General features: G+C 31.9%; 1 protein-coding gene across 1 annotated transcript; it reads right to left on the bottom strand.

Moving 5' to 3' along the window:
- Positions 1-8979: 8979 nt before the first annotated feature.
- On the bottom strand, positions 8980-55356 carry LOC139527390 (mucin-22-like). Its single transcript, XM_071322806.1, has 17 exons — positions 55151-55356; positions 41551-41712; positions 39629-39694; positions 38535-38812; positions 35230-35319; positions 33047-33433; positions 31228-31377; positions 30264-30476; positions 28278-28489; positions 24665-25064; positions 24212-24361; positions 19272-19458; positions 18183-18367; positions 17108-17356; positions 14051-16064; positions 12117-12237; positions 8980-10671 (listed from the first exon to the last, which is right to left on the bottom strand). The coding sequence occupies exons 4-17, from the start codon at positions 38781-38783 to the stop codon at positions 10464-10466; spliced, it is 4815 nt and encodes a 1604-aa protein (XP_071178907.1). The 5' UTR covers positions 38784-38812; positions 39629-39694; positions 41551-41712; positions 55151-55356; the 3' UTR covers positions 8980-10463.
- Between the last annotated feature and the right edge of the window lie 14279 nt (positions 55357-69635).

The raw sequence follows: 69635 nt of genomic DNA, 5'->3' as shown, positions 1-69635 counted from the left end.
GCAAATAAACTGTAAACATGTTTTTTGAATATTGAAAAGTATTATTAATTATAGATTTGAAAAAAACGTTGGCGAAAGTAGATCAACCATGTAAACGACCAACAAATAATTTCGATAACTTAATTGGGAACAAAATTAATAATATTGATTTTGCTCCTTTTTTGCGTCTCTGATTTGATTTTGAGAACTATACAAGTGTGGACACAAATAAGTGTGTAAAGCCTATTTGGATGTTTGGCAGTGTTTTCTGATAATAAAAAAAGAGTGATCTGTTTTCCCCATAGGATTCTATGTTAAACTGTGTTGCTAAATGACAGCCAAACCGTATCAGACACAAAAAAATAAGTAGTATCGTTTATTTGATATTTAGTTTTAATGTTCAAGACTGTCATAGAGATACAACTTGCATGGATTAATTTCTGATACAATAATGTTCTACATGAACTTTGGTTTTGGATAACAGCAAAATTCCAAATAAGGAAGATGACAGAATTGGTTGAGGCTAACAATAAAGATCGATCGAGAGAAATGACAGGAAGAAGACCTAATGCGCATTCGAGAACATGCGATGATTTATATGTTTGATAGCCAGTCATATATGGGCAACCAATATTTTGATGGAACGATACAACAAGGTTCCGGCGATACCACATTAAGACTTAATTGGTTCAGTCAATAGATGATAGATGAGTTGTCAACGAAGCTGGGGTCAGAGAACAAGGAACAAGTCAGAAAAAAGGGAAGTTTGTTTATAAAACAAATAAAGCAAAACACAACGCATAAAGTAAAACAACAACAAAAAATACTTGCATATTGCGAATACATAATGAATTTCATTGTTAAAGAAATCAATGCGAGACAAATAGAATATAAACTTTTCTCCAAATAAGAATTTATAAAGAAGCGACTAATTTAGAATTGACTGTATTATAAATTATATATCTTTTAAAATTTACAAGCATTTCCCTGATCTGAGCTTGGAACGTAGTTTTTTGCCATAATGTCGTAATAGGTTTTCTTCTGAAGTTCATTATTAACAAAAACACAAAAACTGTGCGTGATTGAGTATAATATTATGTATATATATGTGTAAATAGTTTGTCTTTATATTAATAAATTAAATGAGAAAGAGTGTCAGAAAGATAGTACAAAATTGAAAACAACACGTTTAATAATTTCTTGCGTCCGAAGCGCTTTTCTGGATTTACCTTCATCAGGAACGCTCAAAGCCAAACATTTGAAATCCGATGATGTATAAGTACCTAAACCGTTGAAGAGCTATAAGTAAAAAATACCTAATATAAATTGCCAAATTCATCTAAAGCCAACTTTGCCTGAAGAAGTTAGTAAGACGCACGACGGTTTCAAACCTAAAAGTGAAATAAAAATTTGCTTTTAGCAGCAAGTTTTGTTAAGTTTTGTCAATATAAGTAAAAAAACATTGTTAGATCCGTATTCATTTGAATTTCAATTGAACTTCTTAGCTTGATATTAGTTACGCGTGGGCTAGATGTGTTCAGCTAGTAAAAGGATAAGAATGTCAACATTGAAAATGAAACATGTCAAGGAGAAACCATTTGATTGACTGATTCGATCTACAAAAACTCATTCTTATACAGGTAAAAACGAAAAGTCACACATTGTTTTAACCTATAATATGAAATCGAACAGACCTAGAAAAGCCCAATTGCACGAGGTCGCTTACTATTTATATCTATGTTTATCTTTATAACGGTTTATATAACCGTCGGTAGTCTTCGGAATGTCACTTCGATGTTTAGTTTGACGGAGTCTAGACTAAAATACACACGAAATGATGATACATAATTTCGAGTCTATGCATCGTAAATTGTTAATTTTAGACTTTTTTATTTGAATATACATTGTAGTTTGTTATAATTCGAATATGAGAATTGGAGTCAAATCGGTGATCAGGAATTTGACAGCTAGTTCCCTTAAAGAATTGAATGCTTTCTTTTTTGTAAATGTATTGAGGTATAAAAGCATTGACCGATGTATTATACATCTTGTACGAAGCGCAGAAATGCTACAATATATAACTGTACGCACGGTCAACCTAAAAGAATTACAAATAGAAGCATTCAATACTTATAATTACATTTTTTTTGGCTAGGATCATGAAAACACAACTGCTATGAAGTTTTTCTTTTATTTTCCTGTGCACTTTATTGTTGAACATCGTGACGTCATGAATTTGTTACATTTCATTTTGGAATGGAGGTTAGATTTCAGAATGACGCGAGATTGCTGTTAGCCAATCAAATTAGCGTATTATAATGAACCATAAATATTGACCTCATGTTTCATATATATGTGTCTAAGCGTTCACTTGCTTTACAATAAAATCTTGAAATCTTGAAATCTTGAAATCTACATTTTGCAATATAATTAAAACTAATCTCGATTTTTGTTAACATGGCAATAAGATTCTTTCACTGTTCAACAGTAATTCTTAGATAAAACTAAGCAACGATTTCAAATTCAGGTAATAGTAACGTGTACTGTAGTAGTGAATATGTTATACTAGTCGGTTTTGTAAGTATAATAGATGTGTGTGTGGATCGACAAGGTTGCCTCTGTAGTAATATTTCACGAAAAACAACTTACAAGCTTCAGACAAAATAGCTATCGTGACAGTTGACAAATGTTTACGTTTTCAACTCGCATGTTGATAACATAAGCAAACAATGATGTCTGTAGATGGTGTAAATATCTAAGTCTTTATAATGATAATTTATCTAACAAATCTGAATTGGATGTGATCAGAATGGATTACGAAGGATCAGACTGGTCACATTTGTTACACAAGTTTCAATAATGTTACATTAACTATCAAATCATTAGTGATAAAGTTCATCAGAAACATTCAGCTAAACCATGCATACAGTGAAAACTCAAAGAATGTTTATTGATGTTGTGACACTATTTCAATCAAATTAAATAGTTACAAGTCACATGTTGTCAATGGTAATAAAACTACTTCCATATATAGATACACAATAATTGATGTCAAGGATCTGGTTTATCATTTTAAAATAGGATGAAAATATGAAGAACATGCTCAACAGTGCCTAGATTTCTCACTTTGGTCCATGTCCAATAACAACAATAACCACTCCCTAGGCCTATCAACATGGTAAATTTAACTTTGGAATTAGTAATCAGAATTTCCTTGAAGGTTAAAATAAGAGAGTAATTTTAAGAGAACAGTGTCTTATTAAGAAACACATATGGTTTGTGTAGATATTGAACATATAATTGGATAAATCTGATAATTTACTGATCTCAATGTAAGAATCTTTATTTCGCGATTTTGAATTTATTATATCTCTGTAAGTATAAATGCTACCAAACGTCCATTACTAGGGAAATACTTCCGATGCTAAACAGTTCGTTGCTTTGATATGCAAATGCGATTAAACATATATGTTGAATGAATGCATTTTAATGAAAATCAAAAGTACTGCCAAATGTATGTGCATGGTATCAAATACATAGACTAAAATCAATTTGTCTCGTTTAATTTTCATAAAATTTTGAATATAACCCTTTGAAAAAAATATAAAAAAATCAAAAAAACTTGAACTACTGTTACTGCCACATTTTTCAGGAAAATTTTTCATTGGGTATAGCAGTTTTACAAACACTAATTTTGAACTCTGAGAAGCTTAACATTTCTAAAACAACAGAAAAGTTCATTAAAACGTTCGACTGATTTTACAGGGTTATCTCCATGTAGTCTAAGTGTTATGTACCACCTTACATACATGGAATTCTTCCGGCGGGAATTAAAATCTCCGGCTATTTAGACCCTTTTCAGTCGCTCCTGTTTAAATTTTAAATTTTCCGCTTCTGAAAATGTGCACGTCGAAAAATTTTCAGTAGACATTTTTGTTTACAAAATTGATACTGATAGAGAAAAAGTCCGAGAAACTCGGAATTGATATCGGAAAAGTCCGAGAAAACTTGAAGTCATCATTTCCTGTTATTGTTTGTGTCAAAAGGTAAATAGCCTGAGTAATAAATGAAGGTGTAAAGGATAAGACTGTATATATTGCAATAAGACAACAACATTCAATCATTTCGGGTACAACATTTAACGAGGATTAATACATGTAGGTCCTCCGCTGGTCCTCTCCCTCGCAACATACGACGTTGTCAGAGCCAAACAGATGAAGGACATGGAACCAGTCTTAGACAGGTCCGACGTAATCAGGGATACACTCGAGGGGTTTCATTACGTAGGTTATTAATAAAACAGCAATTAAAACATATTGTCAGTAAATGCAAAGTTAATCATGAACGACAATGCTAACGCTAGTAATTAGACGCATAATTGATTTACAAAATTACAAAAAGACAGAATATTTCAATTAAATTAATTTTCATTTCTTTGTGAAATTTTTATTAAAAAATAACAGGATTGATTTCATGTTGGATTATTTGATAAATCATATTTTAACTAGACAAATCAATTGTCTCTCATATAATATGGCTTCAATCTTTTGAAACTTCGTCTATGAATTTAATTGAATGCCAACAAATGATTTATGGCCAATTAGAGAGTGAAACGTACTTAAACCGACAAATCACATGTAAAAGACATGACAATTACAAATTGTAACATTGAAACATAGTAACCAGTTATTTTCTGTATCACTTACTGTTATTGTGAAGTTTAACACATAGTGTGTAATGCTGTAATTTATAATGATTATATCACAGTTATCATTGTATATGATGTTAATGCTTCACGAGTACACACGTTTTATTTGTATTTGTTAGACTATTTGTCGACATTTGCCAGATTTGTTTTTCCCATTTAGATACATTGTAAGTGCAACAATGTTTTTCTTGATTTTGAACTTTTAATTCCTTTTTTCTCAATCCATGACCTTCAGTCAACTTTATCATTACAAAAAATACAACAAATACAGATAGTATAATAAAGATATACATGAATGTGTTTATTTGCTGAAATAACTAGATTTCAGTATATTGCTTAAAGTGAAAATTACATTTTTTTAGACGTACAGACATGAAACCAATTTGTTGGTGTATAAACTCGACCAATTCACTCACAAACAAATAAAAGTCCGAAGGCGTTTTATGATATGTTTGTGAGTGATCTTGGTCCAGTTTAAACACCAATATATTCCTTTAAAAAGGCGTTTAATCCTTATAATTCTTTAAAATTAAAGATAAGGAATATATTATGGTTCAACACTCTTAACCTCTATCATCCATAAACCGATATTTGTGTCAATACATAGGTCTGGCGCATGACTATAATGTTTTTGTGTGTATTATTAAATTTATAACGATTAACGTCGGTGACAATACATTTTGTTAACGTCGTTGTTATTTTCGCTGCCATCGTGTTTACATTGGTTACGAAAAGAAATTCGGTCAACGTCGTCTATCGAAAAAACAAACAACGTCAAGATCAACTACCGGAAGTCCTCGCGACCAATCATATCAACGTAATTCCTAATATGCAAATCATATAAGAGTTAAAAACCAATTGTTCAGAGAACAATTGAAGGTCTTTCCACCAGTTAATATCTATTTTGATATTAAAATATAAAATATCAGTCTAAAATGTCAGTTCATATGGCTTTATGATGTATAGATATGAATTTAAAGCAAAGGTCAAAATCTAGAACGTCAAATTAACCTATGACCTTGACCTCAATTTCAAGGTCACAAACTGAGGATTTCAAATTAAAAGACCCTAGTCTCTAATATGTATGGTTAATAAGTTATATCACTTTAAACATAATTTAAGATATGATAGGGGCTAAAACTCCCATTCATTGTTTACGCACCCTTTCAACTAAAATTATTTAGTTACCACATGTCGCAACTAACAATTTATACAAAATAATTTGTCGATACCTTATAAGGTTAATGAAAATGAGTGAAAATAAGACAAATTCAAAAATTAGAATATGACCTTGACCTTTGACCTTGACCTAATTTTCATTTTTTGGACCAAGGACCTCAAATCAAAAGATCGTAGGTCTCTATCACTTATGGTGTTCCAGTTTAAAATACATTTCAAAATTTCAAATACAAAAAGGGAAATAACTCTCATATGGAGCGTTCATATTGATTCGGTCGAAATAGGACAAATCATGCGAAGGATATAACGAGCAATGTTATAAAATAAATTTGTCGTAATCTTTTACGGTTGCGAAGGAGTTGTGGACACAAGGGAAACAGTGTTTGGAGATAACTCCTACAAAGAAAAGTATTCGGTTACGCAGGGTAAATTTCAAAAGCGCATAAACTGTAACAGTTCGATATCATATACCAAATATCTAAGCGACATATTGCAAAACAAATGTTTATCGCAGGAACAAAATTTGGCGGAAGAAAATAAAAAATAATCAGAAGAAAAACAATAGGTCTTTCCACAGAAAAGTGGAAAGACCTAATTATATATAAAAAGACAAAAATGTAAACATGAAAAATAAAACAAGGATGAACCATTTGGTTGACTGATTCGATCACAAAAAAAAAATTCTTATAAATGTAAAAACGATAGTAAACATACTTTTTAACCTATAATATGAAATCAAGCAGATCTTGAAAAATACATTTGCAAGTGGTTTGGTATTTTTTTTAATTTATACATTTACTTTAAAATTAGTTTCAATGACCATCTGCAATTTTCGGAGGTAATTTCGATTATAAATTAGATGATACATGCATCTTACCAAAAACATACATGAAATACTGATGAATATTGTCAGGGTCATGTATTGTTAATTGTGTATTTTCGACTATTTGTAACTGGGACATACGTTTAAGTATATTTGATCCATCTTGAGAATTTGAGACACATTGGTAAACATAAAATTTGCAGCTAGTGCCCTTTAAATATTAATTGTTACATCAATGACTTTAATACGGACACACAGTTGTGACTATAGGACTATTTATAAAGTGGACAAGACAATCATGCTTCAAGTCATCTTTCAAGTTGGCTTGTATTTACCAGGAAAAAAATCGACACGGTAATTGCTCAAACGTATCTTCAATGATATTGTTTTTAAGTTTCCCTTTTTTGTGTTTACGTGTGACAGTTTGTTCTTAATAACAGATATCTTCATATGTCAATAATGATAAAATTGTAAAGAGTTGCCTTCCGTACACCACGAATTCGACTATATCAGGACCAAACATTAATTCAAAGTAAATTCAGTAGTCTCCTGCGTGGGGGCCAAATTGTTTGTTAGAAATATCATTAAGTTACAATAAATTAAATTCACCCATGATGTTACGGAATTACAAAACTGAATATAGACGTATTAAATATTGTTATTGGAAATGCTTGTTTACTTTATAGTTTGTTATTTATAGTGTAAACTGTTTTGCTGAAATCAGTGTATCAGTGCAAATGTGGAATGGTGACAGATTAATTAGGGTCAATTTCATCGAAATGTAATTAAGTGATAAAGATATAGTATACTAAAAGAGTATTGGTAATTTAACATTAATGTCACAATTATATCTGCTTTACTCACCAATTATTAGATTATTGACTTTTTAAACTCTATATTTCCAAAAGATCTTGTTTTGTAATGGTTTAGATAACCATACGCAAAAAATAGCCAAAAATAAGTAAAAAATTAAACCGTTTAAAGCGCCTCTAAAAAGAATATAATTAGTCAAAATAGCAACTATTTTTTCATGATGTCACCATGTTGCAATAATGGAACTTAAGTAAATAGACTTAAATTTAGTTATCGCTGGGGCCATTGACGGATTGTGTTTCATGTTTTAGATTTATCTAACATGAGTGACGTTATATTCTGTGACGTAATTTAGTCCTTTTTAGAATTTCATCGCAGCAAGTAAGCTGTTTAAATCTCGTAAGCGGAAAAATTGAAAACCCGCCCTCCCACTCCTTTTTTTTTGTACGAGATACTGCTCTTTTGTATTTATTTTTCATGTTTGTGTCGGTGACAGTAGTGATACAGATTTGACTGATGTTGTTAACTTGTTTGCGGTTGAGAAAAGTGACTTTTATTTGAACTTTGAGCATTATAGATATATTCCCAGTAAATGGCAGAATTCGCTGCATAGAATCTTAATATTAACTATAAAATTTTAGGTTTTTGGATAATACAGACTACATTTGTGTATCTCATCTCATATCTATCGGTATCAATCTATCTATCTAGTTGCCATATTATCTTCGGGTAACCGACCATATAACTATCTGCATATACACCTATGGTCTATCTATCTATCTATCTATCTATCTATCTATCTATCTATCTATCTATCTATCTATCTGTCTGTCTGTCTGTCTGTTATTTTTCATGTTTGTGTCGGTGACAGTAGTGATACAATTTTGACTGATGATGTTAACTTGTTTGCGGTTGAGAAAAGTGACTTTTATTTGAACTTTGAGCATTATAGATATATTCCCAGTAAATGGCAGAATTCGCTGCATAGAATCTTAATATTAACTATAAAATTTTAGGTTTTTGGATAATACAGACTACATTTGTGTATCTCATCTCATATCTATCGGTATCAATCTATCTATCTAGTTGCCATATTATCTTCGGGTAACCGACCATATAACTATCTGCATATACACCTATGGTCTATCTATCTATCTATCTATCTATCTATGGTTTAATACCACCAAATTCTGCATGTAAGAGGCTTACAATTTAGTGGTTGTCGTTTTTATCCGTATAACGTATTCATTTTTCTTTATTTACTTTAAACATACATTTGTTCGTTAATTTTCTCGTTTGAATTGTTTTTCATTTGTAATTATTTATGCCCTTTATAGCTGACTATGTGGTATGGATTTGCTCATTGTTGAAGGCCACATAGTGTCCTTTAGGTGTTAATTTCTATGTCATTTAGTGGAGAGTTGTCTCACTGGCAATAATCCCTTAAAATTCTAATTTAAAAACCATCGGCAAATTATCTCACATAATAAATGACTTTTATTCTCACTTAACTACAATTACATACTAAAAGTTACAAACATATACAAAAATAGCTATAATATACATGCAGTACATACATTTGGGAACAATACAATGAAATTAATTGATAGGACCCGATAAAAATGATAAGAAACACGTTATTTTTATGAGCTTATCTCCAACAATAAAATAAATATTAACACAGCCAGAAGCACACAAACGTTCAAAAAAGGTTATGCATGTGACAACCAGAAAATAAAATATCAAATGGGAAATGTACATGTAACTACAGTACTCATTACACGCTCATATATATCAAATATTATCTACATTGTAATTACATGTATCTGCATGGTAGTTATAAGAAAAATAGAAAATAAGTGTTCTTTCGTACACATTTCTACAGAGTCGTGTACGGCGTCTACATGGTCTACTGAGTGCAAAATGAATTCTAACAAAAACATGAATTTGCACAATTATTTCAATGAATGTCACTCTTGCCAGGTACATATGTGATCGAAATTTGGTCTATGAAACAATAATTAGTAGTCATAATTATATTGTAATAAAAGCAAAACGCAGACACAGTGCAATATTAAATTTGAAAGAAATAGCATAATCAAAATTTGTAATTTACGTACACCCCATGACAGGCTACAAATATTTTTTTGATAATATATGGTTTGGGATGAAATTAATGTATATTTTCACTTATTGCCTTACCAGGAAAAATAATCGGCATGCATTTACATTAAATTCAAAAAGATATTGTTGTAGTCATCTTTCTCAACTTTTTTTTTTTTTTTTTATAGAATTCATATTTCACTTGATAAGGGTTTATATGAAAAATTATATACAAATTACAACATTCTTTTTTATTCAAAATAAAGTACAAATTCTTTTTTCATGTTTAGCCTTTCCACTCATAAATCAAATTTGGGATGATTCTTTGGTTAAATAAACAGTTATTTTAAAACAGCACTGCGAAAATATAGAATTCCAAGATTTTATTCATCCAAAGTCCATCTTTAGGCTTCAAGAGGGTAACAGGAATGAAATTTAAATGTGGTATGTTGCTTTTTAACACAATCTTCCATAATAAATTATAAAATATTAACAAAGAAAGTCATGCCATTTTATGATTTTCTCTGTTTTACTTCTCTGTTCTAATGTAAGAACGGAGGTTTGGCCTGATTGTTCGCAGAAATATATATTTAGAACGTGTTTTGACACCTACTCAGTTAGTAGATGGTTTCATATTGTTTTTGTGGTTCAATAGTTAGCTAATGATAAATTTGATGACTGGCGACAACAAATGCGAATAGCTGTTAGAGATTGTACAAATATTTTGTGCGTATTGTTCAAAACAAACTCAGTCTCAAACTTCAGAAAAAGAGGGACGAAAGATACCAAAGGAACAGATATTAATATACATATTATACATCGGGAAATATTTCATTGGATACACAAGTCATTGTAATGTTATTGTTGACAGTAGTCTTCAAAGAAATTACGCTGACTATAAGTATTTGAAGAAATACTTGATACAGAGGGCCTTGTATTGATTCGTGAAGCATGTACGAAATCGGGTGTTGCCAATTTGTCTTCTTTTTTCGTTTCATCATTTGTTTTGCGTGTATAAATATCCCAGGAGTCGAATACACTGGTGTTATCAATGTTCTCCTGCTTCCTACAAGCAAACATAATATCAATTAGTATAAACTATTTTGCATATGAAAATATATGATACTTCATGGGTCCAGGCTACCTTAAATAGGGTAAGTGCACAAAGAGAAAGTTTTGATTAAAGTTGATGTCGTTTTTCATAGGAAAGTGAATATGGTGCTCCTACTCAGATCATGCATAATGTAATAAAGAGATGAAAGAAAAACTGACAAAGTAATGTTTCAAAAAGACGAAAAAAAGACGAACAATTTTACAAACCACTTCATGAAAAATTAAAGACTGTGAAACACGATTCCAAAAAAACAAAAATCAAGTTTCTGGATATGTGCTGATTTAGACGATTTCATATTATCATAGACTTGTAGCTGCACATTTTGCAAAAATACAGACAGAAGATACCAAAGCGGAAAGTGGGAAAGATAAATTGTGAAATTCACTCAAAACTGACTACACCATTGCAAAAAAAAAAAAAAAATTGTAGACGAAGAATCATACAAATTACACAGAAACCTAAAAGCAAGGTGGGAAGATACATAGAGAATCAGATACCGTACTAAATTATTTATTTTGTAAAAAGTATTTCCGTATTCCATTACTGTATACCTTACAACTTACAACATTTTTTCCCCCTTTACCTGACAGTGTGTAAATAATTTTATTTGGCGGTATGTTGTCCAAGGTTATGGTTTTCTTTCTGATATCGTTTAACACTTATATCTCACCCCTTATTTTATTGCTACACGTTCCGATTTTTGATGGTTTAAAACAACAATGGTCTATCAAGAAAGAATAGTTTTTAAAACTTACCCCAACTCTTCAATCACAATAATTGCTAAGTTGCAATAATATCCAATCTATTTCTTTATGCGCATGCACCTTAAACTACTTCCCTGCATGCTCAGTTGAAAAATCGAGTCCATATTTTCAATTAATAGTGCTATTTTCCCCCAACAAAGTTTGAATCGTAGACACATATTTTATTTTTAAGATACATCTGCACATAATAAAGGTTATCTTCAAGTGGAAGCAACATTCTATGTTCTGCGTCTCATTTCATCATTTTTTTTGAATGCGCTTAGAACACTAACATGATTTTGATAGAACATCAATATCACAGAGGACGATATTTATATGTCAATTCGTAGCTAAAATTAATCTGATTAATGACACCAACACAAGCTGAAGGTTTACTTGAAACTAGCAACATGACGATTGTTGCGAATCATGAGGAATTTCCGTTTTTAACTCAATCTTTAGCTTCTGTGAAGTGAATAGTGACCATTTTGCTCACTGTTTGTTTATTTTCTTTTGACAATCATGATATCTGTTTCACCCTCTACTTAAGTGATCCCTTTTCAACTTTTTCCATTTTTTACTCGTGCATATATTTGTATTGGAGGGAAAATACATATTTATTTCGAAAAAAAGATTACAAAAAAATGGTCATACCTTTGACGAGCCCTTCCAAGAATAAATCTTATCAATAGTATGGCACACACTATCACAATAAACAGAAGAACTGAACCTCCAATAAATATGGGTCCAATGTAAGAAATTACTTCATCGGCATCTGAAATAGAAATTTGAAGGTTGAACATTTTTTTGTGAATAACTGGTATTTGATATTTTCTTCATCTTCACTAGTATCCTAGTGTCAAAACGCTCTTTAATTGGCAATTTCAAATGATATAATGATGATAAAACCAGATCAGTTTTTGGCATGAAAACACGTATACAGTTGTAATGAACTTAGCTGTTTAATATAAGATTTTGGTTATCATTTTAAAAGTAAAATCACTAAAATACTGAACTTCGAGGAAAATTTGAAAAGGAAAGTCAGTGGCGTAGCTAGGTGTTTGTTACGTGTACGCCCGAACCTCGGCGAGGGGTCTGAGGGCCTAAGTCATAGCACCTGTTGGTAGTTGGTTCAACGTGACGAAGCCCCCGTAAGCTAACAGGTTATCAAGAATGAGATACCGTTCCCGTTGTTGAAAATTCTCATCAATAGCAACATACTTAAAGAATTTAAATGGTTTATTTTTAATGTTTAGTTTATTCATCGTGTTGATATGGAATCTAATGGTCATTAGATATAGAGAAAAGTCTAAAACAGTTTCTTTAAAATATGTTTAAAAAGAGCCATATGGGGTAATTGTCGTTAATGAACATGAAATAATTAATGTTCGGAAGGTTTCTGTTGAATCCTGGTTCTCGGCTGGAATTGCCTTCCGCGTAAAGTGAATGCATTTATCTATCTTTTACAGGATTTAAAAAAATATTTTTTTTTTTTTTAGATATTTTTACTTTTCTTGGAATATCCGACTCGACCCAATTTTAACGAAAAGTCTATTAAGGTTTATAAAATCTTTTGAAAAAGTCCCATATCGTTAAATTGAATAAAGATAAGTCCTTCTGTCAAATTAATACTGCCACAATGGAAGAAAAAAAAGCTTTCAAAATTTTGATTCAGACATTAATCAGAAAAAAGCTTCTTCCATCATAAAATCCAAAAAAGGTTTGACAAAGTAATTGATCTATAACAAACTTTTATCCCAGACTATCTACTTGCGCAACAAGTTTTTTTTTAATTCTAAATATGGCAAAATTAAACAGATAATTTCATCATTATGCTCTTGATACTCTTTTTGTCATGCACAGTTTCTGTCCAACTTCCATACAAAGGTTTGCTTGAGGTATTTATATTTAAAATAAACACCTTTTAACCCCACACTTATCCTAAAGAGGGGGGTCAAGAGTGACACCACCGACAAAATTTAGAATCGCATATGTCTTGCTATTGGGACATATAGAAATGTCACAGGCTCGACAAAAATGGAAACCACATATCGAATCACAGAATATAATGAATTCATTTAAATAGCAGGAAAGTTGGTAGAATTCTCTGAAGATTCACAACTAGTAGATTCAGACTTTGAGAAACAAATCTATATATGATACCTTTTGTTTGAAAAGTAAAATTCGTCACTTAAATTCGAAATTGAAAAAAAAATTACAGGGCTGATGTACTATTTATAAGTTATTTGTATTTTATTGAGATTAAAATTCAAGTGTACGCCCGGGCGTTTTGGCGTAAACGTAGCTACGCGCATGAAAGTCCGTAATCAAATGCAAAATCAAAAAGAAATGTGTATGGTGTTGATAAAACTTCAGAACAAGGGTTTTTGCGAAATGAAATTTTTTGTATTTAGGGAAAAATAAATGTTTGCTCTTGTTAAGAAATTGACAACCTTTTAATGAATAAAGCAATGATGAATATACAATGATGTGTGATTTTCAATTGGTATATTGTCATTCAAATTCGTGAATACATTATTTTTATCCTTAGCGTATCTTTTAAGCAAATATATATTTTGACATTGAACCTGTTATCACAGCATTCGTTGTCTTTGTTACTGTTGTGACTGTTGTTCCATCAGTCGTTGCCAATTTTGAGGACGTTGGTTTTGGTGAAGACTTTAGTACAGTCGTTATATCGACATCAGCCATGTCAGTAGTTGTTGATTGCTTCAACGTTGTTGTTTCTGTTGTTGACTCCTTATATGTTGTTGGTTCATTTGTTGTTGTTTTGCCTATTGTTGTTTCATCTATTGTTGACTCCTTATATGTTGTTGTTTCATCTGTTGTTATTGGAACCTTATACTTTGTTGTTTCATCTGGTATAGTTGGTTTATTTGTTGCTGTTGTTTTGCCTGTTGTTGTTTCATCTATCGTTGACTCCTTATATGTTGTTGTTTTGTATGTTGTTTTTTCATCTGTTGTTGGTTCCTTGTATGTTGTTGTTTCATCTGTTGTTATTGACTCCTTATATGTTGTTGGTTCATTTGTTGTTGTTTTGTCTGTTGTTGTTTCATCTGTTGTTGACTCCTTATATGTTGTTGTTTCATCTGTTGTTGTTTGTTCTGATGTTTTTGGTTCATCTTTTGTTGTTGTTTCATATGTTGTTGTTGGTTCCTTGTATTTTGTTGGTTCATCCTTTGTTGTTGTTTTATCTTTTGTGGTTGTTTCATCTGGTATTGTTGATCCCTTGTCTGTTGTTGTTTTGACTGTTGTTGTTTTGTCTATTGTTGTTTTAACTTTTGTTGTTGGTTCCTTGTATGTTGTTGTTTTGTCTGTTGTTGTTTCATCTGTTGTTATTGGTTCCTTGTATGTCGTTGGTTCCTTGTATGTTGTTGGCTCCTTGTATGTTGTTGGTTCATCTTTTGTTGTTGTTTCATCTGGTATTGTTGTTGTTACATCTAGTTTTGTTGATCCTTTGTGTGTTGTTTTTTTGTCTGTTGTTGTTGGTTCCTTGTATGTTGTTGGTTCACTTTTTGTTGTTGTTTCATCTGGTATTGTTGATCTCTTGTATGTTGTTGTTTCGTCTGTTGTTGTTGGTTCATATGTTGTTGTTTCAACTGGTATAGTTGGTTTATATGTTGCTGTTGACTCTTTAAATGTTGGTTCATCTTTTGTTGTTGGATCCTTTTTAGTTGTTGTTTCGTCTGTTATTGCTGGTTCCTTGTATTTTGTTGTTTTATCTGTTGTTGTTGATTCATCCGATGTTACTACTGCCTTATATGTTGAATTTTTATCTGTAGTAGTTGATTCAACTAGTGTTGTTGTTTCATCTGTTGTTGGTTCTTTGTATGATGATTTCCCATCTTTTTCTGTTGGTATCTTGTAAGTTGTTGTTTTATCTGATCTTCTCGTGTCCTCGTGTGTTGTCTGTTCACTATATATTGTTGTTTCATCTAATGTTGTTAACTCCTTGTACGCTGTTGATACATATGATGTTGACGTTTCCTTGTATGTTGTTGTTTCATCTGGTGTTGTTGATTCCTGGTATGTAGGTGTTTCATCTTTTGTTGTTGATTCCATGATTTTTGTTGTTTCTGTTACAGCTGATCTACCTGTCGTTGTTGTTGTTGATTCTTTTCTTGTAAATATTTGAGCTGATGTTGCGTCTATGAGTGTTGTATCAGTTGTTGAAAGTTCTTGATTTGTTGATGTTGTTTGTAATCTTTTTAATTGTTCTGTTTCTGACGCTGGTTTATTTGTGGTGCTTTTGACTGATGTCAGTTGTTTTGTGGATGAATTTTCAACAGGTAATGCCGTATCACTTAGAGTTGATGCAGTGACGGTTTTTGTTTTCTTATATGTAGATATCTCAAATACCGTTTTGTCTGTAGTAATTATTCCATATTGTGTTGAACCTTGATTAGGTTTATTGGTTTTTGTTATTGAATCGGATGTTCTGAACTGTTCTGTAGCTTGTGTTTTTTGACTAGTTGTCGACTCCACTGCTTTTACTGTTAAAGATGGAGTGTTAGTTAGAGAAGTTGATGAGTTATCTGTTGTAGTATCAATATTGGTTGTTGTAAAATCAGGGCATGAATCCTACAAAAATCAACGTAACAATTCCTGATAAATATAAAGCCATAGAAGCACGTCGGAGGCAACAATGAAGGAAGTGTAATTAGGCCTCTAATTTGACCCCTTTTCATTTAAAAATTACAAAATACTTATAATGAATATAATGCAATTCATCGTTCAGACGTAAGTGTGTCGGACAGCAGTATTTTTGAACTTTGTCCAACATATTGACAATACAACTTCACACTTCTCACATGTAATGCAAAACACCACGCTTATACAAAGGCGTTTACTAAATAGATTTTTGCTATTAAATGTATTTTGCAATGCCAATGTATGTAACATATATGTACTTATTTCGTGTCATGAATAGATACCTCATATCCTTTGTTTTTCTATAATGTAATATTTTTTGGGGTAAAATTTTTTTGTTGCTCGTTTATAATTTGCCCAAAACTACAAGTCAAATTGCCAGTTTAGATCAAACACGTACACACCATAACAATAAACTAATCATAGATACCAGGACTAAATTTTGTAAATACGCCAGACGCGCGTTTCAATGTCATTTCTGCATGCACAAACGTTTAAAGATGAGAGCATGTTGTAATGTACTACTATATTATTTATTTGTCTATTTCTCTGTGCTGAGTGTTCTTGCGTTTGTTTGTCCTGTCACGGAGTGTTGTCCTTGTAGCGGATTTTTTTAAATTGCCATAAAGCAGGAGGATTGGCAAGCCATAAAACCAGGTTCAACCTATCATTTCCAACTACTTTGTAGAATTCTATTCAATCTTGTGTTGTTACACACTATTTTCTAAGTTTAGTTCAAATGGGTCATTGCTTACAAACTCGGTTTCACAAATGACCTTCTTCTTGAATTATGTTAGTTACTTAATCACAGGACACGCTGTAAATACTAATTCAATTTCATAAGGATGGAGATAACAGATGAACAGATAATAAAGGGTTAGCAGTTTGATAAAAATTGTATGATGTAATCAATTAACATGAATAAAGAAACAAATAAATACCCTTACACATTGTCCTTCTTATTGATCACTTACAATTACCACACAGGAAATTGAGGATGCATTGCAGTCATAACAGTCTTCATCATATATGATTAAGTTGACTGCATCACCAAATTCGATACCATTATTTGACATTCGCAATTCATATCCTTCCGCCATTACAGGATCCGCAATTGATCTTTTATTACGATTTCCATTGAGATCAACTGATACCATAAAACTATTTCTATATTCAGCCATCACAATAACCGTGTCAGTATACGTTTTTGAATTACCGTGTATCTGCAAAGTACAAAATTAACATGTATTTGTAATGACAAGACTTTAAACTTTCAAATGAAAGAGAAAATAGGAGCACTACCATAAGTTGAAATAAGAGCCATAATGATGCAAAATAAAGACAAATAATAACCAAGATAGCACTCGACAAAAAATAAAATTTGAGAAAAAAAACCCTACGAAAAATCGAGAAGAATTGATCCTTGTTTTTTCTTAAATAAATCCGGCTGCTATTTTTTTCGTTTGAATTGTTTTGCATTTGTCAATTCGGGGCCTTAATAGCTGACAATGCAGTATGGGTTTTAATCGATGTTAAAGGTCGTGGGTTAACTTCTAGTTAATCATTTCTACGTCATTTGGTCTCTGGTGGAGAGTTGTCTCATTGGCTATTATGCCACCACTACTTATTTGTATATCATTCTCAAGAAAAGTCAGCCGTAAATACTAATAATAATGATACCTGTCAAGTTTAACATATAATTTGACCTGTCTTTTTCAATAAGAGTACCCCTAATAAGCAAAACATGATAAGTTGTATCTCGAAAACGATAAAAAGATGCAAAAATATCAAAAAATAAAAGAGACCAGCAAGAGATGGTCACATTTCTGGGTGTAACATATATATAAACTCTATCTATTGTTCGACGGAACCTGTTAGAGATTTAAAGTTATAATATTCATGCATTGGTCATGGTATTATAACTTTGTAGCTATATGTATCTCATTTCATAAAAAAAGTGTTTTTGATAAAGATGAAGGTCACATGTTATTACATGCAACATCTAGCCTTCAAATACTCAAAAAACGTCTGTATTCCTCACAATTTTACCTGAAAATGTGTTTTATTACACCAAACGTTCCTCGACTGAAAAAAGCCGTAGATATTAGTTCGCTCACAAGCCCTGGTACGCGTACTGCACAGTCCACTAGTAGGTAAACTGGTGTTTGTCGGTGGCACAGTTATTTCATTTGAACAGTCGTCACCGATATAACCATCTTTACATGTACAACTTCCTGCAACAAAAAGGATTTTTCTTTGTTAGTGTGAATTGCATAATGCATTCATAGGGAGAGAAAAAAAACGCACCCCAGAAAATTAAATGGATAAGAAGGAAGAGAAGTAATACGTTTTAAAGTTTAAATTTACTGGTTTTTTTTTTAAATGTTCTAAACTATATAACGAGATGGGATGATATTGGTTGTTGTTTGCTTTTCGTCGTAATGAGAACATTCAATTTGGTTCGACACATAGAAATGCAAATGCATTATGATGTAAACTTTTTCATTAAAAAAATAGAGGTAGAACATAAAGGGGAAAACAATTAAAAAGACGAATGACTCTCTAGTTTGTTCTCATATTACTAAGCCTAAATAAGAACAGCTGACACATTCAACGATTCACACTAAGAATAAAGTTGTGTTACCCATATCAGAGACTTTCTATAATTATAATCTTGAATTCATTTTTTTATTTCACAAATGGAATATAATTTGCATTTAGTTCGAAGTAGACGAAAGTCTTAATTGACTAAGATTGTGGGCGTTTTTTTTGCTCAAGGCCGGTGGTTCTCACAAGGTACAACGAATTCATTCACTAATAAAAAAGAATAAACACCACGATACATACTTGTGTATGGAAAGTGTCATTAAAACCAACAATCAATATATCGTTCAATCCGTTATAGAGATTAATACAGTTGTAATCCATTCTTTTAATGTGTTGGAGCCTTTGATTTTGCCATTTGATTATGGACTTTTCGTTTTGAATTTTCGTCGGAGTTCAGTATTTTTGTTATTCTACTTTTGCTTGACATCTGTGTTTGAAATTATCTTACATTACTAAAAATATGTTGCTTATTTTAAAAGGATACAATAGGTAGTTGCTTGACGTCATATAATTGTTAAACATGTATCTTACCTGATATGCAGTTTCCATTATTACTACAGTTGTTTGGACAAAGTAGGCTTGTAATATATTCTAACATAGTTTGTGACCCATTCTCTGTCTTGGTTTTAGCCATTATCTCGTTCCTTGAAACTTCCATAATTGTGTATGTCTGCATTGCACCAACTGTATCTTGCACAAACGAAGTATCTGCAGTTAACTAAATATGTATTGAAGAAGGGTTTAAAACTAATGTGGACAATAGAGAAATACATATAAAAAATATAATTGAGAAAGGAAATGGTGAATATGTCAAAGCGACAACCACCCGACCATAGAGCAAACAACAGCCGAAGGCAACCAATGGGTCTTCAATGTAGCGAGAATTCCCGCACCCGTAGGTGTCCTTCAGCTGGCCCCTAAAATATGCAAAATAGTACAGTGATAATGGACGTCATACTAAACTCCGAATTATACACAAGAAACTAAAATTTAAAATCATACAAGACTAACAAAGGCCAGAGGCTCCTGACTTGGGACAGGCGCAAAATTGCGGCGGGGTTAAACATGTTTATGAGATCTCAACCCTCCCCCTATACCTCTAGCCAATGTAGAAAAGTAAAAGAATAACAATACGCACATTAAAATTCAGTTCAAGAGAAGTCCGAGTCCGATGTCAAAAGATGTAACAAAAGAAAATAAATAAAATGACAATAATACATAAATAACAACAGACTACTAGCAGTTAACTGACATGCCAGCTCCAGACCTCAATTAAACTGATTGGAAGATTATGTCTTCATCATATGAATATCAGGTACAATCCCTCCCTTTAGGGGTTTAGTATCATACTATCATAAAATATATGAGAAGAACATAACCCGTGTCATGCCAACAACTGTTTTTTTAGAAATAAATGTGTTTAGTTCTGATGCAAAGACCCTATCAGTGAATCAATGTTAAAGCCAAAATATGCAATCTTTAATGACCTGACAACAGTATCGTAACTATATCCCCTTTTAATAAGTCTATTTAAAGGTTTTGTTAGTTTCTGAGGAGAATACTGACATTTTTGTGCTTTATAAAGAATATTTCCATAAAATTTTGGATGTGAAATACCTGAACGTATAAGATGTCTGCATGTTGAGTTATATTTACGAATTATTTCCTTATAACGGTGATAAAATTTAGTAAATGTTTTGACCAGTTTGTGATATCGAAAACCCTGGTGTAATAATTTTTCAGTAATACATAAATTTCTCTCGCTAAAATCTAATACATTGTTACATACACGAGCGAATCGTACAAGTTGAGATATATAAACACCATAAGATGGTGACAAGGGAACGTCACCATCTAAAAATGGATAATTAACAATAGGAAATGAAAAATCATCTCTTTTATCATAAATTTTTCTATTAAGCTTCCCGTTTATGATATAGATATCAAGATCGAGGAAAGGGCAGTGGTCATTGTTATCATTAGCTTTATTTAAAGTAAGTTCTACAGGATAAATTTCTTTAGTATACATACTGAAGTCGTCATTATTTAGAGCCAATATATCATCCAAATATCTAAAAGTATTGTTAAATTTTTGTATCAAATGTTGTTTTGATGGGTCTTTGCTAATTTTAGTCATAAATTGTAACTCATAACAATACAAAAACAGGTCCGCAATAAGTGGTGCACAGTTAGTCCCCATTGGAATTCCAATAACTTGACGATATACGGAATCTCCAAAGCGAACAAAAATGTTATCAAGTAAAAATTCAAGTGCATAAATAGTATCAAAGCATGTCCAATTGACATAGTTCTTTTGTTTATTGCTACTAAAAATGATCTAAAAGAGTTTGAACATATGTACTCGCATTCCGACTTTTTAAATGCCCAGTTAATTAGGGATGTGAATTTTTTCTTAATAAGAATATGAGGCAAAGTGGTATATAGGGTAGAAAAATCAAAACTTTGAACAGATTCAAAATCACCAATATATGCATGCAATTTATCAAGTACTTCCAACGAGTTTTTGACACTCCAAAAGTAATTAATTCCACTATTTTCAAAGGCCTTATTTGAACAATTTATTATCAGGTTTTTTATTGTACCAAGTGTACTAGTAAGTAAAACAGACAATTTAGTAGTTGAACAATGGCTAGAAGATGAAATAAATCTATATTTGTAAGGTTTTTTGTGCAGCTTCGGAAGCCAGTACATAGTTGGGACTTTCATTGTGTTTGGTTCTGCTTGTAAAGAAGTAGCTAAAAGTTTATGTTTGTTACAGATGTCGTTTTCTGAAAATGAAGTCAGTTGGAATGTTGGTGAATTCGTGATTTCCTTTTGCAGATCCTCTATATAAAATTTACGTCAAACAATAATGATATTATTAGCAGCTTTATCAGCCGGGACAAAAACAAATTCCTTGGCTAGTTCTGTTAGTTTATTTTTGATACGCGAAATAGGGTTTTTATAGTTTTTGTTGAGGGTAAAATGTTCTTTAAAATGTTGTATTCGAATATCAACTATCTTCATTACTGAATTAAAAAAAGAGTCCAAAGATTTTTTGTCAGCTTTTTCCCGTTTTACCCATTTCAAACAGTAGGCACGGAGTGAGTCGTTGATGATATTACGACACTCATTCCAGTTAATAGTTGACGGGGGACGATATTTAGGTCCTTTACTGAGAAATGATTTTAACTCTCGGTCGAATAGAAAAGTACCCAAAACCCAAATCTAAAGTGTATCGGATTAACTAAGCAATACATTATTCTTAAACGGAGAGACCATGGTGAGCCTTCAAATTTTATATGTTTCAATTGTTCTTATATTATAACAATGAAAACGGTTTCCTGCTAAAGTCTTGTTAAAGGTTACCGTTGCAGTTTAAGCTTAGGAGAAATTGATTATGACCAAATTTTAGGTTTCCCTTTAAAACAGTCGAAAACAATAAGAATATATTTTATTGTGTGTTTTTTCATATGTTCTCAATGTGTTTATCCATAATTGATTCTTAATATTTACAATAGAAACATGTTTTTAAGTAATTCTGAAATGTCACGGAAATATTTATAGCAATAATTATATCAATGGTTTATTATTATTGCACAAGTTTTGACACTCTCAAATAACATATTATAAATTGAAAACATTGCAAGAAAAAGGTCAATGTTAAATTCCTGCAAAATTACTGAGATACTTATTATTTATAAAACCCAGACAATTTCCACCTTTCATGATATTTGAACGTTTTAAATTTTACAAATCAAACAATTTCTCTTATAAATAAAAGAAAAATAATGTCTCCTAAACCACAGTGGTACTCATAGCTGAAGTTTTTATTCAATTTGATAAGGAAATAAAGTATCTGAAATTGAAAAAAAACCCAATTTATTGTGTTTCTATATATCCCCCTCGAGCGACAATGTTTAAAAAAAGATTCAGTGCGTAGAGTAACATTTCCATTTAATCGTTCAAACCCTTCACCTGTGGCCCATGTGTTAGCAATTTCAATTGCTTGTTCATTTTTAGCTCACCTGGCCCGAAGGGCCAAGTGAACTTTTCTCATCACTTTGCGTCAGTCGTCGTTAGCTTTTACAAAAATCTGCTCCTCTGAAACTACTGGGCCAAATTAAACAAAACTTAGCGTAATCATCATTGGGGTATCTAGTTTAAAAAAATGTGTGGCGTGATCCGGCCAACCAACCAAGATGGCCGCCATGGCTAAAAATAGAACATAGGGGTAAAATGTAGAATTTGGCTTATAATTACTCTGAAACCAAAGCATTTAGAGCAAATCTGACATGGTGTAAAATTGTTTAAAAGGTAAAGATCTATCTGCCCTGAAATTTTCAGACGAATCGGACAACCGGTTGTTGGGTTGCTGCCCCTGAATTGGCAATATTAAGGAAATTATACCATTTTTGGCTATTATCTTGAATATTATTATAGATAGAGATAAACTGTACACAGCAATAATGTTTAGCAAAGTAAGATCTACAAATAAGCTCATATGACTAAAATGGTCAGTTGACCCCTTAAGGAGATATTGCCCTTTATAGTCAATTTTTAATAATTTTGTAAATTTATGTAAATTTTAACAAAATATTTTCCTTTTTTACTAATGGGCCAAGTTCATTATAAATTGAGATAATTGTAAGAAGCAAGAATGTTAAGTTAAGTAAGATCTACAAACACATCACCATCACCAAAACACAATTTTGTCATGAATCCATCTGTGTCTTTGTTTAATATGCAAATAGACCAAGGTGAGCTACACAGGCTCTTAAGAGCCTCTAGTTTACTTTATCTTGATAAATGTTTCCGACCATGATAAAGTCCAAAATATGTTTACAACAATGTTTATTGTGGATTGAGAAACAAGTTGTTGCAACTTATATGAATCCCTTTCCACTTTGCAGGTGCGAGGGTATCCTTGTAGCGGCATTATCCTTCACTTTTTCGAAACGGAATGTATTTATCAATAGAAATTAAACTTTGATGAGGCTGGATTACTTTTAGTTACATGTATGAGCTGTTTTTACTTAGTTTTAATTCGACGAGTTAATTTCAAATAAGTTCTACAATAAATTTTATTCATAAGATGTTGTTTTTTTCTATGGTCGGGTTGTTGTCTCTTTGGCACATTCCCCATTTCCATTCTCAATTTCACTTAACTATATATTGTGTCATGTTTGAAATTTCCATCGCCTCTAAAAATGTTGCTAATGAATAAAACAATTCGATTAAAAAAGATATGAAACCAACGTAAACTGATCAGAATAAAACAAAATATCAAAATGTGACGTAAGACAACTGCTGGTGGAATCCTTTATTTGAGACGGGCGTAGGTATACGTGGAAGGGGTTACTTTTTAGAAATTTTACCACCTTTTGCTCGTCTTTCAAATTTTGCTGATTCATCATAATGTTTATTTTTATGTACCCTCAAAATGAAACTAGCACTATAATGTTTATCACCTTTATGTCTAGTATGCAAGATTCGATGTAATCTAATATCGACAATCCAGTGACTGCCCCAAATAGATCGGTAGGAATTCCATTCTCAATACGTTCATAACAAGTTTGATTAGCTTTTTCTACAGTCCATCCGTTTCTAAACACAGGTGTCTGTACAAAAATCATTTAAAAATAAACTGATAATTGAAATCAGTACAGATATATGTAATATTGATTACGAAAAAAACATTGGATGTACTTTTTTTTTAAAAGTCAGTAGCGTTTTGTAACATTTAGTTATATTAAGATTGCTTTTTTCTAAATTGAGAAAAATACAACATTATTGTGGTGATATAAAATGAACGACCCAATTTTTAAACTTAAATTTCAAACATGTTCATTTATCATTTTTTATTATAAGTAAAAAAATTTCTGCTTCATCTATCATTTATTGTTGTGCATTTAAGAAGATACCTCTGTATCAATGCTTAAATCATCGTCCATTTCCAAAGGTTTGACATCCGAAATGTCATCTGTGTCAGAAAGACTCCTTCGAATTATTCTATGATCTGTAGAACGCCTTTGTCTATAATAACTTGGTTTACATATTGTAACAAAAGGGATGATGGTATTGTCATCGATATAGTTTTGTTGCGCAGACGAGCATGTTTCAGTACTTTCTGTTAAATTACATTGACTCGAATAAAATAGTTCGAGGTCATCTGCTGGTGATGCTTGCTTTTCACAAACACAATATCTTTCGGTTGTTCCGGCTGTACTATTCATTATGAACCCAGTGTCGACTTTTGATTTTTGTAGAAATTCTGGCTCTGGTATAAAGAGTGATTCGTCTAACATTGTTGTTGAGTTTATTCTAAAACGTTATGAACAATTTAATATATTAGGCTTTTATTGTATGGAAATTATTTTACTGTTCCAATAATAGAAAATGTTTTTCGCTGTGAGAGATGTTATTGACATTTGATAAGACGTTTCTTAAGTGATTTAATACCTTTATTGGGCTAACTTCGGAGTATTGATTATGTGCTCTTTACTAGTATGTCATTATTTTGTTAGTTTCTAGACCATATTTAGATATTTAACTGTTTTATTCTCAAACATACATGTCACTTGGTCTCTTGCAGAAAGTTACATCATTGGCAAGCATACCCAATTCCTTCCATTTAAAAAATGCAGATTTGAAGGGTTCTAAAAATAAACCTTTGGATTCATGTATTTTCATGGGTATGAGTTTTCTTGGGATTTGTTGGATATTTGATTTCGGGATTTTACCAGTCGCTTCATACAAAACTTACAGAAAATTTGTTATTCGTTAATCAGATGATGACGTGGTTCACATGTTTCCACGAAAACCAACAACAATTGGTGTTAAACTAATAATAATAAATCCAAAGTGATCGTTTGTCAAGTGGCATAAAGAAAGCCGATATATTAAAAAAATTCCAAAAAAAAAACAAGAAGCGTAGTTATTTTTTATTCTCGTGGTGTTTTGTCTGTTGCTTGGTCCGTTTCTGTGTGTGTTGCGTTTCGGTGTTGTGTCGTTGTTCTCCTCTTATATTTAATGCGTTTCCCTCGGTTTTAGTTTGTTACCCCGATTTTGTTTTTTGTCCATGGATTTATGAGTTTTGAACAGCGGTATACTACTGTTGCCTTTATTTGCGTTATCCCAATATGAGGTGTAATACCACCATTGAATGTTAGTTGTATTTTGAAATTTGCACTTTTCGAGTACTATAGTAAAATGTCAAATAATGTTTCATTGCAAATAATAAAATAAAATAATATTCGTACTTTATTTGGCCTTTTAAAACTTTTTTTATTCGAGCGTCACTGATGAGTATTTTGTAGACAAAAAGCGAGTCTGACGCAAATACAAAATTTCAATTCTGGTATCTATGTTAAGCTTATTTGCAACAACTGGGATGATGCAACTGCTGGTGGATTTGTTTTTATTCCCCGTTGTTATCACTTGTACAGTAATCAGCGCTTCTGTGTTTTATGAATTATCATTTGAATGGTCATAATAATAAATAAACTGTTTACCAAACTTTGAATTTTTGAAACACTGAGGCTTTTCTACCTCAGGAAAAGGTTAACTTAGAGTGGCCGTTCGTGTGATTGGCGGTATGAACATACCGTATAAAATTTTCAACGCGTTGGTTTTTACTTTCAACGCGTTGGTTTTCATTATTAACTCGTTGGTTTTAACTATCAACGCGTTGGTCTTTTCAACACGTTGGTTTTCACTATCAACGCGTTGGTCTTCCTTTTCAACGCGTTGGTTCGTCATTCATATGTTATGAAAAACCAACGCGTTAATTCGATACCGTAAGTTTCCCACTTATGTCTACCAATCAACATCTTTGTAACAAAGTTCAATTTTATCAACCGTTCGGACGGACTCCGGTTTGTTGTTTAGTTTAGGGGGAAAATATTCTCCGTTGTTGAATATATTTACTGACTTGCTACATGGAGACACCTAGAGGAGACCGAGGGTGATGTTTAGATCGATTCAAGGAAATGTTGAATTATTGCTGCCAGATGAGCACTTCGATTACAATGGACGATGATACATCAGAAAATGTTTGAGGAAGGTACACATGCTTGATATATGTTTATAGTTAATAAAAACTACATGATATTAAGTCCAAATATATTTCGTGATAGTCTGTTTTCTCGTCAGAGCATACATTCAAGCAGTGTCCACTACAAAGAAAATTGATTAGGTGGAAAACATCTTCAAAACTTTTTCCGTACAAGCAATAACAAATGTTTTTTTCGAAACATTTATTGAACATTTTCCCCATAACCTACAGTTCATATTATTATATATTGTGATAAGGTTACGAAACGTCTCAGCTACGAAACGACATAAATTGTTACGAATCGTCTTTCTACGAAACGACCAGGTTACGAAACGAACAGCACCCATGGAAGTTACAAAAATTGAGTTTCAAAAGAATAACGTTCAGATATGTTGCTATCACTAAGGTTAATATGCAAAAACATACCTACGACGGTGTAGTTCGAATTTCAACTTGTTATACAATACATTTTTCAGATTACAGTTATTGCGTCGAGATATTGAAAGAGCCAGTGGTGGACTGATAACCAATGAAATCGTTATCTAAAACTCGTCTGACCAACCAGACAAGTCCCTTTGATACATGTTATAACACCACATCAATAAAATAATAACAGGAAGATGTATATATAAAAATAAAAGAAATATTGTTTTGACGTAAATTTTGATTATCAAAAATCTTTTACCGGACCTTACCCAGACAAGAAATCATCGTCACATTGATTTTCGACAACTTGTGGTCTGGTTGCTTCTGTATTTAATCTTTGTGCCCTGTTTATGCAGACGGGCTGCGGACGATTCAGTCATATTTATACTTTACAGTCAATATCAAGAAAAATCCGGAGGCTGTCCGAATAGTTAGAAACTACTTTGTAACAAACATTTTGATTGGCCGATAAAAGTACAAAACTTACGGTATGGAACGAAAAACTTACGGTATGGAATTGAAAACCAACGCTTTGGTTTTTCATACCGTATGAATTACGAGTCAAGGCGTTGAAAGTGATGACCAACGCGTTGATAGTGAAAACCAACGCGTTGGTAGTGAAACCAACGCGTTGATAGTAAAAAACCAACGCGTTGAAAGTAAAAACCAACGCGTTGAAAATTTCATACGGTATTTTCATACCGCCAATGACACGAACGGCCACTCATACTTAGCTGTATTTGACAGTTTTAGGATTTTATTTTGTCTTCAATGCTCTTGAACTCAGTACTTTATTTGGCCTTTTAAACTGTTGCTTATTCGAGCGTCACTAGACGACACGCACGCGAAAATATAAAAGTGTAATCCTGCAATCTATGATAAGTTTATTTGTTTGCAGATTTTGTTCTTTTAATGTAAAGCTTCAATAAAAACCTCGTCCTCATTTCCAGGGGACAATTTTATAGTTACTTCATGCTATTCAAGTTAGATAACAAAACGTTAACTAAAAACTAATTAACAGCTAGACAACCACACCGTATTAATTATTAATTCACCTCCAAGAGTCCGCAAAACTTTTGTAATCAAATACTGTGCCTAAATCTCTATGCATAAAGTCGTCGCTTGTATCTTTTGTTACACTTGGAACTCCACATAGACCTTTAGCATTGTTGATATCGCTAATAGATGGCTTGATTGAAATTCGAGAAATGAACATTAACCACGATGATATCGAAAATTCTATCACTGTTCCAGTAGGTAGAGTAATCTGACAAAAGTATCAAGTTAGCAAGTGACAATCAAAAAGCGATATAATTTAGTGTTATACCTATGGAGTTAAAAATAGAAAGTTTGCGATCATCACAAAGTAAGCGATCTCTTGTCTGTATAAACAGAGGTTAAAAAAAATAACTCATGCGTTATATATTGTGACAATTTCCGCGATATTCACCATATTGTTATTGCATAAACACTGTTTAGTTCGATATTTTGTGAATTCCCGTATAAGCCTTTCAAATAAGAGTCCAGTTTGAACAAATGCTACTATTATAATGAATGTTCCAAATTATGACTTTAAATAACGTAGAATCATCTATAAAACTGAATGAAGACTACAGCACAATGTTCCAAGCCGTACTCCGGAATAAATATTGAAAAGTACCGTCAGAAAATTCGATCTTTTACAATATTTTAAACAAGAATGTGTCCATAGTACACGGATTATCATTTTCTATGTTTAGTGGACCGTAAAATTGGGATAAAAACTCTTAACTTGGCATTTAAATTAGAAAGATCATATCACAGGGAACATGTATACCAATTTCAAGTTGATTTGACTTCAACTTTTTCAAAAACTACCTTGACCAAAAACTTTAACCTGAAATTTGCACTATCATTTTTTATGTTCAGTCAAATTGGGGTCAAAACACTAATTTGACAATGAAATTAAAAAGATCAAATCATAGGGCACATATGTACTGGGTTTCAAGGTGATTGGACTTCAACTTCATCAAAAACTACCTTGCCCAAAATGTTAACCTGAAGCGGGACGAACGGACAGAAGGACAGACGGAAGGACGAACGGACGCACAGACCAGAAAACATAATGTCCCTCTACTATCGTAGGTGGGGCATATAAAGAGGAATGACAAATTTCTTGAAGTTGCAATAAGAATACAATATACATCGAACATAATTTGTCAACAAACTATAACTGCTGAAAGATAGGTCGATATTGTAATTTTGAAGTATATTAATAATAAAGTTGTTTGCGCTCAACATCCTCAACAAGACTATATCATAGTATAGCGTCATCGACATAGGTTATATAGAGCGAGAATGCATTTGACCTGGACCCGGTCCAATCAATTCATCCTTCTTGACAATCCAAGTTTCCTTAGCTTGTAAACTGTTGGTAACACAAGGATTCAAGTCAGCGCGGAGAAACGTTTGATCCTTGTTTTTAAGTGGATATATTGGATCGAAACAAAGTTCATATGTTTGTCGGCAATCCAACATTATAAGCACACCATAGAGATGACGTCCCAGTAATACATGTTAGTTACACTCAAGCTTAAAGACCAGAGTTCGAAGATACCAAATTGAAAATAAAAATTCAAACTCGAAACAAAAACAGACAAAGTTATATTTAAAAGATGAAAATTAAAAGACTTTCAACAGTCTTAGAAAAATTAGGGTGTTTTGGTATGGGTAAACACAACAGAGTTAAGTTTCAGTCGCCGCATTTGTCTGTTTTGGATACTATACTGTAAGATATGATTTTAAAAAGATACAACGTCGTCTACATTCACATGTGAAAGTGCAGGAACTCCATCTTCGATAAAGATCGATATAACATTAAATTTGTACAGATTGTAGATTTGTATAGTTGTTTTGTGTATTATTCATAAATGTACAGGATGAGGAGATACACGGCTATTTTTTTTTATTAAACAGCAATTTACATTTTAAATGAAATAATCGGATTTATGGCATTCACCGTTTAAATTGATAAAATCGTTGTTTTTGGAAAGTGAACTTACTTTATAGTTGTTATTAGTATGTTCAATAGACAAATCACTGTCATCACAACTTCTAATTTCGATATGCGGTTGTTGAAGCAAATACCTGTCATCCCTTGCTATCTTCTCACATGTTCTTATTACAAATAAAGACATTCGACTTCTAACAGCTATTCCACAGTTACAGGATGAATGTGTCCATCCGGAACCACAATTGGTAAATAAAACATGAACCTACAAAAGAAAGATCTACTATTGTAGAGTCCAGTTATTTCAAAAGAATATGGAAATACTTTATCATGAACATTAACAATGTATCACTAATTATTTATCAAAATTCTATAAGATAATTTTCGATAAACACTCATGGAAATAGCATGTCATAAATCAATACAGTGGTCAGTGACCGGACATTTAATTACACGTGTATTGTCAGATTAACTCTTCAATCCATTTAAATCCCGGAGGTCATGTTTTGACATATGTGTATTAGTTCGAGATAAAAAATGAAATTTGAATGCTTTTGTTAACCTTGGGACCACAAATTTAGTTCGACTCAACCGAAATTTCGACTCATCCAATTTCGACTCATCAGGAGTCGAATTACATACTTTTGTATGGAATAAAGTTCGGGACCACGTGAAAACTTCGACTCATCCGAAATTTCGAGTCAACCGAGTTCGAGACAACGAGAGTTAACTGTATATGAGTTGCTTTTGATTTTGAAGTTAATTCAAATATCTACTTTAAAGTACAAGATGTCGTTAACGTTGTTATTTTTTTTGATAAATTATAAAGAAATATACTACATCACATAATCGTCAACATAATTATCTTTATAATACAGTTGTCATTTTTTTCTTGCAGACTACAGGTGTAGAACACTGATGAGTTCGTCAGTTTCCTTTGCGCATACTAGTAAATAAAACTGCCCTTTCGGTTATATATAATTATTTATAAAGATGACACTTTGAAGAAACTTTACCCAGTAAGGTCCTCTGTCATTCCTGTATAAAACATATTCTCCAATGTCCATGTAATGATAAGTTTTTCCATCAAAGGTTGTTATATGAGGATCATTGTAAGATTGGCAAAGTCGACCAGTCAGAAGATAGTCTTTATCGAAAACGTTTATCTAAAATATTCAAAAGCGTTTCATGCAAATATCATATACTACTAATTTCCAAATATCTATACAATATAGCGTCATACATATGTAAATTGAATAGATAATAGCAATTCTATCAGTAAACAAATTGAATGAAATGTCATTCATTCATTCTGTCAAAAGTTTTTGTTAACAATAGGATAATCCAGTGATGTTGCAAAGGTGGATAAAACTGGTTTTAATAATAGTCGATGAGATTGAAAGATTTATTTGCAGATTTAAAGATAACATTATTTTCTTTGAGTTTTTTTCGATTAAAAAATCAATAAATAAATTTTATAACTAAAAGCTATAACTTTGAATCACAGAAAACACATTAACTGCAGTCTAAGTACCCGATATAAGTATGATAAAAGTGCAACGAATGAGTAATTCTATAGAACCTTTTAAAATATAATACAGTAACAGTTTTTTTTCAAATTTGACAAACCAAGCTTTTTACCTCGAAACTATAGATACTTATCTTCAATAACCAAAATAAATCGAATCATTCAAAGCCACATTTTAAAATACTATTTAATAATAAAAATTGAATAAAAGGACAAGAAAATAAATAGAACGTTAATTTCAATATTTAAAATCATATAGGTATATCAAACTGCATCACATGTTTTCTTCTTTAAATGTCAATTTTTAACGAAACATAATCTTAACATAAACTGTGTTTTCAAATTAAGATTACCGGCAGTTGCACGGTCAAACGTAACTGAAATATGTTTGTAAGAATTTTGTTAATATGCAAAATGCAAGAAATGAATATTTTAAGTAGCTTGAATCGCATAGTTTGTACACATATGTAACATTAAAGATATAATCACCAGGGGCTTCATCTTTCATTGTGAATCTGGATTGATCCAGATTGATACAGATTCACATGGAGAATAATGAAAAAGGACAATTACACCAAAGAAGAGAAAATTTAAAATGTTTATACATGTATCATTCTTTATTTTGGAGATCACTTATTGCTATTTGTACTTTGTGTTTATAATGGTTATAATAAATAAAACAGTAGAATGAGTCAACTTGTCAATTAGGACCATTCATTCTAACAAGATATTGAAAAAAAGTTCAGCTTCAATTTTGTAAAAAGTAAAATCACAAAAATACTGAACTCCGAGGAAAATTCAATCGGAAATTTCCTAATCACATGGCAAAATCAAATGACAAAGCATATCAAACGAATGTACAACAACTGTCATATTCCTGGCTTGGTATGAGCATTTTCAAATGTAGAAAAGGGTGGATTGAGCCTGGTTTTATAGCGCTGAACATCTCACTTTTACTATAGTGTCATCAAATTCCGTTATATTAACAACGATGCGTGAAAAAAAACAGACATAATAATTAAAATGGCCTAAATATGGGTACAGCAAATCTCATTTTACTTATCATTATAGCTCTTCAGTATTGCTCTCTGTATATGAAAGTTATTCAGATAATAGCCAGAAAATTCTAATTAAGAAAAAAATGTCAACAAAGGACAATACTTCCATGCTTCCTAACACACAAAACGAAACTAGTAAGTTTTTCACCAGCGGCAGTTGTAATTAATAAAACATTGATCCATGCTTTAGAAATTACTTTAATTAACAATCTTTATGTTTCATGTTATTTTTAATAAAGTTTGCTATACCTTAATATCAGGAACTTGCAGGTTCATCCACATGTCATTTAATATCGAAACAGATGTGACTGATAATCTGATATATGCTGTTCTTCCTTGAAAGTTATATAACCCATCACTAAATCCATATACTTGCAGAACTGTATTATTTTGCCAATCAGAACTTCCGAGTTTAAGTCCACAAAACTGAGATTTAAACAAGATATCTTTTTTTGCTAATCCATTGGCACATTGTTTCGTATTTTCATCAATGTTTGGTTGGAAAACGTAAATGTTCTGGTGACACTGTGATTTTCTAAAGTCAGGGTCAGACACAATACATCCTACTGGAACAGTCGAAGTAAGGATAATGTTTACTGACTGGCCTTCCAGAACTGTATATTCATAATGTTCAGGCTGTAAGTATCATATTAGTAAAACTAGATGAGAAGCTTGAAATTTTTATAGTTAAATTGACAGATAATATAAACAGATTAATGTACAGCATATGCAACCGGTCAAACCATAAGAAAAGTAAATATTACGAGTTGAAAATTTTACATACGATACTTCATATCTTACATGTTCATCTTTGGTTAGTTTAACTATGTAACCGTGTTATTGAGACTACCATCGCTATACGAAAGTGTATACAGATTTGTTTTATTCTATACACCAACAACGAAAGACGTTTATCAAAATCACAGTGATTTTTTTTTAGTTTTTAGTGTTGATTTTTGTACCATATCATAAAGTAAAGCTTCTTTAATATAAGAAACTACTTGCAAACTGAAAGGTAAAATTGACGGAGTTGATTTGAACTCTAAGTGATAAATTGAGATATGAAATATTATTTGCATAAGGTACAAATTAGGCATTGAGTGGTATTTTTAAACTTTAAACCCACAAATGATATTTAGCTTACTTTAATTTTTACAGCAATGTTTTCATTTAAAATGAAAATTTTGTATATGGTGTAAACGCATAATTTTTTTTTCAATCACAATACAACATCATTGTAATTGTAATGACGCCTGCAAAATGTAACTTATTGCCTCCCGAAAATATGTAGTAATTGCTGTACTAAACAAATATGACCTTAAATCTGATGTATAGTAGTTGTCGTTCGTTTATGTAATTTATACGTGTTTCTCGTTTCTCAGTTTTTATATAGATTAGACCGTTGGGTTTCCCGTTTGAATGGTTTTACACTAGTAATTTTGGAGCCCTTTATAGCTTTTTGTTCGGTGTGAGCCAAGGCTCCGTGTTGAAGGCCGTACATTGACCTATAATGGTTTACTTTTATAAATTGTTATTTGGATCGAGAGTTGTCTCATTGGCACTCACACCATATCTTCCTATATCTTTTTAGGCTTATCATCATATGACTTATCGATTTGAATTGCTAAAAATTCGCTAATGCCTATCTAATCAACTTATTGCCTACTTTAACATACTAGGAACAGCCTCTCGTATTTGTTAACCTCACAGTTAACCTATATGCAATGTTGTACTTTTTATCATTTATTTTATGACAATATTTATGATGTTTGACTTCTTTGCAATTTATAACATAATGGCACATACTTTTATTGTGGTGTGCACACTTATTTTTAGATGAACAAATATTGTTTGTCTTTTTTTAACAGGAATAATAATTTGTTGTTGAAAGTCGAGGTGGAATTACATTTTTTAACATTTTTTTTTTATTTAATTCGTTTGTGAAACACATTTCTTCGGATACAAATAAATATTTTTCAAAAGTTAGATATTTTTTTAACTTTTTTCCAGAAAACACAAATAGGACAAGCTTTATGTTGCGTAATGTTGTTATTTTAATGTAACATTTAACATTGCCAAACAAGCGGGAGGTTTGGCTAGCCACAAAAAAACAGGTTCAATCCACCATTTTGTTTTCTTTAAATGTCATGTACCAAGTCAGGAAAATAACCATTGTTATATTGTAGTTCGTTTCTGTGTGTGTTATATTTTAGTGTTGTGTTTTTGTTGTGTCGTAGTTTTCTTATATTTGACGGGTTTCCTCAGTTTTAGTTTGTAACCCGGATTTGTTTATTTGTCAATCAATTTATGAATTTCGAACAGCGGTATACTACAGCCTTTATTTAGTCACATAATTTTCATGAAGCAACAACATGAAATAAATCCTTGTCAATGTTTTAACTTTCATATATATGTTTTATTTGAATACTTACAAATATTCCTGCGTTAAAGTCTATGCTTTTATGAAATGGACTAGGTATTGCATTTGTCAAATTATAACGTATTCTTACAGAACAACTGACCTAAAAATGTTTTAAAAAAAAAGATCTGAAATATTGTTCTAGTTGCAACATGCTATTATAAATATAGCCGCATTAACTCTGAAAATCGTCCTTAATATTCATTATTAAACATAACTGAAATGCAGGAGCTAACGTTAAATAGTCTATCTTAAAAAAGTTTTACGGAGCCATTATCCTTTACGAGCACGAACTACAAGCCACAATAAACGATCTGCAATATGTTGTTATAGTAGAATATCCTTTCTTTCAAATTTTGAAAACAGTTGTCTGGTCTGTAAATGTACCGATTGTGTACTATATAATGTGACCGCTTATCAGAGTTTGGATACTATTAGGTCTTTGATTTGTGTTCGTTTGCGTCGTATTTCAAAAGGAATGTCAAAACAAGGAAATTTAGTATCCACGAAAATGCAAGTTTTCATCGATCAACGAAAATAGTACCAACGAAAATTAATGAGTCCACATGATTGTATTACGTCTGTTTCTGTTGTCGACCCAATCGCGTCAATAAAATAGAACTATTAACAACTGTTATAAAGGTGAGAGGTTTCACTAGCTGTAAATGCATGTACCAACGCAGGAATATGACAGTAGTGTTCCAATCGCTCTTTTAGTTGAAAAAGTCTAAACTGATTGATAACAATTTTATGAATTCACTGTCGCCTTAATTTATTTGACTGATGAATTTAGAATATTCGTCGTCCAACGAATTATTCAATGAAACTAATGCATCTTAACATCAAGATTTGAAGTTTCCATTTCTTTAAATAAATTATACCTGCAATGCCGTTCAAAATACAAAGAAACACTATTTTGTAAGGATTGACAATTTTGATTTTCATATATCAAAATATCTATACCAAAACCTATATAATCTTTTCTATAAATAGATGACCTTCTGCTGTTGTGTTTTCTATGGTCGGGTTGTTGTCTCTTTGACACATTCCCCATTTCCATTCTCAATTTTACGTTAATTCACAAATGATTTTAGTAGATTATAATCACCAATTTTGCATTGAATCGCATTACTATGTAAAGTTTTTGAAACAGACAAGGGTATCTAATTTTGATTTCTCCGACTACCTAAGGATTTTACAGATAAGATTAAAACACTTACAACAATTTTTATAATAATCAAAATATTATTTCAAACCTGAAACACTATAAAAACACCTTTCGCCGCGTGAATTTATATATTTTTCGCTAGAAATAAAATTGAAATTACATGATTTCAAAAGACGAGGAAATATCAGTTTTACATGTAAAAAGGGAGAAGTGGTCTGATTGTCAATGTGACAACTATCCACAAGGGATCAAATTACACAGAAATTTACAATTATAGGTAACGTACGGCCGTCAATCAACAATGAACAAAGACCATCCAAAATAGTCAGCTATAACCGGCTGCAAAACGACAATGTTAAACAATTCAAACGGGAAATCTAACGGCCTAATTTATGTACAACAAATGAACGAAAAACAAATATTTAACAAATAAACAAACAACAGTTACAGTTTATTTCGGACATAGCTTTTGTGGCATATTTCGTACTTTAAGGACATTATGTATGTGAAAATTTAAGGTGTGTGTAATCTTTCTTCATAATGTCAAAGTGGTTTAATACATCTCCTCAAAAGATAACAAACAAGAATGTGTCCCCAGTACACGGATGTCCCATCTGCACTATCATTTTCTATGTTCAGTGGACTGTGAAAATGGGAGAAAATCTCTAATTTGGCATTGAAATTAGAAAGATCGTATCATAGGGAACATGTGTACTAAGTTCCAAGTTGATTGGACTTCAAATTCTTCAAAAACTACCTCGACCAAAAACTTTATCCTGAAACGGGACGAACGGACGAACGGAATAACGGACGAACGGACGAACGAACGGACGCACAGACCAGAAAACATAATGCCCATAAATGGGGCATAAAAACTTAAAAACTTTGATAAATGTCTTGATATGTTTTTTTTTCCATTCTATTTGTTGATCTTATATTAAAAAAACTTAACATTTCTAAAAGAGTAAATCAATTACAAAATGGAGATTCGAAATTCACAAACGTAGGAGAGAATGACCAAACGTCTGCATAATTTTTGAAAGGATGATTTAAATTCGTTACTGGGAATTCAATGTTCAATGGCTTTTCTATAAAAGGCATTCCTCTATAAAGATTATCTTGATATGCAATGCAAACTCTAGAATATCGTATAAACTGTCAGATATATCCTCAGACGGAAAGCGACCATTAGACAAACACTTCACCTAATATAGAAAATTAACTGAGCGACACAAATCCAACCAAAAAAATGGGGATTATCTCACTGCTGTGAAAAAGTATGCAAATCCTGATCCACACGTAGAACTTATCGTATTGCTTAAAGGAGTACAAACCTGGTCATAAGTCTCAATCGGTAGATAACAATCTAGGAATTGAGAACGATATTTCCGTTACGACAATAGAAACATATATGTCGTCAAATGTGAAAAGATAACGGTCAACCACCTCGTCATGGTGTCCGTTAAATTTGCGAAAGGATCATTCAAGCTTCACCACTTGAAGCTCTTCAATAAATACAATAAAATTAATAAAGAACAAACTCTCGACTCAATATCATGTCTCAATGAGGCTATATATACAGAACGCTTATAATTAAAGATTGAGCGATGAACTAATGTTGCGTACATGTAATTCCGGAGGTCTTTGATTACACTGTGTCTTCATAACACATCTCCGATTTTTATACTACCCTTTTACCGATTTGGTAATTGACAATTTTGTAAAGATAAAAATGTTTTTACGAGTTTTATTTCAAGATAAGAAGAACAATAAATGTAATACAAAGTCAGTTTAATGCAACTGTCAAGCTTTTTGTATTATGATAAATACATACCACCTGTATGCTTGTAATTTTTAACTTTTTTTTTATATTAGAGGAAATTTAAAATTGACAGTATATACATAAAGAAACTTAAAAAGTAGATACAAATCAAGGGTCCATTTGATTGTTTTCAAGATATAAACTATTGAAAATTTGGCGGGAAATGAGTCATTCTATGTTTTTTTTTATACCTTTTTTTTTTATCAGTGTGCATTTTTTAATGAATAAAACCAGAAGACTCCGAAAATGTGTCAAAAACAAGAGACGCGAACAACCTAAAGAATAATAGTGGGTAGCAATATCAGTTTCTTTATCTATGAAACTTTACCTTCATATTCAAATGATGTGTATTTCTCCGGTCATAATTCGTCAGATCTGTTGTGTTCACTTGTATATAGGACATATTTATCACTTTTTTAACGAAGTCCCCATTTATATGCCAAAATATATCATATACATAATTTCCTTCTGACACTTCATCAAATTTACATCGGAAAACAGGCGCAAGGCTTGGTGTTTTGGGATAAAGAGGTATGGACTCAAATATATCTCCTTCCACAAGAACAGGTTCTACCATCGGCAATACAATTTCTTTTGGATAAAACGCTTTAAAAGAAATGACAATTGCACAGTGTAATTAACTTTCTACTGACACCTTTATCACAAATATACACTTAAAAAAACTGATAGTGCACATTTCAAGGTGAACACACATGATAGTTTGAAATTACTATCCAACAAGCAACAATTGTAATTCAACAAATAAATCTGTATTATTTCATACGTATAATTGTTCTTATACGAATATATTTCCTGGTTTCATTCTTCTGGAATAAGCATAATATGCAAATAACTGTTGTAATCATTGTTGATTCATAAGTCCTCATAGCGATCCAAGTTATACCATTGACATATCTTTTAACAAATACTAGAGAAAATTTGGAAAATGTTAAACGTTACAAAGTAACGTATTAATTGAATTGCCGAAATTGAAATAACAGACGTTAATTTTCTGATTTGTAACATAGATTTAAACTCTCTTGAAGGTTCTCAACACTATTTTGACAATGCTCACATTTGTATATGGAAAATTACGTTTTGTCGTCAATTATATATGAAGCAGACTATAAGTTTTACTAATTAATCATAAAAAATCATTTGAAATACGCTCTCCTCCCTAAAAAAAAGTAATCAGTTATATCAGACAATTTTTTATTTTTTTTTATTTTGATGTGTATACCACACTTGATAATATGTTAAATACATGAATAAATTAAACCAGTATTGTGTACTTGGCATAAGCTTTACCACTTTCATTACAGTTCTCGTACTCCATCGACTTATTAAAAAGGCTTATGAAGTACTTTGAAAAAATAATTTAAAATAATACACACTACTTACATGAAAAAATATATTACTTACAGCTACATCCAGGATAATAACCATTGTCCGAGGAAAAACCATGAGGACAACGTACTGCACCACTTCCTATTGAAATATAATATAATTCATACTGGTTTTCACAAACATATTAATGTTTAAGGTTTCTCCAGTCTTTATGATTTATCTACACGTTTACCTTTCTCATATTTGTTTAACCTAGAACTTGAATTATATTAAGAAACATTTTTTATTGTTCGAATTTATCTAGAATCATGACTTTTGATTGCAGCTGAATAACATACAAACGAATTGATATCAAATATGTACATATATTTAAGAAGAAATATCATTATAATGTCTGCTGTAAGGAATATGAAAATTAAAATCACATTGAAACTGAACTCCGATGAAAGTTTAAAATTGAAAGTCCCCAATCAAATGGCAAAACCAAAAGCTCGAGCACATCGAGCACATCAACAATTGCAATATTCGTGACTTTTTGTTATATAGAAAATTGTGAATTCAACCTGGTTTTATAGCTAGCCAACCCTGTATGACAGTCGCAACAAATTCCTTTATATTGACAACGATGTGTGAATACAACAAACAGACATAATAGGTAAACAAAATGTCTATTTTTTGTGTTGGTTTATGTATTGTACCTGTTTTTGTTTTCTGTAATTAGTTAATACTTCAGTTTTATCATGTATATCTTTTATATTCATTTGATTAAATTTACTGTTTGCAATAGCATTAATTGTTCTAAATAATAAGGATGTTCTTATCCCAAGCAGAAAACCCTTGTCGTATTTGACACAACCTTTTCGAACTTTTAATCCTCAGTGCTGTACATTTTTGTACTTGTTTTGACTTTCGTACTTATATATCTGGGTGTCACTGGTAAGTCTTGTGTGGACGAGGCGCGCTTCTGGCGTATTGAATTTAAAACCTGGTGGCTTTTGTTAGTTATTATTCATGTGTTTCTTTGTTTAATATGTTCTCCTATTTATTTGTATTGTAGTCCTGTAATGTTATGTTGTCATTTTAATGTTATACTCAACATTGCCATTAAAGCGGGAGGTTTGACATGCTACAAAACCAGGTTCAACCGCACAATTTTTTCTTTAAAAAAAATGTCCTGTACCAATGTAAGTCATTAATATGACCATTGTTATATTATAGTTCGTTTTTGTGTGTGTTACGTTTTAACGTTGTGTCGTTTGTTTTCTCTTATATTTGAGTGTGAATTCACATTACTATAAGACGTGTCACGGTACTTGTCTATCCCAAATTCATGTATTTGGTTTTGATGTTATATTTCTTATTCTCATCGGATTTTGTCTAAGTCCGTTTCTGTTTGTGTTACATTTAAATGTTGTGTCGTTGTTCTCCTCTTATATTTAATGCATTTCCCTTAGTTTTAGTTTGTTACCCCGATTTTGTTTTTTGTCTTCTGATTTACGAGTTTTGAACAGCGGTATACTACTGTTGCCTTTATTTATATATATATAAAAAAAAAAAAAAAAAAATGTTATTGGGAAAAATATTTTACCCTGTTCAGAAGGAAAAAACAAGGAGTCACATCTGACATAAATTCAGAAACCTCAGCTAAGTACATCCTTAATATTTGAGTTTTCTATTTGCTAAGTTTCTGATGTTTGAAATTTAAATACATTTGTTGATGTTTGTTTAATGAGTTCATTTCATAGATTTGTTCTATTAATTTTGGAAGTTATAAGATAATAACTGTTTTTTATTCTTAAACATACTTGCAAATACCATCATTTTTTGTTTTCTTGATTAAACTGCAGTTTTGACAATGAACAAATAATGGTCTTTCTGAAGGATATCACGGAAACATGCATCATGGTTAGTTTACATAAAAGCTTGCAAGATGTAAGCTGAATTTCAGATCAGATAAGTAAAAATAAAACAAAAATATATTTTGTGGAATACTTTACCGAAGCAATATGCAGAATTTTGGGTTGTGTTTTGAAGATAGTACACGTAAAACGTTCCACAGTTGGTTATAGTAATATAAATAGATTTCTCACATATATGATCAGCAGTTTGAACGCAAGCCTCTGCGGTCAAATTTTTATCACCATATTCTGGGAGAGACCCTGCAATATAAATATCAAATAAACCCATACAGCATAAACGAGGGAATGTCTTCTCCTTTTCGGAAATGTTTTAGTCTTATATGTTTAAGTAAAAGGATAATTGGTAATAACAGCATTGAAAAGTATTGCAAAGCATTATAGAAATATATTAGTATAACATATATTAAAATAATATATATATGTAAATTGTCTTAATGAATGAATAACTAAATGTATTTGCTAATTGAAAATTAAGTTGATTACAATGATTTAAGACAGCAGAGAAGATGGTTCTTCTAAGGGCATACAATACAGTTTTGATTCCGTATTTAAATTTTGATGAAAATTTGCATGTAGGCTATTTTTAACCTGATTAAATCAAATATGTAATAAAAAATATACTTTCATGATCTACTTTTTGAGTAAATTGAGGTTAAAATTTCAGATATTTCCTAAAAATACGGATTTGTGGACATATTTTTCTTTTCGATAGAAATACATAACTTTTTTGTTTTAAAAGATAAACATGATCTGTGTTTTGTTAAATCATTTGTAATTTGTGTGTTATATAGATATTGCATACATTTGTAATTTTTATTTTTACAAATAACTCAAATTAATCAAATGATCAAGAATGTAGGAAAAAACCGTCATTTTTTGCTGCATATTAATCAGATGAAAAAAAAGCGTTATTTCCTTTTTCTTAAAATTTGATACGCATACTCTTCTAACGTAATCAAACCAAATGTCATTTTAAAAAAAAGAGGGGTTCATGAACTCGTTTTTAAGTTAAATCAGTTTGAATGATAAAAATCAGCCGACAACTGCATCTGTTCCCGATAAGTCACCGTTTGATGTCGCGAAAATAACAATTTACGTTAGCAACGTCATTAGCTCCCCTGTAACTGTATCGTACGCCCTTAATTGGTTATTACTAAGACTTGAATACAAAATGAAAAGAGTGAGCTATTTATACTGTAATTTTATGATGTCTCTAGTCTGTTCAAAGGGTCAGAGTGTCCTACTTAATTAAACGGATAAATTGTTGAAATAAGATGGCATGTTCTCACGTGCATAGATATTTCCCCATCTTTTCCTTGTCTCGATTTTTTTATCACAGTATTTGACTCAATGATTAACTTTACTTGCATTACATAGATTTATGTCTGAAAAGTGATGATCGATGTTTAAATATCGAGAGCGGAGATATAAACGAGTAAACATAAATTTATAACTAGCGTGTATTAAAAAGAGTGTATTAATGACCGATGGACATATAACAGCCAAAAAAACTCACATTATAATAATAATAATAATAATAATAATGATAATGGTTTGCCTTAGCAGGGTAAAATTTAAAAGCACATAAACTATACGATACCATATGAGAAATATCTAAGCGACATATTGCGAAAAAACATTTATCGCAAGAACAAAATTTGGCGGAAGAAAAAAAAATAATCATAAGAAAAACAATAAGTCTTTCCACAGAAAAGTGGAAAGACTTAATAATAATAATAATTAAAATCCAATTGTTCAGAGAATAATTGAAAGTCTTTCCACATCAAAGACATTTTAATAAGAAGATAGTTTCTTCGTACTGAATTGATAAATAATGGTTTAATTATATTTTTGAGTGATATAAGGGAGATAATATGCTACTTCCGGTGAAATGAATGTCACTTCCGTTCTCATATGATAGCTTCTTTCACACTGATTCCAAAAATATATAGTTTCTATATACTTTTGTATGTAGAATGGGGGATAATTGGCCACTTCCGGTTTGTTGGGTGTCATTTTTAGTCTTCAGTTATCAGTTTATGTATCTATATGACAAAATATATGGATTCTGAGTAATTTATATGAAAAAATTGCAAAAAAAGCTACTTCCGGTTTTCTTAAGGTCACTTCCGGTTGTCATTTTCCAAGGTTATTTGTCACCTTACCTTTTGTACAAGGTCAAATGCCTTTGTAATGAACTTAGTTGAAGTTTTAATCAAATAACCTCATATCAAGACATTTCAGGGGCACCAACTCCTATAAGATGCCATTTATTTGTATCAGACGTAATGTAGCATATCTTCATAAAAATAAAGCAGACATTTTGCACTTGTTCTTTTATATGTATCTTTCAAAGTGTCAGAGAAAATGCAAAAACAAGCAAAAGTCACAATTGAGAACTTGACCTTGACCTTTGACCTTGACCTAGTTTTCTAATTTAGGACCCATGGGACTCAAATACAAACATTCCAGGGTTATATGATTAACGGTTTATGAGTTAAAAAAACATTCCGTAAAGGTAGATAACTCCTATAAAATTTCATCGAATCGCTTCGATCCAAATTAGCCAAAAATTCCTGTGGATATAATGAACAACTTGTAAAACGAATTTTGTCGATATCTTTTTTTTGTTACGAAGGAGATGAACTCTGATGATAAACAGTGAATAGGGAGATAACTCTTACAAAGAAAATGGTTCGCCTTAGCAGGGTGAAATTTAAAAGCGCATAAACTATACGATACCATATGAGAAATATCTAAGCGACATATTGCGAAACAAACATTTATCGCAAGAACAAAATTTGGCGGAAAAAAAAAAAAAAATAATAATTAAAAGCCAATTGTTCAGAGAACAATTGAAGGTCTTTCCACCGGTAAAGATCTATTTTGATATAAAAATATTAAAAATCAGTCTAAAATGTCACTTCCTATGGCTTTATGATGTATAAATATGAATTTAAAGCAAAGGTCAAAATCTAGAACGTCCTATTAACCAATGACCTTGAGCTCATTTTCAAGGTCACAAACCAAGGACCTCAAATCAAAAGATGCAAGGTCTTATAATATGTATGGATAATGAGTTACATCACTTTATGCATAATTCTAAATATAAGATGGGCCAAAACTCCCATTTATTGTTTACGCACCCTTTCAACCAAAATACAAAAGTTACGACATGTCGTAACTAACAATTTAGTAAAAAGAACATGTCGATATGTTATACGGTTTTTGAAGAAAAGTGAAAATAAGCCAAAATCAAAATTTATGAAATGACCTTGACCTTTGACCTTGACCTAATTTTCATTTTTTTGGACCAAGGACCTTAAATCAAAAGACCCTAGGTCTCTATTACCTATGGTTTACCGGTTAGAAATGCATATTACTAATATCAAATGCAAAAGGGGGAATAACTCTCATATGGAGTGTTCATATCGCTTCGGTTAAAATAGGACAAATCATGCGAAGGATATAACGAGCAATTTAATAAAATAAATTTGTCGCATTTTTCTACGGTTACGGAGGAGATGCACTCTGATGATAAACAGTGAAAGGGGAGATAACTCTTACAAAGAAAATGGTTTGCCTTAGCAGGGTGAAATTTAAAAGTGAATAAACTATACAATACCATATGAGAAATATCAAAGCGACATATTGCGAAACAAACATTTATCGCAAGAACAAAATTTGGCGGAAGAAAAAAAAAAAATAAAAAAAATAATCAGAACAAATACAATAGGTCTTTCCACAGAAAAGTGGAAAGACCTAATAATCAGAACAAATACAATAAGTCTTGTCACTTCCGGTCTCATATGATAGCTTCTTTCACACTGATTCCAAAAATATAAAGTTTCAATATACTTTTGTATGTAGAATGGGAGATAATTGGCCACTTCCGGTTTGTTGGAAGTCATTTATAGTCTTCAGTAATCAGTTTATGTATTTATATGACAAAATATATGGATTCTGAGTACTTTTATATGAGAAAAATTGAAAAAAGGCTACTTCCGGTTTTCTCAAGGTCACTTCCGGCAGTAATTTTTCAAGGTCATTTGTCACCTAACCTTTTGTACAAAGTCAAATGCCTTTATAATGAACTTAGTTGAAGTTATAATCAAATAACCTCTTATCAAGACCTTTCAGGGGCACCAACTCCTATAAGATGCCATTAAATTGTATCAGACTTAATGTAGCATATTTTCATGACAATAAAGCAGACATTTTACACTTGTTCTTTTATATGTATCTTTCAAAGTGTCAGAGAAAATGCAAAAACAAGCAAAATTCACAATTGAGAAGTTGACCTTGACCTTTGACCTTGACCTCATTTTCTAAGTTAGGACCTAGGGGCCTCAAATAAAAACGTTCTAGGGTTATACGGTTAACTGTTGATGAGTTAAAAAAACATACCGACAAATTTAATTTGTAAAGGCAGATAACTCCTATAAAATTTCATCGAATCGCTTCGTTCCAAATGAGCGAAAAATTCCGGAGGATATAATGAACATTTTGTAAAAAGAATTTTGTCGATAACTTTTTTTGTTACGAAGGAGATGCACACAGATGATAAACAGTGAATAGGGAGATAACTCTTACAAAGAAAATGGTACGCCTTAGCAGGGTGAAATTTAAAAGCGCATAAACTATACGATACCATATGAGAAATAATAATAATCAGAAGAAAAACAATAAGTCTTTCCACAGAAAAGTGGAAAGACTTAATAATTAGAAGAAAAACAAAAAGTCTTTCCACATAAAAGTGGAAAGACTTAATAATAATAATGTACTATGCAAACATGTACATAATCAATTGTAAGCCAAATATACGTTCAGGTATATCAAAGTATCAGAAAATTGATACGATACGTCTTTAAATGTCCCACTTCTAGTAAAATAGATACTGTATTTGTTTCCAAACACTGATAAATGCATTGGTGGGAGCATGAGTATGCTAAATAATACATATTCTTTTAAATAATAAGCCCGACCAGTTGAATGCAGCTGTTTTAATGATTCGAAATAGGTTTTCACTTTTTTAATTAGGATCATTGTGTAATCAAAAACTGAATATTTTCAGAATACCTTTATATTAGAATAAGTTACCAAAAAAGCCCTAGATTAAACTTATAAATTGTAAAGCATGTTTTTACATTTCTACTGGCTAATTAGTTATCAAAGATACCAGAACTATAATTTAGTACGCCAGACGCGCGTTTCGTCTACATAAGACTCATCAGTGACGCTCATATCAAAATATTTATGAAGCCAAACAAGTACAAAGTTGAAGAGCATTGTGGATCCAAAATTCCAATAATTTGTGCCAAATACGACTAAGGTAATCTATGCCTGGGATAAGAAAATCTTTAGTTTTTCGAAAAATTCAAAGTTTTGTAAACAGGAAATTCATACAAATGACCACATTATTATTGATATTCATGTCAACACCGAAGTGTTAATACTGACATAATAACCAATACATTATCACATGAAAGTATCAAGGAGCATACAATTTTGACATAAACAAAACATTATATCCCAATATTTAAGAAAATATGATTTTCTAAGGACTTCCGTGCAGAACAAATATGTAGTCCAGAGGACTAAAATGATTTGATGAGGGACATAAATCACAGGTAGCTTCAACTCGTACGAATATTTGTTTTTTACCATTTTTTAATTAACCATAGAAATTAAGCTTAGTCTTTTTACTCGAAAAATTAATGAGTACACCTCTGACTATACCTATTCGTTCAAATGAACCCTTTGTTGTAATTATATAAATCTATCTAAAATAAATCCCTATAAACTTTCATGTAACAATCATTATTTCATGAAATGTATAAGTAGTTATCAAAACACTACAAACCAGTAAGTCTTAAATGGCCTATATCCGTAATCGACTGCACTGATTTTTACTCGAAAAATTGGTCTGAATTTTACTTGACATTACTCGACCCCAGTCAGTTTTAGTTTGTTACCCCGATTTTGTTTTTTGTCCATAGATTTATGAGTTTTGAACAGCGGTATACTACTGTTGCCTTTATTTAACCGTACTCGACTGTAATGATTCGTACTTGACCATTATCTTTGACATTGAAATTAGTCTGAAGTATTACTCGACCAGTTTGAAACAGTCTTAACCCGTTCTCGACCTGTACTCGACCTATTTTCTTCAGTCTTAACCATAGTCAAACTAAAGGTCTGAACAATACTCGACCTTTCTGAACAATACTTGACCAAATTACCTCTTCTTTTTTTTTTAAATTTCCTCTTAACTTAGATGACAGCAGTCACAAAAAATAAACATATATATAAAAAATCTGATTTTTACATCCTTAGTTGATTCTTAGATTTATCAAATAAAGAAGGTTAACTCAGATTATCTTATATGATAATTTTATTTTATTAATTTTAAAGTTTGAGTGATAATTATGATAAATAAAATATCTTATTTTACCTAAACTACACTTATAATGAGGACAATAAAACCTTATTTAGTATGTTTGGGTGCTTCTTGTTTGGCATGTTTTTTTAAACTTAGTTTTCCACAATATCTAACTAAAAACTACATAGGTTTCATAATTATATACTATAGTAATATAATTATCTTTTTAATGGGGTAAATGTAGCAACAGCCAACAAAATCACTTTAATTGTTCAACCTTATATTAGAAATATACCTTTTAATATAATTTGGGATATATTGTATGTGATAAAAATCAAATTGAAAAAAGAATCAAAATTAGAGAAATTAATAAAAGTGATAAAATTGTTCTTCTGATTAGTGGTGAAGTAAAAATCCTTACGTCCTGTTTGGGGCAAACTCATTAAACAAATCACACCTGGTCAGAGTTTTAAATTCTAAATAACATGCATCCAAAATTGCTACATTCTGTACATCTTACATCACAAGGCCTTTTGAATTCACTAGATAAGTAATACACGAGTGAAAAGAGAATAGGGCTTTCTTTTTACCTGTAAAACACACAAGTACTTATGCAATTAAACCTAATTCAGTGCTTCCTATATGCCATATCTTTTATTTTGACAAAAAAATATTTAAGTTTAAATGAAATGAATAAAAGAAATTATTGAAACTTTGGAACACATTTCCGTTTTAAAAGGTTATCAAGGATTACTCTGGAAGTTTGATTATAATGATTATATAAATTCATGTTTTTACAAAGCAAAGGTGTCATTTTTTAAATTGATTGTGTTGCTTTATATAATATTTAAGATGCATTTTATTCCAAAAAATCCAAAAAATCGCTGCATTATTTACTTCACTCAACTGACACCCTAAATCTATATTAGGCTTCAGTTAAAATTGTTTATATATATAATAATCAACAAATATATCTGAAATTTTCAAAATGTTTGAATAACATTGAAATTATCAATCACAATTCAGTTTTGAGATAATTTGATCAGCTTGTTTTACTTTTTATTTTCATGGTTTTATATATATATATTTGCTATCATGTACTGCAGTACGCCGCTAGATTAAAACTGACGAGGAAAGGTAACACACGGCCACTGAAAGCTTTATTTTTGTAGAGCCCAGATGGTCTTGTGGTTTAGCGGGACGGCTGCAGTGCAGGCGATTTGGTGTCACGATATCACAGTAGCATGGCTTCGAATCCCGGCGAGGGAAGAACAAAAAATTTGCGAAAGCAAATTTACAGATCTAACATTGTTAGGTTGATGTTTAGACGAGTTGTATACATATATATATATATATATATATATATGTATATATATATATAAATTGTATTAATTTCAAGATTTTGAAAGCGTCTTAATTTGAATTGACATGATTCATTTGTCGTGCTATTACCGTGGAAGGATATCTGTTATCCGAAATATCTAACATATTGTTCGTTTTATTGTGTTGTTGGTGATGTTGTACCCTTTTAGACTTGTTATATATTATATTTTGTAGTGTACTGAATCATAATTATATGATCCATCGCCCCGTAAGATTTATCGTTGACTATTTATTCAGTCATTTAATATACTAAAAATTGAATTCTGTGTCCACACTAGTAGAAATATAAATTAAATTAAATTTCAAAATGCTCTTAAGGTCCTTTTATTCCCTACATTTTTCTCCAACCGGTTTCACATCTTTGTGATAATCATGGATGAATGTAACTAACGGTAACGTAACGTCACGATACTAAGTCTGTAACAATGCATTAAAGGGACGTAACCCTTACAAAAGTAACGTCTTATCTGTTTAGGCTTGTTTTGTACTTCTGTATAAACATATTTTCTTTATTAATTCTCATTTCTTCGGTGAACTGGTCGTCACATTGGTAAAAAGGGAAAACATAGTATTTGGGTGATTTGGTGCTAGCGCATAAATCCAGGTGTTCACTTACGTTAATCATCCTAATTTCTTTATGTCGGATTTGTTGACGGTGAACAGTAAATCGTTTCCGTAAAGTGTTTCCTGTTTGTCTAATATAATCCTTTTGACACCCATTACATTTGATGACATAAATTAAATTGCTCGATGCACATGTAAAAGAGTTTTTAATAGTGAAAATCTCTCCTGATTTAAATTCATATGACTGTCCTTCCATAATATTTTGACAAATACTGCAATTTGTACGTCCGCTTTTTTTTTACAGAAGGAATTGTATCATCTTTGCTTAATTTCGCGCTGGGGAGTAATTTCTTCAATGTGAGATACCAAGAATAATTAATCTATCTAACTTATCATTATCAGCACCAGAGATTCAAATACTTTCAAAGGGACTAAAATTTACCCCGACTCCACAACATCAAATTATAATGAGGTTAAAGATGACATTTCAAATTTCTGTCGAAAATTACGTTTGACAGAAGAATTATTTGATAAAGAGAACCCAGACGAATCTATTGTCCGGAATAAAAGTACTTATAAATCGTCAAAGGGTATGAACAAAGCATTAGATACATTTTGTGATCATATAACAAATTTTCCCTTTAACGAAATACAAAGTCCGAAATGCCGACCAAATACAAGTCGTCAGGAATGGTAAACAATATACAAATCAAAAAATAACAAAGATATAATAATCAAAGAAGCAGACAAAGGAAGTGCCGTGGTAGTTATGGATCTTAATTACTATATAAATATAGCCAATAACTTATTACAGGACAATACTTATTATGAAAAAGTAAAGAATTACAATCAGTCAAAAATAAAAAGCAAATTAATAGCCTGCATCCACTTACCAAGAAAAGGATTAACCGACAAAGAATGCGATCACCTAAAAAATTTTAAATGTAAAAGCAGTAATTTTTACGGACTTCCAAAAATTCACAAAAGTAATGTTATTAGGGAATCTTGTAAAAATTCAAAGTCAGAATGTGTGAATATACCACATCCTAACGATCTGAAATTGAGACCAATTGTAGCAGGTCCTTCTTGTGAAACACATAGACTAAGTAATTTTCTAGATATTCTTTTGAAACCAATACTTAAACATATACCAAATTTTGTCCGAGATGACTTAGAAATGTTGAACCATCTTCCCAGAACAGTTTGCAAAGACAGCATTGTGGTTTCTTTTGATGTAGTTAACCTGCATACAACCATACCACATGAATATGGACTAATAGCTATTGAATTTTGGCTTGAAAAATTTCCATCCGAAGTACCTGATCGGATAGAGAAGAAATTCATTATTGAAGGAATTAAATTTATTCTTCAAAATAACTACTTCAATTTCAACGGGGAATTTTACAGACAGATATCTGGTACAGCCATGGGAACAAAAGTTGCCCCAACCTATGCAAATTTAGTAATGGCGTATTTGGAGACTCAAATGTACGAACGATCCAAATTACAGTTCGGTTCCCAATTCCACATATATATTTTAGATAATTGGAAACGTTACTTAGATGGCTGTTTTATATTGTGGACTTCTAGTTTAGAAAAATTAAATGAATTTATAAATTTAATCAATGATATCAACAAAAGTATTCAGTTCACTATGGAATTTAGCGATAAACAATTACCATTTCTAGATATCTTGATAATGAAAAAAGATACAGAAATTGAAATCGATATCTATACTACTAAACGAAAAGACCTCATTTTGTGTGTCGCTTCTTTTCCTTCCACAATAAATTAATCATCATGCCTCTGTGTCCTATAGGTACCATATATTGTCGCATTTGTCATCCATTCTTTTGACTATTCAGTTTGGGTTATTTTGGGAGAAAAACGAAATAAAACTGCGTCCGGATATTTTTCCGTCATTGGACGAAAGTTTAAGTCAGACTAGACATCCGGTTTGCGTTCTCAGTGTACTTTGTACATACCAAATACTATGAATAACGTGTATTTGCTATCTGCTATCATTTTCAAGTTAACTATCTATCCACGGCGGTCACTGAGTTTATTAAATAGAGAGGTTCTATATAATATGCCAATGACCGCCGTGGATCGATTAGTAAATTGAGAGTTGATAGTTAAAAGCAAATACACTTTATTTATAGTAATGTATGTTCATAATATACAGCCGGATAAACGCTTACATTATTGAAATCAATATAAGAGTAATTATAGGAGTTTCTGAGGGAAAAAAGTTGGAGCCGGGCTAGAAAAACAATAGTCATGTCCCTAAGTACCTATATCATTTTATACCTTTTCTGAAATTCTTCAGTCATAAAATCTCTTACAAAAATTCATCGGGTCACTAAGTATATTAAATAGAGAGGGTCTATATAATATATCATTGACCGCCGTTGATTGATTAGTTAACTTAGAATTGATAGTTAAAAGCAAACACACTTTATCTATAGTAATGCATGTTCATAACATACTAAACGTATGTTCATATTGAAATAAATAGGAAACAAAACAAAAATGGAAATTTTGGGAAAAAAGGAGAAGGGGTTAAAAAAATATTGTCCTGTCCCCAAGTATCTATAACTTTTTATCAGCTTTCCTGAAATATTCTCAAGTCATTAATTTGTTTTACAAAAATCCATCCAACAAAACTTTACACACTTTCAACCACCCTTGGATGCCCGCGGGTGTGTTCTAGCATTTATCATCCTTGCTTAAAGTATTTGAGCTTGGGTTATATTGGGAGGAAAACGAAAATAAATGCGTCCACATATTGTTTCCGTCATCGGACTGACTTTTTGAGAAATATAAAAACTCCCGCTGCCCTATAGGCCTGTTTTGAAATTAAACATAATTTGAATTAGTCCTTGAGACAGAACAATTTTTTTTGCGTTTTTCTGTATACTATAGATAGAGTTGTCACTGAAATATTTCTGTATCTTCATACACAGAGGCGGATTTAGGGGGGGGGGGGGGGCTTGGGGCAGGGGTCTCGCCCCCCTTTTTTTTAGAAAAAAAATGGTTGCTTATATAGGGAATTGCTGAAGCGTGACTGGAGCGGGGCCCCCTCCAAGGCAGTCAGTGGGTCCCCATTTATGAAAATTTTTAGATTCGCCACTGATACATATATACTATAAATAAATTGTATAAATTTGCTATAATTTACTGTAAATTCCAATAGTTTACTGGGATGACTTAATATTATCAGTGACCGTTTTATATAGTAACTATAGTATATGTATATGTATGTTCATAGTATACAGAAAAACAGAAAGAATAAAAATCGGTATGTGGAAAAAAGGGGGAGGGAAAAAAATGTGCCCAGTCCCAAACGGTACTTTTGACTTTTGATACCTCTCCTGGAATTCTCCAGTTATATTTTTTTTACAGTTTACATACGCTTTATTTCCCCGCGATTTCGCGGGTGTGTTCTAATTAACTTTAAACCGACAGACTCTAAACAATATTTACTTTGCAATTCTTGTCACCCAAAGCACACAAGAACAAACATACCGTTCAATTTGGCGAGAAGAATATGTATTATTGTCTCCAGTATTGAATTGAGAAATAAAAGACTCGAAGAACTTAACGAAATACTATTATATAGACGATATCCAAAAACTTTGATTGATAATGGAGTAAAACGTGCAAAGGCTATAAATATTCATGAACTAAGAAGACCGAAAAACACAGTAATTGATACGAATCAAATGTTACCATACGTCTCATCGTATAACCCATGAAATACAGAGGCGTATACCATAATATATCAAAATGTACCAACTATGATGAAAGATCAAAGAATGAAAAAAACCCTTGCTACACAGAAAATTATAAAGAGTAAAACATGTAAAAGACAGTCAAAATCCTTGAAGAAATTACTCACCAGCGCGAAATTAAGCAAAGATGATACAATTCCTTCTGTAAAAAAATGCGGACGTTCAAATTAATATATTAGTCAAAATATTATGGAAGGACAGTCATATGAATTTAAATCAGGAGAGATTTTCACTATTAAAAACTCTTTTACGTGTGCATCGAGCAATTTAATTTATGTCATCAAATGTAATGGGTGTAAAAAAGGATTATATTGGACAAACAGAAAACACTTTACCGAAAAGATTTACTGTTCACCGTCAACAAATCCGACATAAAGAAATTAAGATGATTTACGTAAGAGAACACCTGGATTTATGCGCTAGAACCAAATCACCCAAATACTATGTTTTCCCATTTTACCAATGTGACGACCAATTCACCGAAGAAATGAGAATTAATAAAGAAAATATGTTTATACAGAAGTACAAACCAAGCCTTAACAGATAAGACGTTACTTTTGTAAGGGTTACGTTCCTTTAATGCATTGTTATAGACTTATTATCGTGACGTTACGTTACCGTTAGTTACATTCATCCATGATCATCACAAAGATGTGAAACCGGTTGGAGAAAAATGTAGAGAATAAAAGGACTTTTAGAGCATTTTGAAATTTAATTTTATTTATATAAAAAAATACTATATATATATATATGTGTGCGTGTGTGTGTGTGTGACTGTTGATAAATATGGTGTTGAAATAATATTATGCTTATTGTGAAATTTTGCTTTAAATTGCTTTAATACATACATATATAATTTTAAATTGTTGTTGAAATTCCCAGTTCCATAAATTGATAAAATACAATATATAGACACAAAAAAATAGGTCTAGTTTGGTTAAGACTTGGTCGAGTATAGTACAGACTAGATCGAGTATGGTTGAGACTAGGTTAACCATGGTTCAGACTAGGTCGAGCATGGTTCAGACTCGTTTAAAATGGTTAAGTACAAGTTCAGACTATCAAGTATGGTTTAGACTACAGTCGAGTATTATCAAGTAAATCTCAGACTAATTCAGACTTGTCGAGTAGAAATCAGTACATTTCAGACGTTTACAGGTTTGTAGTGAAGGTACAGTGCTTATTATTTAAGACGCCAGACGCGCGTTTCATCTATATACGACTCATCAGTGACGCTCAGGTCAAAAAAGTTAGAGAGCCAAACAAGTTTAAAGTTAAAAAGAATTAATGACCTAAATTCCAGAAATTAAGATTACCTTAGCCTTGGATAAGAAATCCTTAGTATTTCGAATAATTCATACTTTTGCAAACAGTAAACTTATAAAAATGACCACACATTTGATATTCATGTCAAAACCGAGGTGCTGACTATCAATATAGTTATAGATACTGCCATTTTTCGTCGAACGCTATGACAAGATAACTTTTAAAGTACCAGGTGTCCATGTCAACAATGCTTTAAATTCTCTTTTTTCATTATAATTTTATCACTTACCATTTAACCATATTGGATTATATGTTCCACAATGAAAAATACCGGGAGCATAAGTAGGAATGCCATCCCCATTTACACTTTTAATTCGATACCAATTATGTTCTAATCTATCGTCAGTGATGGGTAGATCTAACGATACATCTGTTTCATATCCTGCTGACCTCTTCTCTTGGTGTCGAATTACCTTGTACTTGGTACATTCCTTTACTGAAGAAAACACACTACATGTATATTATTGTTTTTACTAATAAACAACTAATAAATATTCACCGAGACATCTTATGAATATAAGTTTTCTTTTTAAAGGAGATTTGACTTCGTATACCATTGAAAGATAATACTATTTGTGAACTGCTTTTGAGTTCCATCATCTGCTGTTAAAAACTTGAGAAAAACTAGATAATAGAAGTCATTACTGTAAAGCAAAAGAGAAACTTGAATAAAACTTAAGGACTGATCTTACTCAAGGTGTAAAGCTTTATGATAAATTAGAAAAATATATATCCTGATGAATATCAACTACCTTTCCCCATGTGATATTGGAAAAACGAACAAAAGAAATACAAATACTAATGATAGCATACGCTAAATATATATTTTTTTAATAACATATGGAATATTTTATCAAAAGTAAACACAAAGGTAAAACATGCTACACAGAGGAACAAGTAAGCACTATTCTAGAGTGTCTTATTGGCAACAAATTTGTTGAATTTGGAGGTAACTCTTTTTAACAGTGTGTTCGCATTCCTATTTCTACATGAATCGGTGCTCCGTCAGGAACTTGGCAAAAACGAGAACATCAAAGGATGCCTGATCATTTAATTCGACATTCACATATATTGATGATGTTTTTTCCATTAACAAACCATTAACAAACCAAACTTTTCTGAATTGGTTCAATTAATTTATCAGTATAAAGAATCAGACACGGCCACATATGGCTCATTTTTGGATTAAAAACGTGAATTTGACATAAGAGGTCATCTCAGTGCCAGCATCTATGACAAACGATCTTTATTTCGAAACTATCAATTTCCACCCCCTTAGTAGCAATATACAAACTTCATCTGCATATGGGATATATATTTCCCAATGGATTCGATATGCGAGACCTTTCAGCTGTTACTCAAACTTTGTAAAACATCATCATTGTTTGAGCAGAAAGTGGATGAACCAAGGTTATATCAAGAAAAGTTTCGGAAGATACAGAAACAATGTTGATAAATATTCCGTATCACCTTCTTAAATATTACACGATGGTTTTGAAGTACATTTTAGAGATACTGACGCTGTTTGTCAGCTTAATAATGTGTTTTAAATTTTTTTTTTGTTTTTTTTTGTAATCTATTAATTGTATAGTACTGCAATCAGAGTTCATTTTTTTAAAACTTTAATGTTCCGGAAGAGCACATACCCAAATTATATATCGATGGAAAGAGAAAAACGTATACAATAAAAAAAAGATTGGTCGTGAAAATCCAGAGTGGTCACATTTTTGTGAAATTAAGGTCAAAGGTCAGACCTCAAAATATCACAAGGACAAAAAGGAGATATTTATTTAAAAGTATGCTAGCCTATAAAAGCGGTTCAATCATAAGCCTATACTATAAACGATGTTAAAATGACAAATTTGACTATTTATATGAAGAGCTGCCATTACTAAAAGGCGTTGATCTGGAACCTTTTGATGTTTTTCCATTTATGACACAGCAAAATGAGAGGTTGCCCTGACCTTTTCACATTCATAAACTTTTACATTGCTTATACTTTTTCACAACAGTATATTACTAATTTTTTTATATTCTAAACTATTAAACACCAGCTTATCAAATTATTTCAGAATTTTTTTCTATTTTTGAAAAAAAAAAAAAATTCAATCACTAAAACAGTGTTTTTAATTTTGCATGTAAACAGTTGTGTATTTTGTGAAAATTAATATATAGTTATAGATAAACACATATTGTGTATTTGCAAAGTCTGGACAGATCAGTTATTACACAAAAAAATACCATAGTCAACCGAGGCGACTGCATAAGTGTGACTTGCATTGATTTAGCGTTTGTTTGAGTGTAAAACACAATCAGTTCGGTGCATGAACATTATATTAGTGTGATTAATCTGGTAAAAACGTGTAGACTCATAACTTTTGAGGGAAGTAATGGAAAATAATACAATGTAATGCCAATTTGCTAATGTTGTTATTTAAAAATCAATCATGACCCTTATATAACTTGTCTTTTAAAAGCGACATACAATAGCTCAAGTATTCATTAAATAGGGATATGAATCAATCTCTTCGTCATCATATGCGGATTCATTACGCGTATAAGCCTTAGATACTCTACTCTTTTTGACACGAACAAGATCGGCGCAAGACAGAGTTTGTTCAGAGCAAACACAGAGCACAAAGATTTACGTTTGCAGGTACAAAATTAATCTTATAAATATTCTGGTGACAATTGCCCTATGAAAAATGTTTGGGTTTATCAATTTTGTCTTCCCGGTCGAATTTTTGAAAGAATTCGGAACACGATCAGGACCTCCTTTACCTGAAGTATAATGAAACAGCCACTAACGATGATGCACTGTCAGTCAATTGAAAAGTGTTATCTTGACCTCTATTAATTTTCATCTGATGCATTCAGGAAGCAATTGTGGATTGATAATAAAATTGAGAATGGAAACGGGGAATTTGTCAAAAAGAAAACAATCCGACCATAGAGCAGACAACAGCCGAAGGCCACCAATGGGTTTTCAATGCAGCGAGAAATCTGAAAGTCTGCTCGTACCATGGAATGAAACTTTCCGTACTATCAATTGTCTTCGTATTGGTGACTATATTGTCAGCACCTTTTTGTATCAAACATTGCCTTTGGTTTCAATCCCATCTGGAGCGTAAATACCATCTTGATTCGGTCAAACTCGTGCATGACAATGCCTGTTAGTATAGTCTTACATCTGCATAGGAAACACAAAAGCCACGCGAGTTAGAGTATAACAGAACAAACAACATTTTCCAAAAGATCAAAAAAGTGAAAAAGTATATTTAAACAAAACGCATTTGACTAACAGGTCGAACAACTGATGTTCTTTAACCCTGCTGACTGTCATTGGCGATTGCCAAAGCCCAGGTGGTCGTGTGGTCTAGCGGGACGGCTGCAGTGCAGGCGATTTGGTGTCACGATATCACAGTAGCATGGGTTCGAATCCCGGCGAGGGAAGAACCAACAAATTTGCGAAAGCAAATTTACAGATCTAACATAGTTGGGTTGATGTTTAGACGAGTTATATATATATCAAATCTCTCAAAAATAAATTAACTTATCCTAGAAGATGTATATAATTACATCGAAACTATCAAATGTATTGTTAAGGAAAATATAAATGGTGGAGCTGATTGACGAATAGGAAATTTCCGTATTTAAAAAAGGTACAAATGATGTTTTTATTTTTGAGTTTTTGACAAAATTGTTTGGAATTTGCCAGACAAAATTTCCATGCAGTATTGAAATAATATGTTCTGTCCTCTCAAATGTAAAAAACTGTTTTTGAAAAATATTTTTTCTCGTTTTCATTGAAAAACGCGTTAAATTTCCATCTGAAAGTTTTACTCGGGAATGGTATTAAATATTTGTCTACATCATTCCGATGATCCTTGATGATATGTGCATCGAAAATATTTACGAAAATTAAGGGGTATCCCAATAAAGGGCTAACATACAAAATGTGACCATAGAAACTTTTAACGACCAGACGGAAATTTTAATATAGATATTATTCTATCATTGAAAACAATGTGTAGCCGTGTGTAATTCCGGAACATTAAACTCGTTAACGAAGCGTCTTTTTCGTAGTCAGATGAAGTACTACTACTGGTAAGTCAATTTTTTGGCAATACCTATTTGACGTTGCTCAATACTATAAATCCCCTCGTTGTTTTATTGTACGATGGTGTTTTGTTTTGTATTCTCGCAATACGATTTTGATTTCTATATGTTTTTTTTTTATTTCTTTGGTGACATATTTCACCGTGTAGAACGACACATGCGGGACGTCGGCTATGTTTGACACGGGGTGGCAATTTCGAAGCGAAGAAAAAATATCAAAGTAAGTTCAAGTATCAAAATTTCTTTTTTTAGAATTCTTAGTACCATATAATGTATTTCACAGAAGGAACTGAAACACAATATATTTCCTGCAAGCAGAAGCAGTCGTTTTTATTGTTCTGTTTTCTTAAACACCTCGCCCTAGTTTTTCGTGTTGCAGATTTTGAGGCTTCATATGCAAATGTTTGGATAAAAAACTACTTTAGACGACTTCCCCTCGTATCATTACTATAGAATTAAATTCCCATCATGTAATTTAATCAAATACCAACTTCTTACTTAAAATTAATTGGTTCATCAAAATTTAAAGAGGCGCTCGGGGTGTCAGCTTTTGTGTCTCAAAGGGTAGAGGTTTTTGGTAAAATATGAATAGTTTTGCATATAAATTGGTCTTATAAATCTGATACTTTTTAATCCAATCACATGTACTATACTATAATAACGCATCACAAACTGAAGGCAATTCATTTATAAGACATGTGTCTTTGATTTCATAAATAGTAAAAAATGACTCAAAATATTTTGCTATTAAACCGGAAAATGATTTCTTTAGTTTTCAGACACTATCATGGTCAGAAAAAAATCACAGCTGTGTCTTAATGCATTGAAACATGGAAGAAATTCACAGAGCAGACCTTCATATAAGATTTGGTCGATGCCACCAACAGTCAAACACCATCATTGGCATTACAGTTCTTCACCAGGTTCCTCTCAAAAGCATGTTGTTGAAGTATGATAGTATCTTATGGCTTGTAACTGCAAAATTAGTTCCTGTGTCTTGGGGATCGGCCATTCCGCGCTCACACACATTTTCTGTAATGGGTCCAATGCTTTTCTGTCCACCCATAAAACATAAAAAAATTACCGTAAAAAAGTCTGTAGACAGTTTTCAAAAACCTCTTTGTTGTTTCCGGATACCACATTTCCGATGCTATTCTTTTAGACATTAATCTGACCGTCTCCAGGAAAAGAACAAGAGAAATATTGTCTAAAGGAAATTTATTTTCTTTTATTCTTAACAGTTGGATAAAAGTTAGAAAAGTTTTTGAGATTTTGAATCGCTGTTTTGAAATCGTTAAGAATAGTAGTGTCATCGTCTTCAGGTCTCCTTGAAGATGTATTGTTATTTGATGATAAAGATGCCGGTGAGTGTTGCATTGGAGAGAGAAATCGAAATCGTTTTTGAGTCCGTGTTTTTTGCGGCGTGCACGAGCTCTCTTGAGAGGAACCTGGGGAAGAACTTTGATGCCAATGATAGAGTTTGACTGTTGCATGGTGACTGCGGCCAAATATTTTATGGAGGTCTGCTCTGTAAATTTCTTCCATGTTTCGGTGCATTAAGCCACAGCGGTGACTTTTTTCTGACCATGATAGTGACTAAAAAGGAAAATAAATCATTTTCCAGCTTTAAAACAAAATAGTTTGAGTAAATTTTTACTATTTATGAAATCAAAGGCACAAATGAAGTACCTTTAGTTTGTAATGTGTTATCATAATATAGTAGATGTGCTTGAATTAAAAAAATATCAGATAAAGACCGATTTTACATGCAAATCTATGCATATTTTAGTAACAGCCTCTACTCCTTGAGACCCAAAATCTGACACCCCGAGCGACACTATATAGTTTGATGAAAAGCTAGTTCTAAAACCAATCAATTCTAAGTAAGGAGCTGGCATTTGATTAAATTCCATGATTGGAATTTAATTCTATATAGATGATACGGGAGAAGTCGTTTAAAGACGTTTTATCCAGAAATTTGTATATGAAGCCTCAAAATCTGCAACACGAAAAACTAGTGCGAGGTGTTTGAGAAAACAGCAATAAAAACGACTGGTTCTGCTTGCAGGATATTAATTGTGATTCAGTCCCTTTCGTGCAATACATTATTTGGTACTAAGAATTCTAAAACAAAATTTGATACTTGAACTTACTTTGATATTTTTTCTTCGCTTCGAAATTGCCACCCCGTGTCAAACATAGCCGACACCCCGCATGTGGGGTTCTACGCGGTGTTTATTTTTACCTATTATGTTTTTGTTCAATCATCGTTGTCAATATGTTTTTACATTTTATATTGAATTGTATGCTACTGTTTTGCTAGCTATACAACCACGTTTTCTGTTGGTATATGACAGTTGTTTTCCATTAGTCTGCAGATGTGTGTGAGCTTTCATTTTGTAATTTGATTAAGCCCCAGCCACACTGTCACGTTTCGGCTATCCCGTTTTGCTACGTTTTCATACATAGCGAATTGTATTGATCCGTACTAAACACGGCTATATACATAGCTATGCGTTGATTGATATGTGATCGATCCCGTTTGTAGTTGTCTGCAAAATACAAACGTGACTAAAAACAAAAACGTAGTTGGAACGGAGAAAAGCGCAGTAAAACGTAGAAGGAACGTTGAGATACGTATAAGAAACGAACCCGATACGTACTAAAACGTATTTGATTCGAATCACTCGGTGTGATTACGGTTTAGTACGTATCTGCCACGTTTCATGACTTTTTGTACGGTATATTACGCTTCATGGTACGCATTAAAGGACTCGACACCTCGTGATTTGTTTAACTTTTCTATACTTTTCTTTCTGTTTTTCATGTTCATCAATTTAACAAACACAGATCAGAATATGCTATAATAGTTCGCAACATGTTAGTCGCCCAGAGTACTGTGTCTTTCAAGTTTTTTTATGCCTAGAGAAAAAAAGTCTGTTAATCAAAAAAAGTTTTTTCTTTTCGTCATCTTATAATTTATCCAAGTGTTTTAAAATATTAGGTTTTTTTTCTGTCTTGAAAACAATGTTGAGAATACCAAGGGAATCGACTGTAACACAGGTTTGACTCTTCTTTGTTGTACAGTCACTTCCTGTATAACAGTTTTATTTCCCTTTTAACAAGACTTTGAGAAAATAACGCATATTGTGTTTGCTAATCTACTGCATCGTTCGTACATCTCTTAATTCGAAGCTTTTCTCCTTGATTTTCTGTAGTTACTTTTCTCCCTCTCTGCATCTCGGTTTTTTCTAAATTTTATTCTTTAGTGACGCTGTTTCATAGGTCAATGATCACATCGTAGTGAAACGTGATAATGCATAGAATAAACGTACAACCCCGTAGTAAAACGTGCGAAAACGTACTTTAATCGTGGTACTGACCCCTAGTAATACGTACTAAAACGTAGTTTATACGTAATGAAACGTATTTAAACTTGGTAGAACGTACCCCATATATTTACTTAAAAAACTAACAAAACGTAACAATACGTAGACATACGTATCAGAACGTGGAAAAACCCAGTAACACGTACGGACCGTTAAAAATTGACAACAAAATATATGAAACGTAACATTTCTAGCCGTACTAAAACCTAGCTGTCAAAACGTGACAGTGTGACTAGGGCTTAAAGGGAATTTTCATTTTGAATTTTCCTCGGAGGTCGGTACGCTTTGTTATTTTACTTTTAAAGTTATGTTTACAACCTGAAAATTGGTATATTTTAACGTCGATCATGGTTAACTTGTTAGAATATATGAGCTCTGCCATCGCATCTTGGTCATGTCTGGGAATAGCATACAGTCCTATGTTCCAATCTGTGAAATATATATAACTGTCGCTAATGTCAAATCCATATATAAAGTGAGACCAAGGTGATGCATCATATACTGTTCTGATGTCAGATCCATTAAGGAAAGCCGATTTTATTTGTGATCTAGTATTATCAGTCCAATAAAGTAGACCTTCGTCGAGATCTGAAATAAACAGATATTAAATTTTAATGAATTTACGTTCATCAAAATATATTTAAAGCTATTAATAAGAGTTTATGTTTTACTTTGTAATTTCTAGAATCATATAAATTTTACGTCGTCACGGATTACGGTGTCAAAATATCAGTTTGCTTAGCCTCACACTTCGGTTATTCATACATTTTTGTTATTTGTTGTCCTCTCTAGGAAAAGGCCGAATCATAAAATATAAAAATAAGGGGATGTTGTTTTATTACCAAGTAAACGATACACCACAATTCAACTAAAGTGGATGTAAACAACCGTTCTGTCTTCAACAGTGCGAAAACCTGTTACCGTATTGTCGGATATAAAAATATGAAGTAACTGAATTTATAATTCTGTGAATTTTCATGTGTATTGGATATTATAGGAGCACCTTATTACACAAAAAGGTGCAGTCTTCTGTTAATTTTATTGAAACTAAATAACCAAGTATGGAAAAATGTGAAATTCTTAAAACAATTCCATAATAGGACAAAAACTTCAACATTTGTGCAAACGTACCATGGATTTGGCTTACATCTTCAAAAGAATTGGTAACACTAAAAAGGTACGTTTTTTTCAAATCAAACTTCCCTATACATTATACAATGCGATGATTTCAGACATGGTCCATTTACTCTCAGTCATGCACATTTTTAAATCGTTCTTCTAGAACTGCTCATTTTATAGTGTATATAGTAATTTAATAAAAAAAAAAGAAGCTACACACAGGCACACCATTTATGGTGAACTTTTTAAAATTTTACCCAACATAATCTTGCCAATTGAACCACTTCTTGCTATAACTGTTTGTCTGTCAGTTCCATCGAGGCGACATTTTTTGATACCGTGATCACTGTATAGTTTGTAATATAAATATCTGGATAAAACAAAACATATGCTGATTTTTATAATGGCACTATGCACCTGCATACGGGGTATATATCTCCCAATTGATACGATATTCCCGTGCTTGCATTTCCTATCATGATTTTCATGATAGAGGGTTGCTGCTCACAAGGAAGCTATTAAAACAAGAGTTCCAAATTGTGAAGTTGAAATCATCCCTTCGTAAATTTTACGGACGCCATCACGAGTTGGTTGACCGTTATGGAATAACCGTTTCACAAATGATATCGGATATGTTCCTTACGTCGTAACTACAATTCCCTTCCCTTTCATGAATGTGACCTACCGAATTATACTATTTACCGGATTTGTTATCACATAAGCAACACGACGGGTGCCACATGTGGAGCAGGATCTGCTTACCCTTCCGGAGCACCAGAGATCACCCCTAGTTTTTTGATAGGTTTTGTGTTGTTTATTCTTTGGTTTTCTGTGTTTTGTCATGTGTGCTGCTGTTTGTTTGTCTTTTTCATTTTTAGTCATGGCGTTGTCAGTTTATTTTAAATTTATGAGTTTGACTGTCCCTTTGGTATCTTCGTCTCTCTTTTAAATGAAATATAACGTAGAGATCCATCAACTGTTACTTAATTTAAATTGAATGTGTTGTTTTCATTGTAGAGATAACTGTAAAAGTGTGCAGCCTCTGATATAGATGGAACGTATATAGAGTTGTCACTTGTTTAGACGTACTCAGCATAATATAATTAAATCTGTTACTGCATCCTACATTAATTAGTAAGATCCTCTACGGTAGATAATTAAGCTGATGTGTAATATTCCATCTTCATGACTCGTGTATCATGTACTGTGTTACGATACTAGATCAAAACTGACATTTAAAGGTAAAAATCAAGCAACCGAAATCTTAAATTTTGTCGAGCCTAGGTGCTTGAGTTGTTTAGCGCGCAGGGCATTAGATTTAGTGCCACGATATCCCAGCAGCAAGAGTTTGAATCCGGGCTAGGGAAGAACACAAAATTGCTTCTGCAAATTAATCTAACATTATGGGGCTGTTTATATACATAAAGCTTTAAACGTTTTTAACCTAAACTTGTGATGCGACTTGTAGGTGTAGTCGTTATAATCACTGGGGTAAAGCTGATGACCGTAACTGCATTCACGGTCATCCCAAGATGTCGGTTGAAAAAATAGGTCAGTATCTGTATTGTCTGTTACAGTGTTTCTATATCATTTTCGTTACAAAGGAGACATTAATACGATGTAAATTTATAAAAGACTTACACGGAAATCACAAATTACTTCCGAGAAAAGTGCATGAAACAGGAAATTCGATTTAAAAAAATCGCTAAGATGACCGTAAATCACAATCCAGATGACCGTAACAGAATCAGCAATTCATAACAAGGGTGACCGTAATTGGTTAAAAGATGACTGTAATTTGTAAAGGATGACCGTAATTTCTAAATGATGACCGTAACTTTTAAAGGATGATCGTCAATTCTAAGAAATATCCGTATTTGTATAACTACTTTTTTTGTATCAAATGATTAAATGTGTTGATATAAAACGTATTTATATGAGAGTATTATCCTACAGGTAGGAGAAAATAAGACGTGCTTTCAATACAAAGTTCACCATATTTATCTTTTTTTTATGGTAGAGGTTATAATTTTTGAAATGAACATACAACAAAACATGCACATGAAAAAGTGGGGGAAACATGCAACAAAAGCGCGATTAAATGACACCTTACAAGTATAATAAAAAAAAGTGTGCTGCACAGCCTCTAACTAAAAGCGAAAAGATTTTTTTTAATTTCTGGAATTCCTTGTAATGACATATAATCCTTTCAGACTTGAAATAGGACTATTATTCATATCATTTGTTATTATGATTTATCACTTTTTGTTCCATTTTGTTACATACAAACATTTGTTAATGATTTAGGAGGTGTATGTTGGTTTTATAATAAAAATGTTCACCAAAAGGAAATGTAACATTTCTTAAGTCAATGGTGTAACCAAAGGACAAATTAGTAGGATAAGAGTTATCTTTCGCAACATTTGGGCATTTACAACAGTTTCTCTCTTAGCAATGTTACCTGTAAGCATGCTATGCAAAAGAAAACAATTATGTTGAAGATTAAGTGAAAAAAATAGTAAAAGTAAGTAAAGGTTATATCGGAATTGGAAATAGTGTCCACGGTGTACCCTTTATAAAAATCCTTTTTTGAAAACATTTCCTTAACTTTGAATAATGAAATATATTGATTATAGAAACATGCACCAGTAACAACATATAGAATAGGGGAATTGGGCACTTATTTCGTAACTGAACCTTAAAATATACCTTAAATCATTGGTGTTACTGTCAATGGTTCGACCATTTTGATAAAATAATACCATTGGCCAGTTTAGTAACACCACTGAATATATCATGACAATCAGCATTGTTTTGTGTTTCTTTCATGTTTAACAAGCGAAACATCATATTATTTATGAGAAAAAAAAACTTATTTAACAATGTTTTAACAATATCATGTATAACATATACACAGTTTTCACAAACTGATGTATGCTGGTAACATCAATGACACTATTTAGTAACACTATTGACATTTTTAGTAATGGAATTTAAGTTAATAGACTTAAATTCAGTTATCGCCGGGGCCACTCATGGATTGTGTTTCATGTTTTAGATTTACCCAACATGTGTGACGATATATTCTGTGACGTCATTTAGTCCTTTTTAGAATTTCATCGCAGCAAGCAAGCTGTTTAAATTTTGTAAGCGGTAAACTTGAAAATTGAAATGATAAAGTAAACTAGTGTAAGAATTTGTATGGTTATAACCTGACTCATGCTTCTAATGTTTATTAGAAGTACTAATCTTAGAAAGAATTCGTTTTATCGATCGTCATTTTTTAACCATGATATTGCATCGCCACGTGGAGAGCACATGCAAAGACTGAATGAGAAATTGGTCCCATGAATGGATTATTCGTTTTCATTTTTATAATTATTTAATTTTTACAAGTGTGAGTAATTAGATGCAACATTTTCCTAAGATTTGCAGATTATAATCATGTTTACCATGCGTCATTGTATATTTCTACATAAATTAGATGCACGACGAGTTTAATTTGTTTTTAGTTTAATTTTTTTATATATTACTTTTTCCCCATATCTTATACTATTGAAATTGAGTATTGACAGATCGTCTACTGCCTATGGGTAAGCCTAACAAATTGTATTTTGCGCTGTAACAGATCATGCAGGTTAGTAACGTGTCTTTAATGATTATGTGTTGTGGCAGGTGTTATTTAATGAACTCCCGAAAACATCCGAATTAAAAGTAAATTTTCCTTTAGAGGGTATACATCGGTAATTGTGTATCTAGATCTTTTATAGCACATATACAGCAAATATTCCATGAAAGGATATGAACGTAAAAGGGACGTACTCTTTGGGGCGAAGGACCCAGGTTCGTAACCGGAAGTTCAACGTTCGGGGTAACGTTGGTACAAATAAACAAAAATCTTGGAAATCTTGAACAGAGACATTACCCGGAGTTAAGAAGCAGTACTTAGCCAAAAGAAATCATTGCTAAATGTTAGCTTGCTGGTGGATTAAAGCAAATATTATCATTATCTGTATATATCCGGCTATAAATTTTGCGTGTACCTACACATTTGTGTACTAAAAATTGTCCAGAGTCGTTCATCACAGTGTCATGTATACATTTTTTAGTTGCTACTACTCTCTAGCCTAGACTAGGTCGATATGGTATGAATAGTTCAGTTAAATCAAGAATTTAGCCATATGTAAACAGGCCACAGCTTGAATTATTGTTGTAATAACTCAATTATATACTAATATTACACTATGTTACTCTCAACTGACTATGGATTTAAGTTTAATAAATATATAAATCTGTATACATTGTGTATATACTAATTTTGAATTATTTTTTTAAAACTATTATCGACACAACTACATGTATGAGTATACGTAATTTTTAATTGTTATTGTTTCTTTGTACAGTCATTTGGTTTTCTTATGTCAATGCTATGTAGAATGATGGAACTAATATTTACTTTTTGTTGAGTTGTAGCACAATGTTGGGTAGATCAGTTAGAGACCTTGCTCGGCCACAGAACACGGCCAAGGGTTGTTACAGTTGGACCAGAGACTTGGACAACAAGGACACACTAGTTTTTCCAGATGGGTTACCAGACTGGACTGGATTCACGGCTCATGACGCCACTAACTCAACACTTGGACAACAAGGATACACTAGTTTTTACAGATGGGTTACAAGACTGGACTGGATTCACGACTCATCACGCCACTTACTCAACTCCTTTGGTCACCTACATTTGTACATTTAATCATCATCAGATGTTATTTATGCCAACCCCTAGAGCTTTGCATTGGTATGATCCAGTTGAGAATTTTTCAGGTAATCGTCAGATTTACTAGTTACAGTTGGGTGCAGACCAAGCATTACATAAAGTAAACGCAAGTTAACGCCGCGTGCACATATTTCGTTAGTTAACTTCAAATCTCCCGTTTACTAGTAAACGCACGTTTACTATAATTACGTTAACGTGGCTGAAATGGAAATTTCTAATGTCTACCTTAGTAAACGGGCGTTTACTATGTGTCCGTTTAGTCAGTAGTAAACGGGCGTTTACTTCAGAATTCTTCAAATTTATTTTTACGTGCACTTAAAAGTAAACGGGCGTTTAGTACAGATTTTACAAGTATTTTTTTACGTGCACTTGAAAGTAAACGCACGTTTACTTTTCGCGTTAACTGATTGGGTAAATTTAGAAATAAACTTCAAGTTCATTTGCACATTTATTTCATAAAAACGACCTTTAGTCTTAATATTTTACGTATATGTGTTTCAAACCAGAACAATTCAAAAACCCTTTTAATTCGAAATATTAAATTACACAAAATCACTTTCATTAAGTCCATTAACTTTACTGATTGGCAGATTTTCTATATTTTTCTTCCAAAAGTTACATTTGCAAATATCGATACGAAAAGAAAGGTTATCCGAGACATCGGGAGAATATTTTAATATGATGGGATATAAACATCATGGTTTATATTGTTTCGTTCCCCATTCATAATTGTCTCTTCGAATTCCTACTATAACTCGGGGTATTTAATACATAATTTTTAATCGAAATTCACCTTGTTTGCCTTGGATTTATATGATAAGATTCTGTTTTGACAAATGATAAAAAAAAAGACGTAAATTGTACAGTGTATTGAAAGGGATATCGATAAAGGGTAATATAAGTATGTACATTTGTACCGGTCATCTCGTCAATTTAAATGTTCAAATATTGCTATCTTTACATGGATATAATAAACTAATTTACTATGCAGCTATATATAGTGCTAATATGGTCTGTTTTGGTTAAAATTCGAGTCAGTCTGAGGTTAGAAAACTACTGAAATTTGTTTCAATATTCAATATTTTGAATAAAAAAAGTACATGCTTGGACTCTAAATTGATGCAAACAAAATTTTTTAGTCATAATATTCCAATACTGCTACCTTTTTCATTATACAATCAATCCTTACATGAAAATATAACTCATGTACTATGCAGCTATATAGATTTACATAATAGAATGCTTATATGGTCAGTTTTGGTTGTTGCGAACAAATAATCTTATTATATGAGTCAGTCTGATCAATGAAAACT

The sequence above is a fragment of the Mytilus edulis genome, chromosome 1 (assembly GCF_963676685.1).
Source record: "Mytilus edulis chromosome 1, xbMytEdul2.2, whole genome shotgun sequence".
Taxonomy (NCBI): Eukaryota; Metazoa; Mollusca; class Bivalvia; order Mytilida; family Mytilidae; genus Mytilus; species Mytilus edulis.
This window is presented reverse-complemented; position numbering and strand designations above follow the sequence as displayed.

Coding starts and splice junctions, on each gene's coding strand:
- LOC139527390 (XM_071322806.1), bottom strand. CDS start 38,783: ATGGTAGAACCTGTTCTTGTGGAAGGAGATATATTTGAGTCCATACCT. Junction 35,320..38,534: donor CACATCATTTGAATATGAAG/GTAAAGTTTCAT, acceptor AAACATTTTTAG/GTCAGTTGTTCTGTAAGAAT. Junction 24,362..24,664: donor ATTTAAGCATTGATACAGAG/GTATCTTCTTAA, acceptor ATTTTTGTACAG/ACACCTGTGTTTAGAAACGG.